Source organism: Amphibalanus amphitrite, unplaced genomic scaffold (genome assembly GCF_019059575.1).
Source record: "Amphibalanus amphitrite isolate SeventyFive unplaced genomic scaffold, NRLGWU_Aamphi_draft 001003F_arrow, whole genome shotgun sequence".
NCBI classification, from domain to species: Eukaryota; Metazoa; Arthropoda; class Thecostraca; order Balanomorpha; family Balanidae; genus Amphibalanus; species Amphibalanus amphitrite.
The window spans coordinates 9,100-81,188 of NW_024882497.1; the positions used below are offsets into that span (position 1 = coordinate 9,100).

The window sequence follows — 72,089 nt, forward strand, 5'->3', positions numbered from 1 at the left end:
TACCTGAGGGCCTATGTAGGTCCCTGAATTCCCAAGCCCATGCCAGTCACTGAGAGCCCACTGCGTTCTCTGATGGCCAATACCGCCTTTGGAGCGCGCAACACTGGCCTCCATTCCTCAAGAACGTCGATTTGAGAGGCCGCAATGAATGTCGGTGTCAATAGGGTTCTGCTCCTCGGTTTTCGGTTCCTTATGCAATCTAACCCTTGGTCTTGCAGGTCAAAGCAAGCTTCTTCCAATAAAATTGTTAAGTTTCTTTGTACTCTAGAAAAACGGCAATTTTTCATCGATTTCGGGCGCTGCGGTGGGGGGGCGGAATCCCCTTGAATGCCACCCTGGATCCGCCAGTGAGGTTTTGTGTTTTGGGTCGGACCCCCCCAATCCCAAAACCGTGGCGGAGCCCCTGTTGACATATGATATCTGATGCACGTAATGAATACCAAAATGCAGTCATCAATCTTGAAAGTTCAGATGCTAATTCAAAACCCAAATTACCACATCTCTCACAAGGGACGTATTTGCTTTGCTCATGTAACCGCGGATCGGATCGCCGATTCGTACTAGCAGGTGGCTACATGAGTCGGTAACGCGTTCCTATTCGCATTGGCGGCTAAATACGTATTTTACCACATGCCGAGATATCCCTTTAACATTAGCACGTGCATTTGGGAAATGGCTTCGGCCCGCCTCGGCTAATGTTGAAGGTATTTGGGAAACGATTCGGCCCTAGGGCTTTTTGATTTTCCCAGACAAAGTTTTACTGAATATTCTGAGCGGAAGAACCAAATCCAAAGAAGATATTTTCGGATTGTGTGTTCACTAACAGCAACAGCAGAAGTGAGCAAAATTAAGTGACGGCGTTTTCACTTACTTTTGCTGTCAACGTAATTCAACTAAACAAGGGTAGGTATCGTTCCAATGCCAATGTATTTATTGCTGCAGAACAAGGTCAGAGTACCTACTCATTATTACAACATAATGCACGCAAAAAACGAACACTTTAAATGCGCGAAGCATCTTAACGAGCCACAATGAAACATTTGGATATTGTTCCAGCTGGGATCTAAGACGCGTTTGATTCAGCGTTTCACCCAATTTTCAGTTTTCCTCACGCCTCACGGTTTCCTCACTCCTGCTGGACTCCATATCTTTATAGTTTATTCTAACTTCTGGCGCTTCACCATCTTCATCCTCAGCTTTTTCAATCCCTAAATAAGGGAAAAGTAAGGAATTTCATCTTTCATACTCAACGGCCAGCGCCGCCCAATAATGAAAAACACCAAAAATAATCGCGGTGACTATAAATATGAACATAGTATTAATAGAATATTAACACCATATTAAGAATATAATATATAATACCAAATGAATATGATATTAACTGTTGCGCCGGTACGGCATGTGGTAAATCTCTTCCCAACCTTGGGCTGTGAAAATGCAGTTTTATTCACCTCGGTTTTTGGCTACGGACCTCGTGCCTACCGGCACTCGGTCCTCCGCACAAAAACCTCGGTGAATAAAACGCATTTTCCCAGCCCCGGTCGGGAATATATATTACCACATGCCGAGATATCCCTTTAACATTAGCACGTGCATTTGGGAAATGGCTTCGGCCCGCCTCGGCTAATGTTGAAGGTATTTGGGAAACGATTCGGCCCTAGGGCTTTTTGATTTTCCCAGACAAAGTTTTACTGAATATTCTGAGCGGAAGAACCAATTCCAAAGAAGATATTTACGGATTGTGTGTTCACTAACAGCAGCAGCAAAAGTAAGTGACTGCGTGTTTACTTACTTTTGCTGTCAACGATACTTCAACTATAAACAAGGTTATCGTTCCAATTGCCAATTTATTTATTGCTGCAGAACATGGTCAGGATAGTCATTATCGCTACATAACGCACGCAAAAAACGAACAATTCAAATGCGAGAGGCATCTTAACGTGCCACAATGAAACATTTGATATTGTTCCAGCTGGGATCCAAGACGCGTTTGATTCAGCGTTTCACCCAATATTCAGTTTTCCTCACGGTTTCCTCACTCCTGCACTGGACTCCATATACTTCTTTGTTCTAACTTATTGATCCAGCTAGCATTCAAGACGCGTTTGATTCAGCGTTTCACTCAATTTTCAGTTTTCCTCACGGTTTCCTCACTCCTGCTGGACTTCACATACTTCTTTGTTCTAACTTCTGGCACTTCGCCATCTTCATCCTCAGCTTTTTCAAACCCAAAATAAGGGAAAAGTATAGAATATCATTTTTCATTCTTAACGCAGCCCCACAATAAAAAAATACAAATATAATAAAAACTGTTACGCCGGTACGGCATGTGGTAAATCTCTTCCCAACCTTGGGCTGTGAAAATGCAGTTTTATTCACCTCGGTTTTTGGCTACGGACCCCGTGCCTACCGGCACTCGGTCCTCCGCACAAAAACCTCGGTGAATAAAACGCATTTTCCCAGCCCCGGTCGGGAATATATATATACTGTGCTCATGTAACCCCGGTAAATGTCTCCCCCTATATCCTATCATCCTCCTGGCTCTGAAATGGTCCCAATGGACCGAAAGGGCCTAACCCAACAAAACAAAAAAGCCTCTATCCACCGTTCACCACGCGCTGGATTCATTCATGCCTCTGTGTTTCAGCATCCTACTCGTCGGGTGGCACCACTGTAGTCATAGGCGACTGTAGGGAAGCCGCGGTCAGAACGCCCCAAACGGCGAATTTTGAGGTTTTCTTTTAATTTCTCCGAAATTAGCCGGCATACGATCAAACCTTTTTCCATGCTCATGAAAGGAAGTTATACGAATAAATCGGTCACATCTTCAAGGCTACAAAGCTGAAGACGAAAAAGATATAGCCGGAAAGGCAAAACCTACGCTTAAAACCCTCGATACCTGTACAGTAGGTCTATTAAAAAAGTCCCCAGCACCAGTGGGCGCTGCCTTCGCTGAGCCGAACCCCCGTATGCCTGTCCCGTATCGCGCCGGTATCAGGTCAGTTAGGGTCAGCGGGACCGCTCGGTCCGGCCCGCGGGCGGCGGACGGGCGGCCGGTAACGCTTTCCGCCAGCCAGCTGTAGAATCCAACAAACGAGACGGCCACCGCTCAGCGCAGCGAAACCGGTGTTAAAGAATGGCAGTAGATGTTCATTGTTCATGGCCACAATGATTATGAGATAGTCATTGTTAGCCCGTGCCCTACAGGAATGCCTAGACTCTCACGCCCTGTTGGAGGGGAAATGGGGATTGAGCATCATTCTTACAACTCAGCTTTGGGCATTTAAGTGGTATTCGAAGTAGCGTCGAAAGTAGCAAAAAGAAGAAAAATACTTCAGCCAATTTTAGATCGGTTCAGAGCAAAAGGTCATGTCACCAGAGATCATCGATGGTAAAATTTTGCTTGGACAGGATGCGTTGTGCGCGCCGGTGCATTGGGTTTCCTATTTCCATTGAAACATCAACAGACTCGGAAGCTCGTAACGCTTGCGTGGAGCCGAATTCATATCAACCGCCGCTACAATGCATGGCAGCGCAGCGCAGCGTGCTGCAGCGCGGGGCCGTGAAACACCGCCCAGGGCTATCCATGTATCAGGGCAATCCAACCCACGTGATGGGCTCGGCCCCAGCGGAGCATGAGGCTCAGGACTCCCGCCCAGGCCCCCTGTCTCCCCCTAATTCCTGTCATCCTTCCCACTCTGAAATCGACCGAAAGAGCCTAACCTAACACAACAAGCAGCCCGGTTACCGCTATGTCTGAATAATATTGTCAGATTTAATTAAGGTCAACGGCTTAGCACGTAAATAACAGCAACTGCCACCATCGGTATTATGAGAAAACCAATTGCTTTTCCACAAACACTAAAAGTTTTAAGCTAAACCTGCATGAAATTAATTTTACCAGCCTCGTGTTCCTCCTATCAAAACGCTTCGAATGAATCAAAAGTTGATCTTAAAGCCTCACCGGCACAGGCCATTTTGCATCCTTCGACGGCACAAGGGGGGGGGGGGGTGGCACGACCCCCCCCCCCTCGCGCTTGGCCCCTGATTGAGCTAGAGCTTCACGGAAAAAACGAGCGTGCTGCCCGTCACGAGAGGAAGCCGATGATACCCAATTTTAAGGTCCTAGGTCATCGGGTGACCTTTCAGGTCAGGTCAATGACCCGAAAATCGGGAAAATGGGGACCTGTTAGAAAGTCGTAAAGTGTGGCTGCTATGCGGTTTTCCGGGGTGCTGATCACGAATATCGTGCTAGTTTTGATCAGAGATGATGTCTTAAAGCATTTAGACCAGGTCGGGTCAGGTCAGGTCAGGTCAACCGGTAGGGGTCACGACGGGCATTCGTAATACCTGTCATCCGCCTCTGACAGCTTCGTAACATGTTACGAAGTTACCAAAACTAACTTCGTAAATGTTCAAATGGTTGCTAAATTCGAATTCAGCTCCAAAAACTGGCATAGAAACATGTAAAACTCGAAAAAGTGAACCGAGGTCACCAAAGGTCAATGACCTGACCTGACCTTCAGGTGATCTTGACACCCACCCTAATGCATCGGAGCAACATCAAATCTGAACGCTTGAAACCACGAAAGCTTGCAAACGCGCGGCTAATGCGAGCCGACATACGCCGAATCGCGATTCCGGCCAAACATGGTCTCGGAAAAGAGGTCACAGCCCACAGGTCAAAGGTCATTTGGGTCAGGGTCATGAAATTTTCAGGGTAGGTGTAAGATTGATCAATGCGAGGGTACTGAAAGTTTCGTCGCGATCGGCCGCTTTTTACGCGAGTTATTCGCGAAAAACCTTGGAGGGGGGTTGCATCAACCCTCCCTCCCTCCCTGTGCCGGCGAGGGAGGTCATTTGAAGAATTTGGCCTATGTTCAAAGACATGCCTATGTTAAAAGACATGACCTGACCAGAAATGGTCATGATGGATAGCAGGATATTAGATCCGTATCGTGAAACTTTACTAACACTTTAGATGATTTCATAACTTAAGCATGTCTATCAAAAATATTTATTACATGGCTCATGTGTAAGCTGGGTGTGTGATCATGCTTACGAGTACCTATGTTGAACGCAACTGATAATGATCTGTTGGCCACAATTTCTATATTTAATTTATCCTCCCGGATTTCATATTTTTATTAATGGCACCTTGACGATGTCGAGAAAAAAACGCTTAGAAGATTTAAAAGCCTGAGATACATTCAGTATAAGGAAGGGTCAAGTGTGCTAGATTCCTTCCGTCCTCGCTATCCTCAGGAAAAACCAATCCGCATCGCCCCTAGTCTTCATGCTTCCCTCTCTGGACAGTGGAGGTCACCCCACCAGCCAACCTGTAGTTGATGTCGGTTCCATTCCAAGACACATAACCCTCTTCGGGTGACCGTTGGGGAGACGGCTGCACCGCCCGACAGGGCAATCGTCCCACGGGAACAGTCACGCTTCCGGAGTCCGCAGATCACTGTCGCTGGCTCGCACAACCAAATTACTACACCAGAGCATAGTTATGTCATAGCTCTGCAAGGACCTTCTCAGGCCGAAAAAGATGGCTCCCAACAAAACAAACAATTTTCTCATTCAGAATTGTATCTCATCAGGCACCACATGTTTTCAGAGTGTTTATTATGCGTTCCGTCCAAAAAAAGCGCAGTTCAACTTTCTCCCATTGACTTTAACGATCTCAAAATTGACCCGACCTTTCTGTCAGCAATGTCAAACTTGCAAAGTAAACGTTTCAAATACATATACTGTTGCCCATTGAAATCACTGAAGGTTCTAAAGCGATCGGTTAGTCGATGTATTTAGATATGATGAGCACAGGAACTTTCCTTGAGGTAAGGTCACTTGACGTGACCTGGTGTTATGACCTTGAATTGAAAGACTTGGGCGGGAAAAATGGATCATTTGAAATCTTAAAATATTAGATTTTAACAATAATTGCGAACACTATCCCGGCCAAATAGTGAGTGAGAAGGGAGCGATTCCCCATCCCCATGTTTAGCTCCTATAATTGAGCTAATTGCTAGAGCCTCGCGGAAAAAAACGAGCGCTTGCGTCGTTACGTGACGCAGCGACTGTCACCCCATTTTAAAATATCAGTGACCTCTTAGGGCAAGTCAAGGGCCCCAAGGCATTGGATCGGTTTTTGGTGAATAACTTAGCAAAAAAAGGTCGCATTATCGTCATTTCGACACAATCGTGTTTTCTGTTCAGTGTTCTCAGACGCGTCGATTTATATGCTTTTTTGCTTAGGTGAAGCAATTTAGGATGTTTAGGTCAATGTCATGTTAGGGCAACACAGGTCACGAAGCTGTTGAAAGGAGGACATGCTGCGTAACATTTGATTCGGTAAGTCTTGCAGAGTCCATTGATGGCTGTCCCGACTGGCTAGCTCATTTTGATCGGGAGTTATTGACGAAGCACTCCTATTGACGAGCACTCCGATACGCAAGGTGAACAATGCAAAAGTGAAGCATTAAACCTTGCCAAGAATGTATGAAGTCACGATTTCATGTGCATGAGGTATAGTTTTAGCTCATTTCCGACGCCAAATTAACAGTTTCCATACTTTCCCATTATGCTTATATCATGACACTAAGTGCATTATGGATTTGCATCATTTTATAACCGACAACCGTGCAGTTTACAGAGGTTAGACGTCATAGTTAAGTGACCTGACATGAAAACGTGGTTAAATGATCCGGCTTGAATCAAATGTAAGGCATATGAAATGTCAGCCTTCTATCATCAGTGTGCTTTGAGCTACCGCAAAAAAATGCATGGTGGCGGCATCCACCCCTTCTTCTCGGCTGGCGAGGGTTAAACCTCGCTTCGAATTATTGCAGATAATGATGCGACCGAAAACAAAGCATTTGTCCGTGTCTAGAACGGCCGCTGACTTGTTGGACAAGATCCCCAATCTTAATTTGCTAGATGGAAATAAAATACTCGGCATATGATACATATATACCCCTCGATTTGCCCTCGCGCAAAGTCAATTCTAATCATCACTGTCGCTTTTTTATCTGAGATGATGTCGCCACTAAACGGGTTGTTTTGTTTGCTTGCTTGCGTTGAATGGTCATTACGGATTATTGAAGGATTACGATATAATAGGAATGGGGCAAGGGAGGATATGCACTGCAGTGCAGGTGTTTAATTTAGATCACAAAGGCATCGTTTCCGGCATCGTTTCCGGCATCGTGCTGAGTCACTATCTTCCCCTCCTCTGCACTGCGGCATCTCTGCGCCCCACACACGGCGTCCTCACTCCACGGCCGGCCGCCGCCAACTGACCCACTCGCCGGGCGCCGCGACCTGACCCGTGTCACTGCCGCGGCCTGCGCAATAGAGTCGGGGCTGGAATCCGGGGGTTCGGCCGGCCGGCCGCCTCTGGAGCCGGGGACTTTTTTAGTAGACCTACTGTACCTACATAGCTCAGGAGTCACGCACCCCACCGCTGTTACCAAATCATTGCTTGATGCGTGCTATTTTTCATACACCATAGCTCAGCAGAGCGCAACATAAAGGTGAAAATTGATATGTGAGTTCTGCTGTACAATCAGTTCAATAACCCTTCCGCGAAACTTTCAATGCGATTAACCCGCGCCCCAGTGGCGGTCTCCGCCAACTTCGCCCTAGTGAGGGGGGGCATATGTTACCACCCACCTCTAACTCAAAAACTAAGAGGGCTAGAAAGACGCGGTGAAAAGCAGTCGATAGCTCTTGATGCGTACGTTTGAAAGTATTTCGGTCATTTTTCATCTTAGAGCAATATTGGGGTAACCAGAGGTCATCAAAGGTCAAAATTTGCCAATTGTCATTATATTTTTCAGAAAACATGCCATTATCTCAGGAACTATGATAGCTAGAAAAACGCTGGGAAAAGTAATCGATAGCTTTTAAACGCTTCTTTTGATAAGGTCATTATCAAAAATGACCTCAGGTCAACGGTTTAGCCTCCAGAGGGCAAAAACTCCAAAAATAGCTGTTTTTAAGAAAAGTGTTTTTCGACAATAACTTTTGACTAAAAAAAGCTAGGTCATTTCTAATGCCAGAATCGTGTTCCTCTCGCCGAGACGCGTCGAATGAACTATACGTTGACCTTGAAAGGTCAACTTCAAAATTTGACCTCAGGTCAAGGTCATGACCTGACCGAAAGAGGTCATGTTGCATATCAGTCGATGCGTCTCGGCAAGACAAACACAATGAGGCCAACCCCAGCGTTCTATCTCTTTCCAATCGAGAGTTATTGGCAAAAAACTGTTTGTAGCCTCAAATGACCTCGGATGACCTTTCAAGAGGCTATCAGCAAAAAAGACACCTTGGTCGTCACGGATGGTCCAAATCATTGTTATCCTGAAATATTTGGACTGTTCCTATGCGTACACGCGGATCTAGAGGCATTTTCGTTTTTCTCCATTGACTTATAATGGAAAGGTCACGCCACTGACCTGACCTTAGGTCACGCATATAAAAAATCCGAGATATACAAATTGTAGGCACCCATAACATCATGTAATCCACCAAGTTTGAAACCTCTCTGACAAACACTGCAGGCTGGATATGATTGCAAACTTTTTTTAGGCTTGGTCAGTTAACTTGACCTTGTGACCTGACCTGACATGACCTGGGGTCAAAAATTTCACACATTGTCCAAAATTGATGTACCAAAAGCTACCCCAAGCGGCGCGGCGCTACGCGCCGCGGCTTTTTATTTATACGAAAAAAACGCGACAGGGTGGTAACATATGCCCCCCCCCCCACTGGGGCGAAGGTTAAGATCACAGAATTCGACGAGTTCAGCAACAAGAGCCGCCAGCTGCTGGCTCAATCTATCGTTACGTCACACTCACCGACCGTCGACAATCGTCACCGAGACAGACTCAGCTGTTTGTCACCGAGACAGACTCAGCTGTTTGTCGCCGGGACAGACTCAGACGTGCTCTTGTAAACAGTAAATGTCTCAGATGTCCACAGCTGTCCCATTATTTTTCAGTCAAAAAGTCAAAACAATGATTGCTTTATTACTCAATTGCAGCCGAAATTAAATATAGGTAATTCTTTCATATCAAACGTGCACTCAGGCGAACAGGGGCCAAATAAAGTTACATGAATAGAATCTGGCAAGAGCTAATGCTCAACGAAAAAGAAAAGAAAAGAAAAAGAGTAGGTAAACAGTGCCAGTGTCATAGACATTTCAGACAAGGACACACAATGGCAAAAGGTTGCCAAAAAAACTAACATTGCTGATATTCAAATATCGCAATAAAAGGCACGTTCAGTCCAAACCTGAAACCACTATCACCAACTTGTTTCGGTCCATTCCATGTTGTTCATGATAATTGATAATCCTTACCTTTACTTCATGCTGCGTGGTGATTAGTGTACCTAATAGCCAAAACCTTGAATAAATGAGCAAGTAAATGCATAATCACGAGCTGATTTTCTTATTCGCTCAGCATCATAATCCGTTTGTAATAAGCATTTCCTCTGCTCACATACTCCTGGTCAGTGGTGACAGCAGGATGGCCGCCATCCTGCTGTGGCCTACGAAACGATGGTGGCCGGGCAGCAGGATGCCCGCCATCTTGCTGTGACCTACAAAACGGTGGTGGCCAATGGCCATAGATATAAAAGACTGGTGGTGGCCGGCCCGGTGACCGGGCAGCAGGACGGCCGCCATCTTGGAGTGACCTAGGACACGGTGGTGGTGGTAACCGGACCGGTGACCGGGCAGCAGGACGGCCGCCATCTTGGAGTGACCTAGGACACTGTGGTGGTGGTAGCCGGACCGGTGACCGGGCAGCAGCGCAGCTCCCACTGCTTGCTCTCGGCGTTCACCGTGACGTCACTAAGCCGGAGACCGGTCACCACGAACGGTCCGCTATCTTGCACGCAGGCGTTCCTGAGAAAACGCGGTATCCAGTTTCAGAATACATATAGGCTGACTTAAAGGTGCACTTACATTTTTGAGTTAGTTATACCTGTTCTATCATTACGACGCAAGAAATATGTGACAAACTCACCATTATTGCACTTCTATATCTTCGTAACTGATAAAGCTCAGTAGCTTTTCATTACCTACCTACATACATGCCACAGGGATTTAGTGCAAGCATACCACCTCCAAGCTAACTCTCACAAAAACATCACTACAATTTGCAGCTGTCGATAGTCGCGTTCGGGACTTGTTCACTTCTGTTCACCAGTAGGTGACAGCATCTGGCAGTTCTAGTTTCGCCGCTCACCAGTAGGTGTCAGCAGCTGGCAGTTCTAGTTTCGCCACTCACCAGTAAGTGGCAGCAGCTGGCAGTTCTAGTTCCGCCACTCCCCAGTAGGTGGCAGCAGCTGGCAGTTCTAGTTCCGCCACTCACCAGTAGATGGCCACGCTGGATCCTGCGTGTCTGCCGGTCATCACGCAGGCCGGGTCGTCTACGTTGACCGTGCCGGAGACCAGCCGGGAGCACTTGGCCTTCTCCGGTGACAGGAAGTGTTTGTCCAGAGACCAGACGCCCGTAACGACGTGGTTAGCCGGGCACCGGTACTCGCCCTGCCGGCAGGGCAGGGGAGGGGTCAGTCGCCCTGCGGTGGTGGAGTTCAGTCAGGGGGTCAGTCGCCCTGCGGTGGGGGAGTTCAGTCAGGCGGTCAGTCGCCCTGCGGTGGTGGAGTTCAGTCAGGGGATCAGTCGCCCTGCGGTGGTGGAGTTCAGTCAGGGGGTCAGTCGCCCTGCGGTGGTGGAGTTCAGTCAGGGGATCAGTCGCCCTGCGGTGGTGGAGTTCAGTCAGGGGGTCAGTCGCCCTGCGGTGGTGGAGTTCAGTCAGGGGGTCAGTCGCCCTGCGGTGGTGGAGTTCAGTCAGGGGATCAGTCACCCTGCGGTGGTGGAGTTCAGTCAGGGGATCAGTCGCCCTGCGGTGGTGGAGTTCAGTCAGGGGATCAGTCGCCCTGCGGTGGTGGAGTTCAGTCAGGGGGTCAGTCGCCCTGCGGTGGTGGAGTTCAGTCAGGGGATCAGTCACCCTGCGGTGGGGGAGTTCAGTCAGAGGGTCAGTCGCCCTGCGGGGGGCGGGAGTTCAGTCAGGGGGTCAGTCGCCCTGCGGTGGGGGAGTTCAGTCAGGGGGTCAGTCGCCCTGCGCTGGGGGAGTTCAGTCAGGGGGTCAGTCGCCCTGCCGGCAGGGCAGGGGAGGGGTCAGTCGCCCTGCCGGCAGGGCAGCGGAGGGGTCAGTCGCCCTGCGGTGGGGGAGTTCAGTCAGGGGGTCAGTCGCCCTGCGGTGGGGAAGTTCAATCAGGAGGTCAGCGGTAGTCGCCCTCGCACTGGCGGCGATGCACAGGCCGGTGACCCACCCTATGCCCTGCCCCAGCGGTGTGGCCCTTATGCAAGATGGCGCCGATGTCCATCCCTGTCCCAGAGCGGCTCTTACGTTGGCGGCAATATCCAGGGCCGTGCCCCATCCACCCGTCCCCCAGCAGCGGCGCAGTTCTCACATTGACGGCGATGTCCAGGACGGCACCGACCGCCGGGTCCACCTGCAGGTAGATGTCCAAAAACCTTGTGCACTGGATCAGGTCCATGTCGCGGGGTATGTTGTTGTCGTATTTGTCCTCTCGGGCCACACCCAGTATACCTGCCAGCGAGAAGTGACGTCAGAGAGACACCCTCACCAAGAGCGCTTGTGGGGGTGGGGAAGACACCACCATGGTCAGGGAGATTGGGAAAAATAAGACGACAGCGATATCTTCAGGTCTGAAGACCGGAGTAGCCGCACACAAAATGATTGGAATTGACACAAGGATTGTGTGCGTGGTTACATTTATAAATGTCCAGCATCAATTAAACCAGCGTATTTCACCGTTCTGCCCCACGGTACCTCCCCGTTCTCCCCTCTGTACCTCCCCTTCTCAGTGGGAACGTCTCTGTAGCCCCGTTCTCATCCTTTATATCTCAACGTTCTCATCCCCTATATCTCCAATTCCATATCCCGCTCTCCCCTTTACATCTCCCCGCTCTCCCCTTTACATCTCCCCGCTCTTCTCCGCCCACATCTAACCTGTGAGCACGGTCGACCCTCACCTGTGAGCACGGTCGACCCTCACCTGTGAGCACGGTCGAGGTGCCGTCGTAGGTGGAGCAGTCGTATCTCCATCGGTCTCCGGTAGTCGCGGGGCCGGCGTCGTACGCGTCGGTGATCTCCGGCGGCGGCGAGAGAAAGTCCGGCGAGCTGAAGAAGAAGTGGCCGGCGCTGCGCCACCCCTCGATACGTCGGGGACCTGACCGCCGGGAAGGGGAGGGGTTTATCACAGGAGGTCAGACAAACAGGGGTTATCGAGAGGTAGGGCAGGAAACCTACCCCTCGATACGGCGGGGACCTGAGCGCGGGGAGAGAGACTGTCAGTGTCTCTCACTATTCCAGCCGTGGGTTCGGCTTCGCCCGGCTCGTACCACACGCCGTTCCAAACGCCTCGGACGCGGCTATCCAACTGTATTCCGGCGCGCGCCGGACGGCGGCGACCGGCCGACCGGCCAGTCAGACACGCAGAGGCGCGCCCAGCACCACAGAAGGGCAGAGGCGCACCCAGCGCCACACAACGGGGGGGACACAACACTGAGCAGGAATAGCCATTCCTGACAGAGACATCACAGGGGGCAGACACATAGAGAGGAACTAGGAAACCCCAGCCCATCGATACGGCGGGGACCCGACCGCGGAGAGGGAGACATCACAGGGGGCAGACACATAGAGAGGAACTAGGAAACCCCAGCCATCGATACGGCGGGGACCTGACCGCGGAGAGGGAGACATCACAGGGGGCAGACACATAGAGAGGAACTAGGAAACCCCAGCCATCGATACGGCGGGGACCTGACCGCGGGGAGGGGTGCATCACTACAGCGGGGCCAGACACGAAGAGCCAGCCCTCCATACGGGAAACCCCTGACCGCTGGAGGGGGACCTCAGACACACAGAGAAAGGACAAGAAGCATCCGCAGCCGTACAGGACGCGCCACGAGCCAACTGCACTAGCGGGGAGTGAAGGGAGCAGTGATGTCATACCCTCGGGAGCCAGTGACGCCTAGTACCGCAGCGTGTAATGTCAGTCAGGTGACTCACATACACACACCGACAGCTGGGGTCCTGCGCCCATAATAAAGAACTCTCACCTAAGACGAGACTGGCTACCTCCCGTTGTGCTCATTCATACGTTCACATCCTGACAATGTGTTCTAAAATGCCCACATCTCGAGTCCCGCGTCCGTACTTTAGACCTCTCGACTAGGGCGCTCCCGCGTCAGACGTCTCGAGTCGGGCGCTCTGACGACTGGCGACTCCGGGGCTCCCGACTCCGGGGCTCGCGACTCCGGGTCTCGCGACTCCGGGTCTCCCGACTCCGGGTCTCGATCTATGACCGTGGGTCTCGCGAGTCCGCGACTCACCCACGTCCGATGAGTCTGAGGAGAGGACGGTGGGGAACTTGCAGCGTCCCCGGGCCAGGTCGCACGAGCCGGCCAGCGTGTTCCTCCACATCTCCGGGGCAGTGTCGGGCACCGCAAACTGCGCCATGAAGCTGCACGCCTCGACATCGACGTCGGTGTTGGCGGCGTCGCAGGGCCACTCGGCCTGCCGGACACAGACAGAGACTGAGGTTAGCAGGGTATCCGATAGACGGCAGTGTTGGCGGTGTCACAGGGCCACTCGGCCTGCCGGACACATACAGAGATTGAGGTTAGCAGGGTACCCGATAGATGGCAGTGATGGCGGCGTCACAGGGCTACTCGGCCTGCCGGACACAGACAGAGACTGAGGTTAGCAGGGTACCCGATAGATGGCAGTGATGGCGTGGCGTCACAGGGCCACTCGGCCTGCCGCACACAGACAGAGATTGAGGTTAGTAGGGTATCCGATAGATGGCAGTGATGGCGGCATCACAGGGCCACTCAGCCTGCCGCACACAGATTGAGGTTAGCAGGGTACCCGATAGATGGCAGTGATGGTGGCGTCACAGGGCCACTCTGCCCTGTGATAGATGGCAGTCACACGGTCACTCCGCCTGCCGAACACAGACAGAGACTGTGGTAATCAAGGTACCCGATAGATGGCCGTGTTGGCGGTGTCGCAGGCCTGCCGGACACAGACAGGGACTGTTGATAGCAGAGCAGGATACCTGATAGATGGCGGCGTCGCACGGACACGGTCTGTCGGATAGAAACTGTGGTTAGCAGGGGACCCAATAGATGGCAGTGATCGCTGTCGGAGGAGAGCACAGAGGACTGAAGAGAGGACGGAGAGGATCGCTGTTGAAGGAGAGGACGGTATACATCGTGTACCACCGGATTCTGGAGCTGGAACTAATGATCTAAGCGGCACGCCTCTCTATCTTCTTCTCCCAAAGTCTCCCAAAAAGACCTGTGGAACTTTATCAACTTTTTCGAGAAGAATAAGTGACATTTATGAACCAGGAAGCTACGAAGGGGTCACACCGGCTCGGTTACGTGTGAAGATCATGGAATTGATCGTTTAAGACCAGCTAACATCACCCCCCCCCCCAGTAAACATGCCGACGTCGGCCCGAAGTCGGTTCAACCTCGGCCCGACATCGGCTGGACGTCGGGTACGCCCGCATGTACCGACGTCCAGCCGAAGTCCAGCCGACGTCGAGCCGACGTCGGGCCGAGGTCGTCTGCCGAGGTTGACGAGATCGTTTGTCGTTGGACCGACGGGACCGACGTCGGCATGTTTACTGGGACAACGCGCCAAAAGCATCAGCCGGCGATGGGATTCGAACCCCGAGTCATTTGAACGCACGGTTTGTGCGCTTAACCACTACACCACGCAGCCAGATAACGAATTTAGTTTGTTTTGTTGGTTTATGCCCTTTCGGTCTGACAAGACCATTTCAGAGCCGGAAGGATGATAGGATGGAGGCATTGGTCTTCTTGGCGAGCACCCTGGGTCCAGTTCATATAGAGTCCCATTGCTGTTACGTGACACTTATTGGAAAGGGCGACCCCACAAATGGATTCATATAACCACCCTTAACACACCTACACCAACGTTTCCCAAAGTGTCCCTTTGATAAGTAGCACTTTGGCAAAGTGACACTTGCCGACTGGCCTTTCTATATGAACTGGGCCCGGCCCTGGTGAGTTGCCGGGGCTGAGCCTGACCAAAGGATAGGCCAAGCAGCCCCCAAGCACTCACCGTACCCGGCTACGGGCGAGCTCGGCTTACGGACAATCCCAAATGGGATAAAGTTTCCCGTCCAGTCCGGATCAGGGGGTTGCGGCGTGGGGGAAGATTTGAGTTTCCTGAGGATATTTTGAATACAGAAGCTCTTTATGAAACATGAAACATGCTTTTTATATTATTTTAACGGTCAAAACAGCGGCCGATGTCGGTCCGACGTCGCCCCGACGTCGGCCCGACGTCGGCTGCACCTCAGCAATTGATCTCGGTCCGACGTCGGCTGGACCTCGGCTGGACGTCGGTACATGCGGGCATACCCGACATCCAGTCGATGTCGTGCCGAGGTTGGACCGAAGTCGGGCCGACATCATGCCAATGCCGAGATGCCGACGTCACCCCGACGTCGGCCGACGTCGGGCCGACGTCGGCATGTTTACTGGGCCTGAAGGAGGGAAACTGGATTTACGACACACCAGGTGAATTTCTGACAGATTTCATCCCCAGTCAGCAATTTTCTCTTATCTCAAGCGGGATATTCAATTTTGTCCCAGGTGGCTGCGCAAGAAAACTCAGTACTTCGATAGGCGTTATCACAAGTGTATTTGCGGCCATTGAGGCGACGTAAGAAAAGAAGAAAACATCTGGCCCCAAGAACTTTGAATTATCAGTTAGTGTGCAAATTTTCCTTGATGTGTAGAGATTGTACGAATAATTATTAGAGAAAATTGCATTTAAAATTTTCATATTATGTTTTTTCCATCGTTTGAGCAATATATTCTTTTACTAAGCTAGAAACACTTATTATAAATAGTTCCAGCATCATCGTCAAGAACAATAAGGAAGGCTTGAAGTGAATACAATAATCTAAACGGTTTTGTTAGATGTGAAGATCACTTCTAAAATTGCCTGTAGAAATATTGAAGGCAAAAGTTCACCTTTTTCACAAGACGGATGTCTATAAACCTATTCAACGTTTGACAACTCAGCCGGTATTTCGTCGCCTACAGCCCAGCTTTCCCTAGTGACCGCTAGAGGCGCTGCTATCGATGTCCACCCGCACCGCCTAACGTTGTTTGGGCATTGAGTCTCGAGATTCATCATGCTTAGAAACTCCCGATCGTTTATAGATATCCTATCGAACGGCACGGACATTCCGCGAGATCCCTAAGCCTGTTAGTTGCCACCGCAGCACCATGAAAACACGAGCCCTGACAGAATATTTCCGAGCGGTCGTTACTGCTATATCCCTCGCCCGCACATGGGGGGGGGGGGGGGGGTTGCCACCCCCAGGTAGTCTTTCTGCTCTGCACTCAACATTTTTTTAGAGCTATAGGGCTGATTTTTCGTATAGCTGCTCCTCTATCCTTTCTTGATGTCCACTGAAAATTTGAAGTTTCTGTGATTTTTGGTTTCGGAGATATGACCTTGTTTTTCAGGTCATGTCATGACCCAAATGGCCAATTCTCAACATCTTGCGTTTGCCATGGGCCTTGTGAGCTTTTGACACCCTGATTTCGGCATTTTTTGCCAGTCTTACCTCCCACCTATCATGGAGCATGTTGTTCGACGATGTACAGGGGTCAAGGTCAGGGTCAAGGTCAACCTAGGTCATCTAAGATAATTGCGTTTTAGGCAAGCTGAATTTACTTTTTGTGAAGTTTTTGACTGCATTTTTGGTAAAAGCTTCTCAGATCATGATTTCATGTAATATGGACCCAAAAACAATCGGTGCACACATCAGTATACACACAGACACACACAGACATACAAACACATATAATTGACCTTGACCTAACTTGACCTGAAATGACCTCAGCAGCAAAATTCTGGTCGGGTAGTGTGACAAAGAGGTTCTAGCTGGCTTGGCACTAGAAAACAGCATCGTCATCGGTATTGATAAGCAGCGCACTTGATATCCAACGGTGACCCAAAACAGCAACATTTTTTAGTTTGACCTGACCTGGAAGGTCAATGACTGACCTGAGAAGGTAAAACTGGGTATCATTGGATTCGTTTCTTCCCAAAGAATCTTTTTGGTCTTTACCGCTAAGCTCTATCTCCAACAGGAAAGAAATGGCGCGGGGGGTGGCAACCCCCCCCCCCATGTGCGTTCTAGGATGGGAAAATGGCATGTGCGGGCGAGGGAGGAACATCCCGTGCCGTCCCGGGCCCCAAATGACGTCATAGCGCAGTGAAAGGCAGCACCCAACAAACAGGGAAAGCTCCGAAATCCCGAATGTTTCCCTAGTAAATAAAGATAGGGAAGTCTGGGAAAAGCCAGCGTATCATCAGCCTCCATTGAAACCAATGGGAAGCTATTTAGGGAGCATCGGGAAGCTGTTAAGGGAAGTTATCCCTCGCCGGACCTATTGGTTTTCTACATACGCGCCGGCCGAGGGGCGTCGCCGTTTCGCCCCTGGTGGAGCTAGCGCGTCGCAGAAAAAACGAGCGTGTGTGCCGTTACGAGACGCAGAGATTGGTACCCGATTTTTAGGTCCTAGGTCAACCGGTGACCTCTGAGGTCAGGTCAAGTGCCCCAGGGTACGGTTCAGTTTTTGGTGAATAACTTCGCAAAAAACGGCCGCAGAGCCGCGATTTTGGCAGCATCATGTTTGCCTCGCTCAGGCGCGTCGAATGGTATACTTTTTGTTCGGGTCAGGTCAACTTGGGGTGTTGACCTCAGGTCAAGGTCAGGTCAGCACCCCCGGCCCCAGGTCACGAAGTTAGTTGAAAGATGTCATGTCGCATATCATTCGATTCGGCAGGTCTTCCTGAGTCCATTGGTGGCTTTCCCGACTCGCTAGCTCAATTTGATCAAGAGTTTTTGACGAAAAAATAATATGACCTTGATGACGTCATAAATGACGTCACGCAAGGTCAACATTGCAAAAGTGACGCATCTAACTTTGCAAGGAGTGCATCAAATCACGATTCTGTGTGCTTGAGATAGTTGGAGATCGTTCCCGGCGCCAGAATAACAGTTTTCATTTTTCCCAATTGACTTATAATGGTGAGGTCACGAAAATGACCTGACCTCATATGACCTTTAGGAAAAATCCGAGATAAACAAGTTGTGAGACTCACAATGGATACTAGATCCTGCAAGTTTCATTCCCCTGTGACATCTCCTCTGGCAGTGAGGGCGTTGCGAAGTTGCGACATCTGAAGACCGTGCAGTGGTTTTCTTATGACGTCATAGGTCAGTGACCTGACCTAAAAATGCGGTTGGTGTCAAAAGATGCGGTTGGTGTCGGCTTGAATCAAAGGTCAGGTATGCCAAGTTTTAGCTTTCTATCGCCAGCTTGTTCGGAGCTATCGCGAAAAAAAAAACCAATGGGGGGGGGGAGGCACCCGGCCCCCCCTCGGCCGGCGAGGGCTAAGGTCTTCCCAATGTTTCCAACCATGTACCTACGGGACGTGCTGAAAAATCTAAATAGTTCCCCAATGTCCCCGATCCATCTCCAACCGAAATGATGGATAGTGATGTGATGTGACAAACCTAGTGATGTTATTAACAGAAAATCTGAATACCGATACCAAACCAAAAAACAGCATAAACCGTAAGGAAATGCCGATACCGAACCAACTTCATAACATGAGGGAAATGCCGACTTTTAACCCGCGCCCCGTAGGGCTACCGGCGGACCCTACCACCCGTAGGGGGGGGGCCGTTTCGGCCCCCCCCCCTAAGATCTCGGAAAGTTACCGGCCGATTTTCAAAATTCAAACGGCGTTCGATAGCCCCACCCGGGAACTACCTTGTGACAAAATTTCATTGACCTAGGTCAAACCGATGACGTCACAGGTCAGGTCAAAGGTCAGATTTTCACCGTTCACAGGCAATTCAAGAAATGTGCTGTGAAAGCGAGTAAATTGGTAATTTATTGAAAACCATCGATGGTACATTGTTCGCCAAACACATACCTTGCTATCTGAGGTCACTGATACCAGGTCAGGTCACAGCGAGGTCAGGTCACCGGGGGTCACAATATGAATGTGTCGTGTGATACATGTTTATGGTCCATTTTACATGACAAATGCGATTATGTGGGTTAGGCAGCCTTTGGGGCCAGCCTAGGTCACGTTTTTGTGAAGATCAGGTCAAGGTCAGGTCAAATTAGGTCAAATTTCAAAGTTGATATTTTTGCATAAAATGGGTATCGATCCGATGCAGCTCGTCACGGGGAGTCTAATGGTGGTCTTCGTTTTGCTCTACGAATTCTAGAATTGCCAAAAATTGAGTTTGAAAATTTGACGTCATCATTTTTGAACAGTTTTTTTTTTCGCTATAACTTGGCCAAAAAACGAGGTATCGATCTGAAATTTGGTATGTAGATAGAAGACGGTAGGCACTATCACAAATATTCCGTTTTTTTTTCGAAATTCAAAAAACTTTTTGGATTTTTTGGCGAATATATAAAAAAATGCTTTTTTGATTTTTGGGGGTCAAAACTCATAAATTTCAAAAATTTGAGATAACAGTTTTGTAGCCCTGTCAATTTTACACCTTTTATTTCTTGATCATTTTTCTGTATCTTCAAAGCTGTAGTCCTGACAGGTCTTCTCGCGAAGGTCTTTTTTCGGTCGAAAATGACAGAACATGACGTCACTCTGACGTCATTTGTGGCCAACCTATCACAGCCTCTGGAAAAAAAATTTTTGGTCACAATGTGTAAAATTGATGCCCGGAGAAGTCCTGAAAGTTTGGTGGCGATATCTCCAGCCTTTTAGGAGATATCGACCGAAAAGGACAGGGGGGGCCGTTTCGGCCCCCCCCCTACGGGGCGCGGGTTAACCAATTTCTCAGCCTCTTATACATAAGTGAGGGTTCATAATACCAACAAAATACCAAGTACATACATTAGGATTAACCCGGCAGGCGGTGGGCCTACCAGCCACCTTCCGCGCGGTGGCACAGTGATGCAAATGGGGTTCACGAGTGGCCATAAATACCCAAAAGTCAAGTTTACCAAATCGAGTTAATTGCGATATGGCCGAGTAGACAAATGTTTGGGGCATCTGAAATCACATGGTTTTCATGTTTTTGTCAAAACCGGCCTCGTGTATCATCGTCAGAAGTCGTGACATTTTCTTGGTCGTAAAATGACGGTCAGACACTCGCAAGTTCAAACGCCGCTGGTTTGCGTTCATTTCGTACAAATTGAAAAAAATATGCATGAGAATGATCCCCAAAGCCTTCTGCTTCTAATGCCGGGTCACAAAAAGCCGTATCTCATTCGCTTTGGCGGTAATCTGACTATTTATCATCGTGAGCAATCGCAGTTTTTTACTAAGAAAAAAATGCTTTCGTTTCACCTACAGCACTTAACACAGTGCGTGCCCGTTAGTCCTCCATACCATAGCCTTCCCTAATCATTTCTGAGTCGCATCGTGAAAGAATTAAGGCGCTATCACAGGGCTGACCGGCGCTACAGAGGTTTTTGTCCGGGCGGTCGGGTGCCGCAGTGGGCGCGCAGTGGGCGGGTGAGTGCCGCCGCGCGGCGTCCGGGCGGCGCGGCGGCGCGGCCGCCCGGGCCGCCCGCTGCGCCGCGGCACCCGACCGTGCCGGACGAAACTTCTGTAGCGCCGGTCAGCCCTGGCTAGCGCCTTAATTCTTTCACGATGCGACTCAAAAATGATTAGGGAATGCTATGATATGGTGCACTAACGGGCACACACTGTGTTAAGTGCTGTAGGTGAATTGAAAGCAATTATTTTTGGTAAAAAACTGCGGTTGCAACATGATAACAAATAGTTAGCTCACCGCCAAACCAAAATAGATACGGCTTTTCATGACGTGGCATTAGAAGCAGCAGGTTTCGGGGATCATTTTCATGTATAATTTTTGCAGCTTGTATGACATGAACGCACGCTAGCGGCGTTTGAAGTTGCGAGTATCTGACAGTCATTTTACGACATCGAAAATGTCTCGACTTCTGACAATCCTACACGAGGCCGGTTTTGACAAAAACATTAAAATCATACTTTTTCAGACACTCCAAACATTTGCCTGACTGACCATATTACGATTTATTCGATTAAGTAAACTTGAATTTTGGGCCTTTTTCGTATTTATGGCCACTCGTGAAACCCATTTGCATCACTGTGGGTGGGGGGGGGGGCACTTTTTTGCCCCCCCCCCGTATCTCCGAAACTACTGGGCGGATCCGGAAAATTCAAACGGCGTTCGATAGCCCTGTCAAATTTGTCGAGGGAAACCAAATATCATTGAACTCGGGTCACCGATGACGTCACAGGTCAGGTCAAAGATAAAATGTTTCACCGTTCACGGGGCTACTAGGGAAAGCGCTATAACACCGAGTAAAACGCATTTTGTCGAAAATCAGCGATAAGGCGTCAGCTGTCTAGTACATATGTTGCTATTAGAGGTCACTGGTCATACCAGGTCAGGTCACAGGTCAGGTCACCAAAGGTCACCAAGGGTCAACACATGAGCCCAACTTTACTAAGGTTATGCGATGCATGTTTTATGGCCAGTTTTTCATTTCCAACTAAATGGTGTTGGTTATAAGACCATCAGGTACGGTTTAGGTCACTTTCTGGTGGAGGTCAGGTCAAGGTCAGGTCAAAAGAGGTCAAATTTCAAAGTTGATATTTTTGCATAAAATGGGTATTGATTCGATGCAGCTCGTCACGGGGAGTCTAATGGTGGTCTTTGTTTTGCGCTACGAGGTCTAGAATTGCTAAAAATTGAGTTTGAAAATTTGACGTCATCAATTTTGAACAGTTTTTTCGCTATAACTTGGCCAAAAAAGAGGTATCGATCTCAAATTTGGTATGAGATAGAAGGCGGTAGGGGCTATCACATACAGTCGTCCTCAAAATTATTCATACCCTTGTTAATTTACGACATATTTTGCTTTTTTGATGAAAAGAAAACATTTTGTCGAGCTTATTTATGATTTATATATGACCAACAGGGGAATGAATAACAGCAACATACAACTGATAAAATATTCAGTTTCAGGTCTGTTTTATTCATGAATCTTTGAAAACACTCATGTTCAAAAATATTCATACCCTTGGTTTTCAGAGTTCAGTGTCTTTCTTCAGTAGTCGATAGCATATCCTTTGTTCCTTATTACTGCTTCTAGTCGGTTCCTGTAGGTGCTCACAAGCTTGCCACACGTTTCCTGTGGGATTTTGGCCCATTCTTCCCTGGCGAAAGCCTCCAGCTGGGTCAGGCTAGTCGGTTTCCTGGCCGTCACTCGGGTCTTCAAGTCCCGCCATAGATTCTCTATGGGATTCAGATCAGGACTCTGACTAGACCACTCGAGGACGCTGATATCATTGTCCTCGAACCATTCCTTGACTACTTTAGCCGTGTGTTTGGGATCATTGTCTTGCTGGAACTTCCAGTTGTTGCCAAGTTCCAGCTTCTCTGCAGATTCCTTCAGGTTTTCGTCCAGAATTTGGATATAGTCCTCCTTTCTCATGGTGCCCTGGATCCTGACGAGGTTTCCTGTGCCGCGGGAAGAGAAGCATCCCCACAACATGATGTTTCTGCCACCGTGCTTGACGGTTGGCACCGTGTTCTTGGGATTGTAGGCCTCTCCTTTACTCCTCCAAACATATGCAGCATCCATGTGTCCAAACAACTCCAACTTCGTCTCATCAGACCACAGGATGTTTGCCCAGAAGTTGGAATCTTGCTGCATATTGCCTCTAGCAAAGGCCAGGTGAGCCTTGCTAGAGGCAATATGCAGCAAGATTCCAACTTTTGGGCAAACATCCTGTGGTCTGATGAGACGAAGTTGGAGTTGTTTGGACACATGGATGCTGCATATGTTTGGAGGAGTAAAGGAGAGGCCTACAATCCCAAGAACACGGTGCCAACCGTCAAGCACGGTGGCAGAAACATCATGTTGTGGGGATGCTTCTCTTCCCGCGGCACAGGAAACCTCGTCAGGATCCAGGGCACCATGAGAAAGGAGGACTATATCCAAATTCTGGACGAAAACCTGAAGGAATCTGCAGAGAAGCTGGAACTTGGCAACAACTGGAAGTTCCAGCAAGACAATGATCCCAAACACACGGCTAAAGTAGTCAAGGAATGGTTCGAGGACAATGACATCAGCGTCCTCGAGTGGCCTAGTCAGAGTCCTGATCTGAATCCCATAGAGAATCTATGGCAGGACTTGAAGACCCGAGTGACGGCCAGGAAACCGACTAGCCTGACCCAGCTGGAGGCTTTCGCCAGGGAAGAATGGGCCAAAATCCCACAGGAAACGTGTGGCAAGCTTGTGAGCACCTACAGGAACCGACTAGAAGCAGTAATAAGGAACAAAGGATATGCTATCGACTACTGAAGAAAGACACTGAACTCTGAAAACCAAGGGTATGAATATTTTTGAACATGAGTGTTTTCAAAGATTCATGAATAAAACAGACCTGAAACTGAATATTTTGTCAGTTGTATGTTGCTGTTATTCATTCCCCTGTTGGTCATATATAAATCATAAATAAGCTCGACAAAATGTTTTCTTTTCATCAAAAAAGCAAAATATGTCGTAAATTAACAAGGGTATGAATAATTTTGAGGACGACTGTATGTAGACGAGGATGAGTAGCAGGCATAGCGCGAGGCGCATATCTTGCGCAGTGAAAATACGAGAAGAGAAATAAAAGTTGTTGGAACCGAGCAACCGTGGTGTTTTGAAGTAGCATTAAGAATTAAGTAAAGTATCACTTTTTGAGAAATATCGTTAAGATGTTAAGATAATACACAACGCGAGGTTATATACAGATTCATTTAGAACATCCTGGTGCATGTGACCCAGACATGAGAAAGCCGCGCAGAATGGCTAATCCATCGAATGAAGAAGCTATGGACAGACAGAAGCCAGAGAGCAAAATGAGAACAAAACAACGGATTCTGAAGGAAATTCGTATGAGTGAGAGCAAGTTAAATGATCTAATTGGAAGCCAAAGCCCATCAGTAGCAGAGCTGCAAGCGATTACTAGCCAACTCGGAGAACAGGCCGGTGAACTACTGGATGTGGTGGAAGCGATCTGGGAGGAAACAAACGGTGGTGAAGTGCAATCGGGCCCCTTGTGGGAGATGTATCACAGCGTGGAAGCTAGCGTTCAAGAGTCGGTGAATGTCACAAGCAGATACATTAGAAGAGCATTGACAGAAAACATCGATTGTGAAAAGAACAGTTCCGCTGCAGAAACCAGTGTAGAGGCAGAACAAGAAAAAAGTGACGGAAGGAAAGAACGAGAAAAAAAGTCAGAATCGTCATGGAACAAATGAAACAGCCATAAAAGGAATCAAGCCACCCGAACTGCCCAACTTTGATGGACACAAAGGGTACAGTGATTGGTGTGCGATTTTCGACGCGTTTGTGGGCAACGCTAACGTTTCAGCGGAACTTAAGATGGTGTATCTGAAAAATAGTTTGAGTGGCGACCCTCTTCGGATAGTAGAACGCTACCGGTTGACTGAATCAGGATACACAAAGGCAAGAGAAGAGTTGGAGAAAAAATACGGTGGATGGGAAAGGCGAGTAAGGAGCGAGATGAACGAAATTCGAAGCTATCCGAAGATAGACGAAAACGACACCAAAAGACTGGAAGAATACTCTGACAAAATACTGAGTCTCGTCACCTGTCTCAAAGAAAGTGGCTCGGAGGGTGACCTGTCAGAAGTGTCAGCTTTCTACATGCTGGTATCGGAAAAGTTACACCACTCCTACATTAAAAACTACCACAGATGGCTCAGTACTGTGGGCCGGCAAGACAGTTTTGAAGTATTTGCCAATTGGTTGGCTGAAGAGGCAATGTGGGAGAAAAAGGCAAAGGAAACCACTACTTCAAGCAAGGAGAGAAATGTGCCGACGTTCAAAACGATTCGTGGACAGAAAAAGACATTTTCTTCCCGGAAACAGCCGAGTCGTCCAACCAGCAGACCGAGCTGCTGGGTGTGTCAGGCGGAACACCCCACTGAAAGCTGCGCTGAACTGCAAAGCTGGGATGTGGCCAGACGATACGGCTTCTGCAAAAGTGAAGGAATATGCTTCAGATGCCTAGCTGGAAAACACCGAGGGATGAACTGCCGGAAGTTTCCTGGGTGCAGTATAGAAGGATGCGGAGGAACCCACCACAGCCTCTTGCATGCCAATGGGAGTGAAAAGCCACGTCATGCCAAATCAGAAACAGGGAAGTGGGTGCAAGGGAGTCGCCAGCAGATGAATCATCAGGCACGAGAATTCATACCACGGACGGCTCAAGAGCACATCAGCGTGGAAACTCCAGGGAACTCGGAAGGAAGTGGAGTCACCCCTGGTACAAGTTTCAACGTCGCATCCTTGGATCCTGAGAAGAAAAACGGCAAGATCGCGTTCCAAACGGCTCCAGTAGTCGTACGGTGCCAAAATCGTTCCCTAAAGCTGAATGCACTACTGGATCCATGTTCGGACGCCAGCTTTCTCAGCCAGGCTGCTGCTGATGAACTGGGCCTGAAAGGCGAAGAAGTACACTTTGAGCTTGGCACTGTTAGCGGAAGAAACGACGTCAGCATGATGTCAGGCTCTGTCGAGATATCATCACTGCATAGCAGTTTTCAGGCGTCGCTGGACGTAAACGTAATTCCCAGCCTGGAAGGTGCCTCCGTTTGTTCGAAATGGGAGGACATCAAGCAGCACTGGCCTCACATGACAAACGTTCCATTCCCCAAGATGGCAGGTGATGGCGTAGATTTGCTGATTGGTCTCAGTGCTGAAACCATGCCGATCTTCGTGCCTATCAAGACGATTTCTGGAGACAAAACAAGCCCGGTCGCCGTGTTGACGCCACTGGGATGGACAGCCTTTGGCTGCATCGGTGAAGCGGAGCTGAGTGGTGAGTCGTATGAGCTGGAAAAGTTGAAGAGCATGACGAACACTGCACGTACGCTGCGGACTCACCTGGTGGATAAGCGACTTTCTGAGGAACTCCAAGCGATGAAGGCAATGACGGACATAGAACTCCTTGAAGTGAAGACATCTGAAGCCAACCTGCTATCATGTGAAGAGAGGCTGGCAGTCAAGAAAGCTGAAGAATCTTTGAAGAAAACAGGAACTCGCTATCAAGTGGCGGTCCCATGGCGCGAGAAGGAACCAGAGCTGAGCAGCAACTACGAAGCTGTGCTACACCGACTCGTACGGCTGGAAAACTCTCTCCGTCGTCAAGGAGTTGATCTAGCATCAAAGTATCACGAGATTTTGGAGGACTACGTTCGGAAAGGATACATGACTAAAGTTCCTGCCAAGCAAAGATCGGACAGTGGGAAAAAGGAATGGTTTCTTCCTCACTTCCCAGTCATACGTGAAGACAAGGCATCAACCAAGATTCGCATTGTGTACGACGCGGCAGCCCAGTTCCGAGGAAGGAGTCTGAACTCACAGCTCCTGCCAGGACCATCACTGTACAGTGACCTCATCGAAACTCTCGTCGGATTTCGCCAGCACCCAGTCGCGCTTGTTGGGGATGTCCGTGAGATGTTCCTCCAAGTCGAACTGGCGGCTGAAGACCAGAAGTTTCATCGCGTATTGTGGCGAAACATGAAGACAGATGAGGAACCTACCGTCTATGAAGCCAAACGCTGGATCTTCGGCAATGCTGCAGCGCCTTTTGTGGCACAGTTCGTCTTGAAAGAACATGCACGGAGGAATGCTGATGAATTTCCTTTAGCTGCAGAAGTCGTCAGCAAACATGTCTACATGGATGATGCGATCGCGTCCTTCAAGGATGCAGAGTCTGCCATTGAAGCTAGAGCTCAGCTTCGTGAAATGCTAGAAAAGGCTGGGATGGAGATGAAGAAATGGAAGTCAAGTAGCCAGGAAGTTATGGAAACGATACCGGCGCAGGACAGAGCTCCAACCTCTCATCACCGGATCGAAGACAGAGGAGCAAACCCAACGAAGACACTAGGTGTAGTGTGGTCAGCAGGAGATGAGTCTCTCACTGGATGCCACAAAACGCAGTTCAAAGTCTGGAAGTTGGACGAAGAGAGATGTTCTGAGAGAGATGTCGACGGTGTTTGACCCCTTGTGTTTATTTGCACCGTTCACGCTACGAGCGAAGATGCTGTTCCAGCTGACTTGGAGTGATGGTGCTGGCTGGGACGACGTCCTACCCGAAGACCAGCAAAAGAAGTGGTCAGAGTGGTTTTACGAGCTGGGCGAACTCGGCACCATATCTGTGCCTCGATGCATCCACCCATTTCAAGGACAGCCTGGACAACAAGTACACGTATTCAGCGACGCTTCGGAGCAAGCATACGCCGCAGCGGTGTATGTGGTGTCAGAAGACGATGGCGTTCGAGTCTCGAATCTCGTTCTAGCACGCGCTAGAGTAGCTCCAAAAGCAAAGAAGCAAACCATTCCGAGACTGGAACTCATGGGAGCGTTGCTCGGCATGCGCCTGGTCAAAAAAGTATGCCAGGCACTTGGAAAGGACTTGAAGGAAGTATACTTCTGGTCGGATTCCATGGATATCTTATGCTGGATCAGGAACGAAGTGGCTCACTTTCAGCCATTTGTAGCGCACCGTGTTGCTGAAATCCGAGAGTTCACCGCACCGGAACAGTGGCAACACGTTCCAGGATCAAGCAACCCTGCGGATGCGCCGACAAGAGGTCTGGGTCTGGAAGAACTAAGGAACCACAGCTTGTGGTGGCATGGACCGGCATATCTGTTAGATGGCGAACAGTGCTGGCCAAAAAGAAAGGAATTCAGCGAGGAAGAGTTCGACAAGAGTGAATTTCGCAAGCTGGAACAGAGGAAAACATTTGCTGTGACAACACCGGTTGCATCAGGATTCCGGCTCCAGCCAGAGAACTACTCTAGCTGGACGAGATTTCTCCGAGTGTCTGCCTGGGTATGGCGGTTCATACACGCACTCAAGTCTAGAGAAAGCAGCAAGGGAAGCGATTTTGAGAGAGCTAAGTCGAATGAACTGACTCCAGATGAAGTAGAAGAAGCTGAAAGATTCTGGGTCAAACAAGTTCAGGAAGAGTCCTTCCCCATAGAAGTGAAGCAGCTGACGAAGGTGCAGACGGGTCACTTCGTCTCCAAAAAAGCATGTCGTGAGAGCCAAGTCAGGCAGCTGAGTCCATTCATGGACGAATTCGGCGTGATCCGTGTCGGAGGTAGATTGCAAAGATCGGACCTCAGCTACAATGCAAAACACCCGATTCTTCTCCCGAAGAAACACCCAGTCAGTAGGCTGATCATCCGACAAATCCATGAAGATGCAGGACACGGAGTAGGAGTAGAGCACACCTTGGCTGAACTGAGAACACGATATTGGATTCCTGCGGCAAGGGAAATGATCAAAGCCTGCATTCGTCAGTGCGTGACATGTCAGAAACTCCGCCAGAAAACAGAGACGCAAGTGATGGCACCCAAACTGAGCTCTCAAGTCTGCCCATCTTACCGTGCGTTTGACAAGTGCTCAGTGGACTTTGCGGGTCCATTCATTACGAAGCAGGGTCGAGGAAAAGCTCGTCAGAAGAGATACTTATGCGTCTTCACATGCCTTCAAGTACGAGCCGTTCACCTAGAAATGACGTATGGAATGGACACTGCCAGTTTCGTCAGGGCTCTGATGCGATTTATAGCCAGACGAGGTCGACCCACGGAGATAACATCAGACAACGGAAGAAGTTTCGTTCGAGCTTCCAAAGAGCTGAGGCAGGCTGTGGAACGTCTAGACAACAACAAAATACAGCGGGAGCTCCTGAAGTCGCACACAAAATGGACATTCACACCGCCCGGTGCTCCGCATTTCAATGGACCCTGCGAAGCCATGGTTAAGATGGCGAAAAGAGCGCTGGTGAAAACCCTGGAACATGCCGATCTGTCGGATGAAGAGCTCCAGACAGCCTTTTGCAAGGCAGAAGCGCTCATGAACACCAGACCGCTGACGGTGCTGTCTGCTGACCCTGATGACGAGCCTCCACTGACGCCTGCCAACTTTATCACAGGACCATCAGACATCGAGATGGTGCCACCTGGCGGCTGTGAGGATGTCTCTCTTAGACAGCGCTGGAAGCGAATCCAGCAGCTGTCGACGGAGTTTTGGAGACGATGGCTGCGAGAGTACCTGCCGTCCCTGCAGCAGAAGCAGAAGTGGCTTCAGCCTCAGATCGACATCGCCTCTGGTGACGTTGTGCTGGTGACCGATCTAACCGCACCACGGGGGAAGTGGCCAATGGGTCGTGTGGAGGAGGTGATGCCAGGTGCTGACGGTCATGTCAGAGTGGTCTCAGTCAAGCTGAAGGGCAAAACAGTCACGAGACCAGTAGTCAAACTGGTCAAACTCAGTGTCGATGAACCACTACCATAGGAGGTGGTCTCTGAGTTAGTTATGTGTTGGATTGACAGGTCAGTCCAAAGAGGGGGGGGGGGAGATGTAGACGAGGATGAGTAGCAGGCATAGCGCGAGGCGCATATCTTGCGCAGTGAAAATACGAGAAGAGAAATAAAAGTTGTTGGAACCGAGCAACCGTGGTGTTTTGAAGTAGCATTAAGAATTAAGTAAAGTATCACTTTTTGAGAAATATCGTTAAGATGTTAAGATAATACACAACGCGAGGTTATATACAGATTCATTTAGAACAACATATATTCCGGTTTTTCGAAATTCAAAAAACTTTTTGGATTTTTTGGCTATTATATTCAAAAAATCTATTTTTTTATTTTTGGGGGTCAAAATAAAAAAAATCGAAAAACCGAAAACGCAGTTTTGTAGCCCTTTTAACCTTCGCCCCAGTGGGGGGGGGGGGCATATGTTACCACCCTGTCGCGTTTTTCGCGTGTGAATAAAAAACCGCGGCGCGTAGCGCCGCGCCGCTTGGGGTAGCTTTTGGTACATCAATTTTGGACAATGTGTGAAATTTTTGACCCCAGGTCATGTCAGGTCAGGTCACCAGGTCAAGTTAACTGACCAAGCCTTAAAAAAGTTTGCAATCATGTCCAGCCTGCAGTGTTTGTCAGAAAGGTTTTGAACTTGGTGGATTGCATGCTGTTATGGGAGCCTACAATTTGTATATCTCGGATTTTTTATATCCGCGACCTAAGGTCAGGTCAGTGGCATGACCTTTCCATTACAAGTCAATGGAGAAAAATGAGAATGACTCTAGATCCGTGTGTACGCATAGGAACAGTCCAACTATTTCAGAATCACAATGATTTAGTCCACTCGTGATGACCAAGGTGTCATTTTTGCTGATAGCCTCTAGAAAGGTCATCCGAGGTCATTTGAGGCTACAAACAGTTTTTTGCCAATAACTCGCGATTGGAAAGAGATAGAACGCTGGGGATGGTCTCATTGTGTTTGTCTTGTTGAGACGCATCGACTGATATGCAACATGACCTTTTCCGGTCAGGTCATGACCTTGACCTGAGGTCAAATTTTTATGTTGACCTTTTAAGGTCAAATTATACTTCATTCAACGCGTCTCGGTGAGGGGAACACGATTCTGGCAATAGAAATGTCGTGGCTTTTTGTAGTCGAAAGTTATTGTCGAAAAACACTTTTCGTAAAAACAGCTATGTTTGGAGTTTTTGCCCTCTGGAGGCTAAACCGTTGACCTGAGGACAATATTGATATAATCTTTTCAAAAGAAGAGTTCAAAAGCTATCGATTGCCTCTCCATGCGTTTTTCTAGCTACCATAGTTCCTGAGATAGCGGCATGTTTTCTGAAAAATAAAATGACAATTGGCAAATTTTGACCTTTGATGACCTCTGGTGACGCCAATATTGCTCTAAGGTGAAAAACGACCGAAATACTTTCAAACGTACGTATTGAGAGCTATCGACTGCTTTTTACCGCGTCTTTCTAGCCCTCTTAGTTTTTGAGTTAGAGGTGGGTGGTAACATATGCCCCCCCTCACTAGGGCGAAGTTGGCCGAGACCGCCACTGGGGCGCGGGTTAATTCCACACCTTTTATGTCGAAACATTTTTCTGTATACCTAAAGCTGTAGGCCTGACAGCTCTTCCCGCGAAACCTTTTTTTGGGTCGAAAATGGCAAAAATGACATCACTCTGACGTGATTAGCGGCCAACCTATCATAGCCTTTGGAAAAATTTTTGGTCACCATGTGCGCTAGCTGCTCCCGGGAGGGTACTGAAAGTTTGGTGACGATCGGCGCAGCGGTTCTCGAGATATATCGAGAAAAAAAAACTAAAGGGGGGGCAAAAAATGCCCCCCCCCCCCCACCGCCTGGAAGGTTAAAATACCAAATACCAAGTTGGTATCGGTTTGGTATCGGTATACCAAAAAGTTGGTATCCGATTGACATCTCTAGTCAAAGCAGATCCTGCATAACACAGCTGATGCTAGCAATCGACGAATAAAGAGTTGCACGATCATAGACGTCACGATTGAGAACATCTGGGCATATGAAGTCATCTAGCCAAACCCTGCATTGGCCCCGAACATACCGACATTTTTCCAAAATGTGAGACTCCAAATGACCGGTGGGACACATCTCTAGCGAGTACCCGCCTCTAATGAATACCAACCTTTAACGAGTACATACCCACCTCTAACAAATATCCACCTGTATCGCGTACTGACCTGTAGCGAGTAGTTAGTACCCACCTCAGTTGATTACCCGCGTCTAGCGAGTAGTGATTACCCACCTGTACCGAATACCCGCCTGTAACAAGTAGTGAATGCCCCGTAACGAGTACCCACCTCTAGCAAGTAGTGAGTACCCACACCTAACGATTACCCACCTCTAGCAGGCTTTGAATACCACGTAACGAGTACCTACCTCTATCGGGTAGTGAATACCCACCTCTAGCGAGTAGTGAGTGCCTACCTCAGTTGAGTACCCGCCTCTAGCGAGTATCCGCGTCTAGCGAGTAATGAGTACCTACCCAACTGTACCGAGTATCCGCCTGAAGCGAGTACCGAGTACCCACCGGTACCGAGTACCCACCTCGACACTCATGTCGGCCAGGGTGACGGCGCCATCAGTGACGGGTACTGGCGGAGCGGTGGTGGTGGCGGCGGCGGCGGCAGCGGCGGCGGCGGCGGCGTCCGTGGTGGTCTCGGCCGGCGCGGTGGTCGTCGTGGTGACGGTGGTGGTGGTGACCGTGGTCGTGGTCGTGGTCGCCACCGTGGTCGTCAGTGACATAGGATCTGACGTCACCGGGAACGGCCCGGTGTCAGGTGGGCAACATTTCTCAAGTGATGTCATACATCATGTCAGGTGTATTTTCAACATGGGCGCAAGCTTACGAAAGATCTACTCGAGCCATATCATTCACGCTTAGTGAATCGTAAGCAATATTGCCCCATGTGCGAGCTCATGAAATAACCCTACACTGATATTTTCAACTGGCTGTGAGCAATTATCACCCACAAAATCAAGAACTACCGAATGTTACCAACACTTCCCTAAAACGTCATATTTGCCAGTTTAGTTCCGTTGCGATGTCATTTATGACTTTGGGAGCGTCATTGTATCTTTTCACGCTCCGTGTGACGTCGTTTGTCCCTCTCACGCCTCCCAGTGACGTCATTTGTCCCTCTCAGGCCGCCCAGTGACGTCATTTGTCCCTCTCAGGCCTCCCAGTGACGTCATATGTCGACTGACCGACGCAGGCTCCGTGGTGCGGTACGTGGTCGCCGGGGCACTGGCAGGTGGCGCCACCAGTGGCGGCGTCCGGCACACAGGTGGCGTTCAGGGTCTGCCGGGAGCACTCCAGGTCGATCTGACACGCGTCACCTACACCGGCTGTGTGAGAGGGAGGGAGTACCAGGCGTCACCGATACCGGCTGTGTGAGAGGGAGGGAGTACCAGGCGTCACCGATACCGGCTGTGTGAGAGGGAGGGAGTACTAGCCGTCACCGATACCGGCTGTGTGAGAGGGAGGGAGTACCAGGCGTCAGGGGGGCACAGCTACGGTGCACGTCCTCCACACCAGCTGTGTGAGAGGGAGGGAGTACCAGGCGTCAACGATACCGGCTGTGTGAGAGGGAGGGAGTACCAGCCGTCACCGATACCGGCTGTGTGAGAGGGAGGGAGTACCAGCCGTCACCTATACCGGCTGTGTGAGAGGGAGGGAGTACCAGCCGTCACCCGGCTGTGTGAGAGGGAGGGAGTACCAGGCGTCCCCGATACCGGCTGTGTGAGAGGGAGGGAGTACCGGGCGTCACCGATACCGGCTGTGTGAGAGGGAGGGAGTACCAGGCGTCACCGATACCGGCTGTGTGAGAGGGAGGGAGTACCAGGCGTCACCCGGCTGTGTGAGAGGGAGGGAGTACCAGGCGTCCCCGATACCGGCTGTGTGAGAGGGAGGGAGTACCGGGCGTCACTGATACCGGCTGTGTGAGAGGGATGGAGTACCAGGCGTCACCTACACCGGCTGTGTGAGAGGGATGGAGTACCAGGCGTCACCTACACCGGCTGTGTGAGAGGGATGGAGTACCGGGCGTCACCGACACCTCAGGGAGGGAGGACCAGGCGTCACCGATACCGGCTGTGAGTGACGGAAGATCGGGTTGTCAGGGGGGCACAGATATGGTGCACGTCCCCCACACTCCTGTGTGGAACGGGAACGGGTACCGGGGGGTCAGGGGCACAGATATGGCACACGCCCCCTCCCCCCGTATCGACTGTATGGAACCACAGCGGTGACCGGGAGGGGGTATCGGGCGTCAGAGATATACCTATGACACATGTCCCCCGACATGGGGCACAGATGTGACACTAAGACGCTGGTTTTAGGAAACACACCTGGCGCGAAGTACCGGACATCAGAGGGGGGCACAATGGGATGTGCCCCCCTGATGTCACTTGCGCATATCGCATTACACCGCATATCCCGCGTACCTACCTATCACACTGACCCGGTGAACCGTGAGGTGCCCGACCTCCACACCAGCTGTGTGAAACTACACCAGTAGATGGAATATGACATCAGTCGGGCCGCAATCAAGGTCGCCTCAATAAAACGCGTCAAAGGAGGGACATACAAGTACCGGGAGAGCGTAAGACTCGTCTGAAAGGAGGACACAGCAACCGCTCTATGGACGTGAATGACACCGAGGAGGGCCCCCTGACACCGAGGAGGACCCTCTGCTGACACCGAGGAGGGCCCCCTGACACCGAGAGGACCCTCTGCTGACACCGAGGACGGCCCTTGACACCGAGGAGGGCCCCCTGACACCGAGGAGCCCCCCCCCCCATCCCCACCCCTGACACGGAAGAGGACGGTCTGGTCCCCGGCGGTTGTCGGTGGTACCCGCGGCGCGCCGTCTCACCGTTCAGCATCTTGAACTGCATGGTGGTGGTGGTCGAGGCACCGGCCTCGAGGCCCCCGCCGCGGTTAGAGTAGTGCTGACACCAGCCGTTGCTCGAGTCAAACTCGAATGCCACGCACCACCGGGAGGCGAGGCAGCCGACGCGGCACTTACCTGGGGGGGGGAGGCAGCGTGAGGTCATAGAGGTCATATGGGGTCAGCTAACACAGGGAAAGGCGAGGCAGCCGACAGGACACTTACGTGGGGGGAGAGGTCAGCGTGAGGTCACATCAGAGACCTAAGGTAAGATCAGCCAACTCGGAATAACCCACATTATATTAGCGTATTTTGTACACGCTAGATTTTTGTTTAAAACCTTCCAGGTGGTGGGGGGCATTTTTTGCCCCCTTTAGTTTTTTTTTCGATATATCTCCAGAACCGCTGCGCCGATCGTCACCTAACTTTCAGTACCCTCCCGTGAATAGCTGTTGCACATTGTCACAAAAAATACAAAGGCTATGAAATGTTGGCCGCAAATGACTCAGAGTGACGTCATTTCTGCCATTTTCGACCCCAAAAAAGGTTTCCGGGAAGAGGTGCCAGGCCTACAGCTTTAGATATAGGTACAGAAAAATGTTTCAACATAAAAGGTGTAGAATCAAGAGGGCTACAAAACTGCTATCTCGGATTTTTGATTTTTTTGGATTTTGAACCCAAAAATAAAAAATACATGTCTTGAGTATAATAGCCGAAAAATCCAAAAAGGTTTTTTGAATTTCGAAAACGGAATATATGTGATAGTCCCTACCACCTTCTATCTACATACCAAATTTGAGATCGATGCCTCTTTTTTTGGCCAAGTTATAGCGAAAAAAAAAAAACTGTTCAAAATTGATGACGTCAAATTTTCAAACTCAATTCATTTAGCAATTCTAGACCTCGTAGCGCAAAACAAAGACCACTATAAGACTCCTCGTGGCGAGCTGCATCGAATCAATACCCATTCTATGCACAACTAACAACTTTGAAATTTGACCTTTTTTGACCTGACCTTGACCTGACCTTGACATGAACTCCACCAGAAAGTGACCTAAACCGTACCTACCTGATGGTCTTATAACCAACACCATTGAGTTGGAAATGCAAAATTGGCCATAAAACATGCATCGCACAACCTTAGTAAAGTTGGGTTCATGTGGTGACCCTTGGTGACCTGACATGTGACTTGACCTGGTATGACCACTGACCTCTAATAGCAACATATGTACTAGACAACTGACGCCCTATCGCTGATTTTCGACAAAGTGGGTTTTACTCGGTGTTATAGCGCTTTCCCTAGAAGACCCGTGAACGGTGAAACATTTTATCTTTGACCTGACCTGTGACGTCATCGGTTACCCCGAGGTCAACGAAATTTGGTTTCTTTCAACAAATTTGATAGGGCTATCGAACGCCGTTTTAACCTTCGCCCCAGTGGGGGGGGGCATATGTTACCACCCTGTCGCGTTTTTTGCGTGTGAATAAAAAACCGCGGCGCGTAGCGCCGCGCCGCTTGGGGTAGCTTTTGGTACATCAATTTTGGACAATGTGTGAAATTTTTGACCCCAGGTCATGTCAGGTCAGGTCACCAGGTCAAGTTAATTGACAAAGCCTAAAAAAAAGTTTGCAATCATGTCCAGCCTGCAGTGTTTGTCAGAAAGGTTTCAAACTTGGTGGATTGCATGCTGTTATGGGCGCCTACAATTTGTATATCTCGGATTTTTTATATCCGTGACCTAAGGTCAGGTCAGTGGCGAAACCTTTCCATTACAAGTCAATTGAGAAAAATGAAAATGCCTCTAGATCCGTGTGTACGCATCGGAACAGTCCAAATATTTCAGAATCACAATGATTTAGTCCACTCGTGATGACCAAGGTGTCATTTTTGCTGATAGCCTCTAGACAGGTCATACGAGGTCACTTGAGGCTATAAACAGTTTTTTGCCAATAACTCGCGATTGGAAAGAGATAGAACGCTGGGGATGGTCTCATTGTGTTTGCCTTGTTGAGACGCATCGACTGATATGCAACATGACCTTTTCCGGTAAGGTCATGACCTTGACCTGAGGTCAAATTTTCAACTTGACCTTTCAAGGTCAAATTATAGTTCATTCGACGCGTCTCGGCGAGAGGAACACGATTCTGGCAATAGAAATGTCGTGACTTTTTGTAGTCGAAAGTGATTGTCGAAAAACACTTTTCGTAAAAACAGCTATTTTTGGACTTTTTGCCCTCTGGAGGCCAAACCGTTGACCTGAGGTCAACATTGATAATAATCTTTTCAAAAGAAGAGTTCAAAAGCTATCGATTGCTCTTCCCTGCGTTATTCTAGCTACCATAGTTCCTGAGATAGCGGCATGTTTTCTGAAAAATATAATGACAATTGGCAAATTTTGACCTTTGATGACCTCTGGTGACCCCAATATTGCTCTAAGGTGAAAAATGACTGAAATACTTTCAAACGTACGCATTGAGAGCTATCGACTGCTTTTTACCGCGTCTTTCTATCCCTCTTAGTTTTTAGTTAGAGGTGGGTGGTAACATATGCCCCCCCTCACTAGGGCGAAGTTGGCTGAGACCGCCACTGGGGCGCGGGTTAATTTTCCGGATCCGTCCGCAGTAGTTTCGGAGATACGGGGGAAATGCCCCCCCCCCACCGCGCGGAAGGTGGCCGGGAGGCCCACCGCCTGCCGGGTTCCAAATTTCTGCGTGAAATTTGACCAAATAAAACATTAAAATCCCAATTCTCTACCGGCTTATACATATGACTTTGTTCAGGCAGCGCAAGACCTCCAGCGTAAGCGTGCGACAACAGTTGCAGGCTGTGGAGTGCTGCTGAGTGCTGACGGTGGCAATCCGTAACGCCAACTGTCAGCAAGTCGCTACCTACTCTCAGCGAGTTAAAAACCGACTGAACAAAGCTCCAAACGTTGTTCACCACGAAACAAAGCCATCCGTTGGCCGGGACGTGCTGGATGGTTATACTCCCAGTTGGCCTACAAACTACAGAGACTTAGACGCCTGATACTCTCGGTTGGCCTACAGAAACGCCGCTTTTCGTTCGTCTTTTTACCATCACTGCCTGCTCTTAGTATGTGAGTGTCTGTGCCAAATTGGCTCCACTTACGCTCAATATTGGTGACAGTGATAAGTGTAGTCGGCAAACCATAACCCTCCTTACACTGAGTGTATCCGTGGAGCTGCCAGTAGACAGTCTGGACTGGCCGCTGTGTGAACCCTCCTTACACTGAGTGTATCCGTTGCGTTGCCAGTAGACAGTCTGGACTGGCCGCTGTGTGAAGTGTGAACCCTCCTTACACTGTGTGTATCCGTTGCGCTGCCCGGAGACAGTCTGGACTGGCCGTTGTGTGAACCCTCCTTACACTGTGTGTATCCGTGGAGCTGCCAGGAGACAGTCTGGACTGGCCGCTGTGTGAACCCTCCTTACACTGTGTGTATCCGTGGCGCTGCCCGGAGACAGTCTGGACTGGCCGCTGTGTGAACCCTCCTTACACTGTGTGTATCTGTGGAGCTGCCCGGAGACAGTCTGGACTGGCCGCTGTGTGAACCCTCCTTACACTGTGTGTATCTGTGGAGCTGCCCGGAGACAGTCTGGACTGGCCGCTGTGTGAACCCTCCTTACACTGTGTGTATCCGTGGAGCTGCCAGTAGACAGTCTGGACTGGCCGCTGTGTGAACCCTCCTCACACTGTGTGTATCCGTGGAGCTGCCAGTAGACAGTCTGGACTGGCCACTGTGTGAACCCTCCTTACACTGTGTGTATCCGTGGAGCTGCCAGGAGACAGTCTGGACTGGCCGCTGTGTGAACCCTCCTTACACTGAGTGTATCCGTGGAGCTGCCAGTAGACAGTCTGGACTGGCCGCTGTGTGAACCCTCCTTACACTGAGTGTATCCGTGGCGCTGCCAGTAGACAGTCTGGACTGGCCGCTGTGTGAACCCTCCTTACACTGAGTGTGTCCGTGGCGCTGCCAGGAGACAGTCTGGACTGGCCGCTGTGTGAACCCTCCTTACACTGTGTGTATCCGTGGAGCTGCCAGGAGACAGTCTGGACTGGCCGCTGTGTGAACCCTCCTTACACTGTGTGTATCCGTGGCGCTGCCCGGAGACAGTCTGGACTGGCCGCTGTGTGAACCCTCCTTACACTGTGTGTATCTGTGGAGCTGCCCGGAGACAGTCTGGACTGGCCGCTGTGTGAACCCTCCTTACACTGTGTGTATCTGTGGAGCTGCCCGGAGACAGTCTGGACTGGCCGCTGTGTGAACCCTCCTTACACTGTGTGTATCCGTGGAGCTGCCAGTAGACAGTCTGGACTGGCCGCTGTGTGAACCCTCCTCACACTGTGTGTATCCGTGGAGCTGCCAGTAGACAGTCTGGACTGGCCGCTGTGTGAACCCTCCTTACACTGTGTGTATCTGTGGAGCTGCCAGTAGACAGTCTGGACTGGCCGCTGTGTGAACCCTCCTTACACTGTGTGTATCCGTGGAGCTGCCAGGAGACAGTCTGGACTGGCCGCTGTGTGAACCCTCCTTACACTGAGTGTATCCGTGGAGCTGCCAGTAGACAGTCTGGACTGGCCGCTGTGTGAACCCTCCTTACACTGTGTGTATCCGTGGAGCTGCCAGTAGACAGTCTGGACTGGCCGCTGTGTGAACCCTCCTCACACTGTGTGTATCCGTGGAGCTGCCAGTAGACAGTCTGGACTGGCCGCTGTGTGAACCCTCCTTACACTGTGTGTATCTGTGGAGCTGCCAGTAGACAGTCTGGACTGGCCGCTGTGTGAACCCTCCTTACACTGTGTGTATCCGTGGAGCTGCCAGTAGACAGTCTGGACTGGCCGCTGTGTGAACCCTCCTTACACTGAGTGTATCCGTGGCGCTGCCAGTAGACAGTCTGGACTGGCCGCTGTGTGAACCCTCCTTACACTGAGTGTATCCGTGGCGCTGCCAGTAAACAGTCTGGACTGGCCGCTGTGTGAACCCTCCTTACACTGAGTGTGTCCGTGGCGTTGCCAGGAGACAGTCTGGACTGGCCGCTGTGTGAACCCTCCTTACACTGTGTGTATCCGTGGCGTTGCCAGTAGACGCTCTGGTTGCCGCCGAACCGTTGACCCTCCATATCCACCATCCGGATCGCCAGGTCGGCGATCCGGATCGGGTGTCCGCTGATGGCCGGCTCCAGGTCATCCAGGACGTCCCACAGCTGCAGGTCGGTGACCCCAGACGGCCAGGTGACGTCACACACAGTCAGCTGAACGAGCGCCGCCAGCCAGCTGACTGCCGCCAGACGCCCGCACGCCGGCGCCATCTTGGATTCTAAAAAGCGGGGAGAGTGTTGTTCACGACTTTTTTGTAGCAGAAAAACATCCATCAGTAGAAACTAGAAACTGCAGAAACACAAAGACCACCATGAGAGCATTCTTTATCTGTCTAAAACCAGTAAAACGCCTTTTGGGCGAAGAACGAGCGAGCGAGATAGTGAGCCCTGCACGTGCGGAAGGGCGAGAGGGTGCTTCCAACGGGCTTGTGCAAAGCACCCTTCTAACCGGTCGCTAGCGGTGTGCCAAATTTGAACTCAATCGGCCCAGCCGTTCCTAAGATCTGGAAGCGGCATTCTGCACGTGCGCACGTGCAAACGGGGTCCAAAATGACTTTTGCACGGCACCCTACCAACTGGTCCCCAACCGTGTACCAAATTTGAGCGCAATCGGCCCAGCCGTTCTCGAGATCTGGAAACGCCCCCTGCACGTGCGCACGTGCAGTAGCACCCTAACCGCAACACATGGGAATGCATTGCCTGGTGGGTGCTTACCTGTATGCCAAGTTTCAGCAAAATCGCCCCAGTAATTACCGAGTTACTGAAATGGGAACAAATTTGGCACCTCTTATTGTTGTATTTTGCACGTGCACTGGGGGTGACCCACATACATCGAGAGTATCCTATTTTGGGTAGAAGGGATGCTGCTACCCTACAAAAAATTATCGCAAGTCAATCGCCCAAGCGGCTGCTGAGATATGAGCCTCTCAAAATCACTACTTTTGCGAAACAGCTTGAACACCCTTGACTTTTAACGTGGCACGTGCCACGACGGTCGCTGAGATGTATCAAAAGTAGTCAATTACGGGGTAGAAGTAATGGGGCTACCCAAAAAAAAAGACCGCAGTCCAATCGGTTCAGCGGTTGCTGAGATATAAGCCTCTCAAAAGCGTTACAGGCCGGGCCGGGCCGGGCCGGGCCGCTCATACTGAGATTTTTCCGTTATATTGAAAAGACTCACTTCGCTCGCTGCGCTCGCTCGCTCGTAACTAGGTCTTTTGGCTTTTCAGGTTTGAGGTGCCTAGGATTGTATGAGCACACAATGAAGTTCGTTGTTGATCATTTTCGTATGATAATGTTTTGAATGCAATGTGTTGGAAAGCTTCGACTGAAGCTGAGGATGCGAGTGCGGGAGCCACACATCAAACACTCTACCTTTCTTGAGATGTCCCCCACTTATCTCGACTCGTCGTTTGTAGCTAAGTTACGTGATGCATATTTACTAATTGCATCACGACTCTTATGGACATGATCTGGAGTTTGTCAATGCAATAAGTAAATGAGGACTTTACTCCACAAGAAATCGCTCGGGTCGGAGCTTTCGAATTGTAACGAATCCTTGAGTTATTATCGTCACTTTCGAATTGTATTCACAAACCTTCGTCAGCGAGTCGTAATCGGAGTTCGGGAGCATTGGTTGGAAAATTCGCCCCCCGAACCCGGATTACAATACGCTAACGAAGTTTCCAAATGCAGCTCGAAAGCTCCGACAAAAACGACTTCACGACAATCACGACTTCCACTCTTCCTCTGTCACCTATGTTCGTGAGGAATAAACTATATTCCGCGGGAATCTGGCCTCATGGGATTCTCGGATTCTCGGGTGTTCCTTCAATTGTTTTACCGATCGTTAGAGGGAGAGAGAGAGAGACAGAGAAAGAGAGAGAGAGAGAGAGAGAGAGAGAGAGAGAGAGAGAGAGAGAGAGAGAGAGAGAGAGAGAGAGAGAGAGAGAGAGAGAGAGAGAGAGAGAGAGAGAGAGAGACGTATTTACGGACTCAAGGTCCAGTTGTAAATGAGACAGGACCACTTAACAATGCCAACAGTGCCCGATTCCACACAGCCCTATATCTAGAGCTTATGCTCACATCACTGTTCACAAGATCGCTCAAAACAGGGCTTTTGGTCAAACCGAGCCTTTGGAGAAATACCCATGATGACTTTCTGAACATCAAAGCTATCAATGCCTTCGCGAACATGCATGGCAAAAACACTTCAGGATCTCTCGTACCCCCTCCCCACAAAAGAACATTCGAGCAGCATTACTCAGGCAAACCTTAACTAGTTCAACTTGTTGATAACTGGCACATTGAACACATGCCAAAGGTGAAGGCAATATATGTACAGAGGCACGATAGGACATATACAGAAACTTCTTTACCTGATGTGAGCACATCGATAATTTCCGAATCAGCGAGTTCGTTCAACAGCACAATAAGCGATAATCGATATTGCTGCTGGACTTCCAAATTACCATATAGGTATGGTTTCAGAAATATTAAATCCCTAAGTATTTGTAGCCATTTCCCCTTTTACACAAATATCCCGTTTCAGCTACATTTATTTTCACCCCGTTTTAGCTAAATATACAATTTTTATATAAAAGAGATAGAATATGTTTGGTAATAGGTACTAAGCACGGACAAATCTTCTGTTTGCCAATGAGCAATATTTAGTTTGACAAATGTTCCGTCCTTACGTGCGCATAAAAAACAATGTGGTGTTTCGATGCAGAAAGTCAAATGCGCCTTTTCACAGAACTTCTTTGACAAATTTTTCCTCAAAATTCCAAAAAAGGTCGTTTCATGTGTATCGTGGCGGTAACGTTGAATACAATTTAACCCTCGCTCGTATAGGAGGGGGGGGTTCGAACGGACCCCCTCGGTTTTTCGCGAATAACTCGCGTAAAATGCGGCGGGTCGCGACAAAACTTTCATTATCCTCGAGTTACTCAATTGTACAACTACCCTAAGAATTTCATGACTCTGACCTAAATGACCTTTGGCCTGTGACCTACTTTTTGAGACCATGTTTGGCCGGAATCGCGATTCAGCGTATGTGGGCTCGCATTAGCCGCGCTTTTGCAGTCTTTCCGTGGTTTCAAGCGTTCAAACATGTGACATGATGTTGCCTCCATGCATAAGGATGTGTGTCAAGGTCACCTGAGGGTCAGGTCAGGTCATTGACCTTTGATGACCTCGGTTCACTTTTTCGAGTTTTACATGTTTCTAGGCTAGTTTTTGGAGCTGCATTCGAATTTAGCAACCATATAAACATTTACGAAGTAGTTTTTGTGCCTTCGTACGTAACATGTTATGAAAGAGGCGGCTGACACCTACTACGAATGCTCGGCAGGACCCCATACTGGTTGACCTAACCTGACCTGACCCGACCTGGCCTAAATGCATGAAGACATCATCTGTGATCAAAACTAACATGATATTGGTGATCAGCACCTCGAACCAATAGCAGCCACACTTTATGACGTTCTAACAGGTCTCGATTTTCTCGATTTTTTGGTTATTGACCTGACCTGGAAGGTCAACCGATGACCTAGGACCTTAAAATTGGGCATCAACGGCTTTTTCTCGTCACGGGCAACACGTTCATTTTTTTCCACGAAGCTCTAGCTCGATCAGGGACGAAACGACAAGAGGTGTTCAACAGACCCCTCCCCCTTATACGTTCGCGGCTGGAAAAAACACCGATACGGGCGAGGGCTAATGCAGTCCATGTTTATCATTTAATTTACGGCCTGCGCTTTATGATAAATGCCCGATTGTAATCGCTTGTAATTGTAGAACTGCACACTGGCCTGAGGCACGAACGACAACGGTTTAATGGGGCGTAACACGTCAACATAGTAACAATTAATAACAGCCGCCGCCTTCCATACACGCAGCCTATCGCCATAGCAGTGAAACACGTATGCTTGTCGTCGTTCTGAATTTAACCCTCGCCAGGCAAGGGCCTTTTCTATAACACGGACAGCGAGGGGGGGGGCTGGTACGACCCCCTGGGGATTGGCTCATATGACACCTAGAAACGCCAAATCCACGGGATACGTGGGTACATAGGAGATCTCGCCTCCGTGAAAATTTGGTGACTCTAAGTCAATATTTAGGGGGGTTTTGTGGTACGAGCAAAAATTTCGCAAAAACATTTCACAGTTTTTGCTTATGCTTTTGACGTAGTAAAGATAGATTAAAAATAAGAGCACCGTTGAAGTCAGGACGTCCGTGCACATCGAATGATATACCTTGATACTAATTTAAATGAATTATTTTTCTTGAAAACCCGCGCGGGGCTAGGGGGGGGTAAATTTTACCCCCCCTCGTGAATTTTTGCGATATCTCAAAAACGGCGGCGCGCAGCGCCGCCAAACTTTCAGTACCTTTTCTTACATCAATTTGACACCTTCCCTGAAAATTTGAGCGAAATCCGTCGGAAAATTTTTGAGAAATTGACGTTTTAGTGACGTCATGTTCGCCATTTTCGCCTCAAAAACGGCAAAAGTTCAAACGCCGCTAACATCTTCATTTTTAAAGGAATCAAGACGTAACAAAAAAGGTTATACGTAATTTTACTTTGTCTATCAAATGGCTATCTCGGTTTTTTGAAAATTTTGGATTTTGGCCTAATTTTTTTCAAAAAACTAATTTTTTTGGGAAAATCATTATAAAATCCAAAATTTTGAGTCTATCGAAAAAACCGGAATATATGTCAGAGAAGTGGTCTATGTGCACCTACATACCAAATTTTAGAAGAATCGGTTCAAAAATGTGAGAGTTATTCAAAATTTTATGACGTCACGACACACAAAATTTTTGAAAAATGACTTTTTTGGAAGTTCTAGACCTCGTACGGAAACAAAAATAGCACCATTCGATTCGCCGTGAAAAACTGCATCAGATAGACACCTTTTTAGGCCTTAACAACCAACTTCAAAATTTGACCTCACTTGACCTGACCTTGACCTGACCTCGACCTGAAATTCATCCAGAGGTGGTCCATATCACTTATTGAGTGTGCCTATTGAATTCTATGAGTAAAATGACCCATAAAACATGTGTCGCACATGCCCTTTTCTATATTTTGTTTTTTGGTGACCTGACCTGACCTGACCTGACCTTGACCTTGACCTCTGAATGATATTGTATGCAACTAATATTGTCTTGGTAGCCTAAGAACACGTTTTGGGCGATCAGTCTCAGTCCATGACTCCATTCTTCGGCAACTACGGTGCAAGGCCGATACTGTAGAAACTTGCAATTTGTACCCTTGACCTGACCTTGACCTTGACCTCAAACTTTAAATTAAGTACATGTTTTTAGTAGTTCGTGATAAGAGCTTTCGATTGGCGTTTGAATTTTCCAAATCGGACCATTAGTTCGGGAGATAACAGGGGGGGTAAAATTTACCCCCCCCCCAGCCCCGCGCGTTCGGCTGGAGACCCCAGCCCCGCGCGGGTTAAGTGAACATAAAGTAAGTAACTAAGTTTAACTTATTCAAAATGCATCATATCGTATATCATTCGAATCGCCTGATCTCAAGGAACACAACGACACCATCTTTGAACCTCTAGCCTCATTTTGTGCCATATTATTAGCAAAAACGTAGTTTGACATAAGTAGACCTCAATTGACCCGACCCAAGGGTTCTTGTAGCTTGCAAACACCAAGTACCTAGATGTAACTCATGGTAGTACAACACAAAAACGTTAAAATAAAGCACAAATCTCTTATCTTTACACATTCGCGCATATTTCCCTAAAATATTGTCATGACCTCTAAATGGTACCTTAAGTCAACAGAGTTTGAAAAATTGGGCTGCATATGCTGGCACTCGGTAACCTAGGCATATCTTGCAAGTCTTCATCAAATGGATGAAGAAATCTAGCTTCCATGAAAAAATAGCGCATTTCTGGTGCCATTTTGACAATGTACCGGTTTCAGTGACCTTGTGACCTGACCTCAATTCACTGGAACCTAAAACGCCAAGGTCATATGTCAAATAGATGCCCCAAGTTGTGTCTGAAATTTGGTAGCGCTACGTGCTCTAGCACCCACGCTATCAACGAATAACTCTCCCGCATTCAGTGGCCGCTAAACTAGTCCAACTTTCCCCTGACTTTGTACCATTTTTGTGAACCTGCCGCTCTGAGCTCCCCTAGAGCCTGACCACAGTACCTGCACGGGACACCTGCCGCTCTGAGCTCCCGGAGAGCCTGACCACAGTACCTGCACGGGACACCTGCCGCTCTGAGCTCCCCTAGAGCCTGACCACAGTACCTGCACGGGACACCTGCCGCTCTGAGCTCCCGGAGAGCCTGACCACAGTACATGCACGGGACACCTGCCGCTCTGAGCTCCCCTAGAGCCTGACCACAGTACCTGCACGGGACACCTGCCGCTCTGAGCTCCCGGAGAGCCTGACCACAGTACCTGCACGGGACACCTGCCGCTCTGAGCTTCCGAAGAGCCTGACCACAGTACCTGTACGGGACACCTGCCGCTCTGGGCTACCGAAGAGCCTGGCCGCAGTACCTGCACGGGACACCTGCCGCTCTGAGCTCCCCTAGAGCCTGACCACAGTACCTGCACGGGACACCTGCCGCTCTGAGCTCCCCTAGAGCCTGACCACAGTACCTGCACGGGACACCTACCGCTCTGAGCTCCCCTAGAGCCTGACCACAGTACCTGCACGGGACACCTGCCGCTCTTAGCTCCCGAAGAGCCTGACCACAGTACCTGCACGGGACACCTGCCGCTCTGAGCTCCCGAAGAGCCTGACCACAGTACCTGCACGGGACACCTGCCGCTCTGAGCTCCCGAAGAGCCTGGCCACAGTACCTGCACGGGACACCTGCCGCTCTGGGCTCCCCTAGAGCCTGACCACAGTACCTGCACGGGACACCTGCCGCTCTGAGCTCCCGAAGAGCCTGACCACAGTACCTGCACGGGACACCTGCCGCTCTGAGCTCCCGAAGAGCCTGGCCACAGTACCTACCTGCGCAGACACCTGTCGAAGGTCTCGGAGACCCTGACTCTGACCTGTGACGGTACCTGCGCAGACACCTGCTGAAGGTCTCGGAGACCCTGACTCTGACCTGTGACGGTACCTGCACGGGCTCCTGCCGAAGGTCTCGGAGACCCTGACTCTGACCTGTGACGTTACCTGCACGGGACACCTGCCGAATGTCTCGGAGACCGTGACTCTGACCTGTGACGGTACCTGCACGGGTTCCCGCCGAAGGTCTCGGAGACCCTGGCTCAGACCTGTGACGGTACCTGCACGGGACACCTGCCGAATGTCTCGGAGACCCTGACTCTGACCTGTGACGGTACCTGTGCAGACACCTGCTGAAGGTCTCGGAGACCCTGACTCTGACCTGTGACGGTACCTGCACGGGCTCCTGCCGAAGGTCTCGGAGACCCTGACCTCTGACCTGTGACGGTACCTGCACGGGCTCCTGCCGAATGTCTCGGAGACCCTGACTCTGACCTGTGACGGTACCTGCACGGGCTCCTGCCGAAGGTCTCGGAGACGCTGGCTCTGACCTGTGACGGTACCTGCACGGGCTCCTGCCGAATGTCTCGGAGACCCTGACTCTGACCTGTTACGGTACGTGCACGGGCTCCTGCCGAAGGTCTCGGAGACCCTGACTCTGACCTGTTACGGTACGTGCACGGGTTCGTGCCGCGCCGGCCTCTGAACCCGAGTGGCCCTGCCCCGGGGCCAGGACCGGTCCCCGATGGCCCACTATTACTTCCGCGCGCTGTTTGCTGGTTGCCATGGCGACCGGTGGCCGAACCGCTGCACCTCCGTGGTCATAAGCACGCAACGTGGGCAGTCACGGAAGGCCCACGTTATTGAAACTTATGAAAAACCAGTACACTCGCAGCCAAACTGGTGAAAAAATCGGTCTTCAATAAAAGCGACTGAACACTGGCCCTGCTCAAACATCACTGTCTACGGAGCAAACGTTTATTGAGTTGTAGTCTAGTTATCTCTTCGCTTTATGCTTAGACAATTCTTTCGTTGGTTGGTCGCTAAATCTGGTTCTGCGATGTGAAGATCTGCAGGTCACCAAATGTAAAAACACTATTCAAAATTTTTCATTACTTTGATAGTTTTCTTTCATAAGTCGGAGCATAACTCGTGAACCAAAAAATGCTAGAGTTCCGGAATACGCATTCGATAGCTCTCGTTAAGCTTTTTTACTATGATGCCCTTAGACTTGACCTCAGTTCAACGGTTGGGCCCAGAGAGGGCAAAAATTATTTAAACAGGCGGAACTTTCCGGAACACTTTTCGCACCATTTTTGTGCAGTAACTCTGGAGTCAATAATTTTGGTGACATTTGTTTTGCCCGCATCGTGTTTCTTTCGTCCAGATGCATCGAATGAACTATAAGTTCACGTTTTAAGGTTCAACTTGATGCTTTGACTTCAGGTCAAGGTCATGGTCTGACTGGATGATGTCATGATTCACGTGAACCGATCTGTATTGATGACCTGAACACATTTCAGGTGTTTTATTGCTACATCATGCCTCCATCAAAAGATATTGTAGAAAAAAAGTGCTGCTAGTGACCTTTTATGATCAAACATGAAAATTTACGTGACCGCTGGCAAGGACCTGCACCATATACAGTGGACGATGGACATACATATGAATGAGTAGAATCGTCATGTTTCTGATACATATTCTTTGGTTTTGACATGTTTGTTCAAAGCAGGAGGTATTTGTTATTTTCATTCAATGGCTTTACTCGTATGATCGTGAGATCAGGCCGGCCAGGGCCCGATTTCACCAAGTGAATATATTCCATTACGGCGGCGTACATATTCACTTTTGGCACATTATGACATATTCAGTTTCACCAAACTCCGTACAGGGATACTCGAGGGCAGCGCTTTTCGAGGAGCGCTGTGGCCCGAAGGTTTGGACTTTGAATTGTGAAAAACGCCCGCCCGCCGCAAAACGCAAACACCACAAAACGCGCAAAACGCACGCCCGAAACGCCAACGCAAAACGTCGCAAAAAATAAACAAACGCCCGCCCGCCGCAAACCGCAAAAAACGCAAAAACGCCGCAAAACAATAAAACCGCCCGCATCGCACGCCCGCTAAACGCCAACCGAAAACACCTAAAAATCGCCCGCCCGCCGCCAAAAGCAAACACCGCAAAAAAAAAAACGAAAAAGCGGCCGCCAACCGCAAACAAATTTAACACCGCAAACGACGCAAAAAAAACCACCCGCATCGCCCGCCCGCCGCCAAAGATAAACACCGCAAAAAAACGCCCGCCCGCCGCAAACGTTTGAGGTTTGAGGTACTTCTGGTACGCCGATCTGCTTTTTCAACAGCTGTTTGCCGAGTTTGCTGGCATTGAAAGTATGCTACTTTTTGTGGCATACTTTGAGAAACAGCTTGGCATACATCAATTTTTTGTATGATAATGTTACAAATTTAATGACTTCATCGATGCAACGTATGATAAAAACATGCCACTGGCTACGCAAAAAGTTTTAGAGGTCATAATGGTTATTTCTTGCTGGATATATAGGGTATCGTGTGTCTGGGCTTATTACGGAGCGAGCGAAGCGAGCGGAGTCTCATACTGAATTAAGGGAAAATCCTGAGTATGAGCGGCCGGCCGGCCGTGGGGACGCTCTTCAAAAGCTAATATCTTAGGAACGGGACATCCGATTGACAAGCGGTCTTCTTTACTGAATGTCACTTGGACGTAAAAGTTCTGTGGTGTGATGGCCACCATGCGTTCTTGCCAACCACCGCACGTGGCGCGTGGTAAAGTTGGACATTTTTTAAGAACCCCCAAAATTGCAACCTCAATAACGGCACAACGGTTGGGCCGATTGAATTGAAACTCGGTACACAGTTAGGTCTCCATCAGATAATTCATCTGCATGTGTTCAGGTTGGGGTGCTACAGCACGTGCGCACGTGCAGGGGGCGCTCCCAGATCTCGAGAACGGCTGGGCCGATTGCGCTCAAATTTGGTACACGGTTGGGGATCAGTTAGTAGGGTGCCGTGCAAAAGTCAGTTTGGACCCCGCTTGCACGTGCGCACGTGCAGTGTGCCGCTTCCAGATCTCGAGAACGGCTAGGCCGATTGCGCTGAAATTTGGCACATCGCTAAAGACCGGTTAGTAGGGTGCAGTGCACAAGTTAGTTGGAGGTACCCCCTCGCAATTTCGCACGTGCAAGGCCCATCCTCTCGCTCGCTCCGTTGGTCGCCCAAAAGGCGTTTTACTGGTATTGAAATTAAACCCCAGAACAGCTATTTTTATAAGGCTTATCTCATCGTGGCATCACTGCGATTAAAATCACCCCATCATGCAGAAACACAACAGGGAATTCCCTTTTTCATTCGCATTCCCGATTACATTATTGAGTTTTCCACTTCAAAAAAACGACAGTTCACATTGTATTTTGATAACACAAAAGGCCAAAAGCATTTCAAATCTTTCTCACCGTGATTATTACACCGTGCTCTTTACACAGCGTTTTACCGAAGAGAAAGTAAATAGCTGGCGAGGGCGAGAGGAAGAACTGAAGTCCAGTCTAGCAACGCCTTGATTGACATGCCCAGCATGTTGCATCACAAGTCACAACGCTTCATTACATTCGTTTTCATCGCCCACTTTTACTATTTCTTTGCAGTATCCATATGCTGTCCAATGTCCATATTTCTCTTGTGTTGTGGCCAAATGATTCAATTTATCACCGGCCTCCCGCTTCCGTTTAGGTTTAGAGAATGATTCCGAAATATTCTCCATATTTGAAGTCGTCGGTAGACCCTTCGATTATTTAAAAACTTGATTCAGGTAATATTTCAGATAACTTGTCGGCTAGTCGGCCGTGCTCCTTGCTACCATCAGTGATCGGTAGTTAGATAGGTGCCTCAAGTAAATGCCATTTCTTGTTCTGCTTTATTTACATTTGCTCTAAACCACTCCAGCATTGCGTAGAAGATGTGAACAAATATTAAAGCAATATTTAATGAGAAGTAACTTGGAAGAAAAATTAATATTAATTCAAAATCCAATAAAACCCACACCTTGACCCACACACGCCAGTAACTTCAACTGTGCTGCGCGGCTTGCTGCCGATCGTTTACATTTTGGCTTTGGAATGTCATGCTCCGAGCAAAAATCAAGAGCATTATTAGCAATATTTCCTTAGGCACTTCCTCTTGTATGATCAGCAAATTTAATTCTTATTAGAGTAGCCAGAATTTTTTCATAATATTGTATATCTGAGCATTTAAGCTCGTCGACTTTAAATACGGAAAAATATACATAGTGAATGCATGTCGCCGACAAGATGTATGCATGCGCGCCGGTGGCTCTCAAACTACGTAAAGCGGGCGTAGTGAATATATTCCTGTGGTGAAACAGAATAGTATTGTCGTCGTACTTTGTCGGTGTACTTTTCCAAAGTACACCAAGAATATATTCACTTGGTGAAATCGGGCCCAGGGCTGAGGTTAAATTTTTATGTGGTTCGATAGAAAATTTTAAGCAAACAACGGTGCCTAACTTGTACTTCGATGTGGATGTACTTCCGTTACACCATATCGGTACTGTTTCAAAATGGTGGCATGAGTTTAAGCACCTCGGCGACAAAGGCCATTTGGCCTCTAAAAACGAGCGGGAGTATCTAGCAATCATCAATTTAGCTGATAAAACGGTCGATATCAACACTATCAAACTGATGGGCATCGTATCAATGTGCACTGCTCCTTTGCAGCTGCCCAGTGTCTTTGTATCAGTGTATTCTGACCGTCTCCTGCGGTCCAACGTCTTTTGTCATTGCGCTGTCACGTAATGGCATGTCTTTGTAGTGACTGACGTCCATTCATGACTAAATAATGAAAACATGGCTTTCAACGGCCGCTGTTCGGCTTTCATAGCCGCTGTACGGCGAGGATATCTGCAAAAGGTATGCATACCTGCATACCTGCATACCTGCATACCTGCAACGACAGAAATACCTATATCGTGCTGGCGCAGGCCTACTGAGTGCCACTCTATGTTCCGTCGGGTGTTTTTAACCCTCGCCCGCACATGCCATTTTCCCATCCTAGAGCGTACATGGGGGGGGGGGGGGTGCCACCTACCGCGCCTTTTCGTTCCTGCTGGAGATAGAGCTTCGCAGCAAGGACCAACAGATTTTTGGAGAAGAGAAAAATCCAATGGTGCCCAATTTTACCTCATTAGGTCAATCATTGACCTTCCAGGTCAAATCAAACTAAAAAATGCTGCTGTTTGGGGCCACCGTTGGAATATCACGTGCGGTGCCCATCATATACCGATGGCGCTGCCCTTTGTGGTGCCAGGCCAGCTAGAACAGCTCTTTGTCACACTATCCTAGGTTTTACCGGCTTTGGTCATTTCAAGTCAAGTTAGGTCAAGGGCAATAATATGTGTTTGTATGTCTGTGTGTGTCTGTGTGTACACTGATGTGTGCACCGATTGGTTTGTGTGTCCCTATTACATGAGAGCATGATCCATAAATGAAGTTTTCAAGCTTTTACCATAAATGCAGTCAAAAAGCTTCACGAAAATAAATTCAGCAAGCCTAAAATGCAATGTTTTTAGGTGACCTATGTTGAACTTGACCCTAACCCTGACATCCGCACATCGTCGAACAACATGTTTCATGATGGGTGGGAGGTAAAAATAGCAAAAACGTACCGACATCAAGGTGTCCAAAGCTCACAAGACCCATAGCTAACGCAATATATTGAATTTTGGTCATTTGAGTCATGACATGACCTGAAAAACCAGGTCATATCTCCGAAACCAAAAACCACAGAAACTTGACGTTTTCATTGGACGCTGAGAATGGATAGAAGAGCAGCTATACGAAAAATCAGGCTTCTAGCTTTAATAATGTTTAATGCAGAACAAAAAAACTACCTGGGAGGGGAGGGGGTAACCCCCCATGTGCGGGCGAGGGTTAACCCTCGCCCGCACATGCCATTTTCCCATCCTAGAACGCACATGGGGGGGGGGTGGTTGCCACCCCCCCCCCCCCGCGCCATTTCGTTCCTGTTGGAGATAGAGCTTAGCAGTAAAGACCAAAAAGATTCTTTGGGAAGAGACGAATCCAATGATACCCAGTTTTACCTTCTCAGGTCAGTCATTGACCTTGCAGGTCAGGTCAAACTAAAAAATATTGCTGTTTTGGGTCACCGTTGGATATCAAGTGCGCTGCTTATCAAATACCGATGACGATGCTGTTTTCTGGTGCCAAGCCAGCTAGAACCTCTTTGTCACACTATCCGACCAGAATTTTGCTGCTGAGGTCATTTCAGGTCAAGTTAGGTCAAGGTCAATTATATGTGTTTGTATGTCTGTGTGTGTCTGTGTGTATACTGATGTGTGCACCGATTGTTTTTGGGTCCATATCACATGAAATCATGATCTGAGAAGCTTTTACCAAAAATGCAGTCAAAAAACTTCACAAAAAGTAAATTCAGCTTGCCTAAAACGCAATTATATTAGATGACCTAGGTTGACCTTGACCCTGACCTTGACCCCTATACATCGTCGAACAACATGTTCCATGATAGGTGGGAGGTAAGACTGGCAAAAAAGGCCGAAATCAGGGTGTCAAAAGCTCACAAGGCCCATGGCAAACGCAAGATGTTGAGAATTGGCCATTTGGGTCATGACATGACCTGAAAAACAAGGTCATATCTCCGAAACCAAAAATCACAGAAACTTGAAATTTTCAGTGGACATCAAGGAAGGATAGACGAGCAGCTATACGAAAAATCAGCCTTCTAGCTTTAAAAATGTGGAGTGCAGAGCAGAAAGACTGCCTGGGGGGGTGGCAACCACCCCCCCCATGTGCGGGCGAGGGTTAACTCTCGCTCCACTGCACAGTGGGGATTTTTCCGATCTAGCGCCTATTAATTCAAAAAATATTTTTTGGATTTTTGTTTATTTTTTGTGTCAGTAGGGCTAAGAAATGTCTGAATTTTTCATATATGGCATTGTTTTATCTGTATGTCCACAGCAAAACTAGGAAAAATGCGCCCAAAGTTCACACTCATGCGTGATTACTCAATGGGCTCAGCAAGGCCCGAAAGTATAGCTCAATTTCATTGTCCTGTCCTGTTGGTTTTAATCTTGCGAGGTCTTAAAGTTGCATATCGTCTGAAAGGCACCTTTATTAGGAATGGAATGGCAAACAGAAAGTATGCCACAACCTTACTAAGGTCACAAAAATGCCCTTTACAAAAAAACCCTTACAGACACCATATTGAAGGAATGGTATTCTAAATAAATGTAGGAAATCAACAATGTTCTCCACACTTTTCCACTCCGAAATATATCCTATCGAATTCGCCACTTTCTTCTGCACAAGGCAACGCCTAGTTTGGCTGCCGAAACTTGCCTGAACACGGAATATTCACATTAGAGTATCTTAACACCCCACTCGAGGAGCGCTAGGGCAAACAGCACGATATAGGTATGTTCCGGACATAGGCGAATAATTTTACTTCGTGATTTATATGATGCATATTTTCTGAGACACATTCATTAGGAATAGGATGACAAGCGTAAATTATACATACCGTAACCTTATTAACCATCGCACTTGTGGGGAGGGGGAGGGGGAAGGGGTCGGATAAAACCCCATGGTTTTCCGCAAATTACTCGCGCAAAAAGCGGCCGATCGCGCCGAAACTTTCGGTACCCTCGAGATCATCAATTTTACATCTAACCTAAAAATTTCATGACTCTGACCCAACTGACCTTTGACCTGTGGCATATTTCTCGAGACCATGTTTGGCCGGAATCGCGATTCGGCGTATGCCAGCTCACATTATCCGCGGTTTCCAGTCTTTTTGTGGTTTTAAACGTTCAAATATGTGAAATGATGTTGGTGCCATGCATAATGGTGGGTGTCAAGGTCACGTTAAGGTCAAGTCAAGGTCATTGACCTTTTGATGACCTTGGTTCACTTTTTCGAGTTTTACTTGTTTCTAGGGTAGTTTTTGGTGCTGATTTCGATTTTAGCAGCCATTTGAATATTTACGAAGTAGTTCTAGTGCCTTCGTTCCATGTTACGAAGCTATCAGTAGTAGGTGACACTTCTATGGATGGCCGGCAGGACGCCTACTAATTGATCTAACCTGACCTGACCCGACCTGGCCTAAATGCATAAAGACATCGTCTGTGATAAAAACTAACATGAAATTCGTGATCAGCACCCCAAAATACCCCATAACACCCTAACTTTGCGAAGTTTCAAGAGGTCTCGATTTCCCAACTTTAGTTGGGTCATTAAACTGACTTGGAAAGTCAGCTTATGACCTTGGACTTTGAAATTGGATATATTCGGCCTAATTTCGTCATAGGCAGCACGCTTGACTTTTCCGCGAAGCTCTAGCTTGATCAGGGGCCAACCGGCTGAGCGGGGGGTCCAATTGAACCCCCTATACTATGTTGATTATGCACATTTACAGGTACAATTCTCACCAGGACACACCAGCCAACATCTGTGCACAATCTGGCTACAATTCTACCTATGGTTTGCCCTCTACGAATAAATACGTGCTAGATCGGAAAAATCCCCACTGTGCACTGAAGGGGGGGGGGGTATTCATAGCCCCCTCTCGTTTTTCTGCAATAACTTCTAAACCACTTGACGCATCGACGCTAAGCTTTTATTACGTTCGGCTGCATCAATTTGACACCTTGTGCCAAAATTAAAACTTCGTAGCTACCATAGGTCAGCCGGAAATGACGTCAGAGTCACGTCATGTTTGACCGATTTCGTGTTCTTATCATGTGTTTATATCATGTTCGACCGAGAGCTCAGTTTTTAGGCTAGATCCAATGTCTTTGCATGAGAGGACTTCGAATACACTCTGCTATCAAACTTCTGTCTCGAGTTTTTAAAACATTGGAAATTTTGAAAAGTATAGGTATATTACGGAAATCGTGATGCTGATCAGATGCTGATACCAAACCAAACACCAACAATAACCATGAGAAAATACCTAAAACCGAATCGACCTTGGAAAATGAGAATAATTTAACTTTTACCAAACATTCAGTCTCTTTTACATTAGGCCGGCTGCATAATACCCACAAGACACCAAATGTTTTAGCCTTGAAATACCAAATAACAAGTTCATATCGGTTTGGTATCGGCATACCAAAAAGTTGGTATCCTATTGACATCTCTAGTACGTATTTTAGCAAGATTTTTGCTGGATATCTTCAAAAATAGCCAAGTTATAAGCATTATAGTAAAATTTATTTATTACAACTTTTAAAAATCAATTTCACTGCGTATTTGACATCGTACACCAATATTAATAGCACCATCGTGTTCCTTAGCTCAAACTAACTGCATCCAAGTTCCAATATACACATTTTTTGCTTTCAACTTAAAAACGACATCGAATTCGAAATATCTGGCCAAAACGAATCATAAAACATGTGTCACGTTACCGATGCATGATATAAGATTTTCGTGACCTTTGATGGCCTGGTCCTGACCTGAAAATCAAAGTACAAGCTCGGCGACCTCAGGGTATCTAACCCTCGCCGGCCGATGGGGGGGGCGGGTGCCGCCCCCCCCCCCATAGGGTTTTTCGCGATAGCTCCGAACACGCTGGCGATAGAGAGCTGAAACTTGGCATACCTGACCTTTGATCCAAGCCGCATCTTTTGACACCAACCGCATTTTTAGGTCAGGTCAGGTCACTGACCTATGACGTCATAAGTGAACCTCTGCACGGTCTTCAGATGTCGCAATTTCGCAACGCTCTCACTGCCAGAGGAGATGTCACAGGGAAATGAAACTTGCAGGATCTAGTATCCATTATGAGTCCCACAACTTGTATATCTCGGATTTTTCCTAAAGGTCATATGAGGTCAGGTCATTTTCGTGACCTCACCATTATAAGTCAATGGGGAAAAATGAAAACTGCTATTCTGGCGCCGGGAACGATCTCCAACTATCTCAAGCACACAGAATCGTGATTTTATGCACTCCTTGCAAGGTTAGATGCGTCACTTTTGCAATGTCGACCTTGCGTGACGTCATTTATGACGTCATCAAGGTCATATTAGTTTTTCGTCAATAACTCTTGATCAAATTGAGCTAGCGAGTCGGGAAAGCCACCAATGGACTCAGGAAGACCTGCTGAATCGAATGATATGCGACATGACCTCTTTCGACCAACTTCGTGACCTGGGGGTGCTGACCTGACCTTGACCTGAGGTCAACACCCCAAGCTGACCTGACCCGGACAACAAGTATATCATTCGACGCGCCTGAGCGAGACAAACACGATGCTGCCAAAATCGGCGCTCTGCGGCCGTTTTTTGCGAAGTTATTCACCAAAAACTGAACCGTACCTTGGGGCACTTGACCTGACCTCAGAGGTCACCGGTTGACCTAGGACCTTAAAATCGGGTACCAATCTCTGCGTCTCGTAACGGCGCACACGCTCGTTTTTTCCGCGACGCGCTAGCTCCACCAGGGGCGAAACGGCGAGGGGGGTCGTACCCGCCCCCCCCTCGGCCGGCGCGTATGTAGAAAACCAATAGGTCCGGCGAGGGTTAAAGTACCTATTCACGGCGTGTAAACCAACAATGAGCCTGATCTGACTTGTAAGCCGGCGACCTGTGACGTCATCGGTGACCTCGAGGTCAATGAAATAAGATTTTGTTCGACAGTTTTTTTCCAGGCTATCAGACGCCGTTTGAATTTTGACATTCGGCTCAGTAGTTTTGGAATACCCCTCCCCCAGTACGGCGTGTTACACGCAGATCCCAGTGGGGCGCGGGTTAGCAATCGTGCGCATCGAACCAATGAATTACTTTCATTTAAAACAATAAAAAATAATTTGTTCAATGAAAAAGCATAGGAACATGAATCACATATATTTTCGGTTACGAACACATTATCAACTCATCCTAAAAAAAAAAAAACACGCCACTGGGTAAAGTTAGATCCTGTAGCTGACCGACGTGCAATGTAAATCAGCTGATCCACTGTACAATTTGGCAGACCCGAGGGAGCAGAGGGATCACCGGGAGCGGCCGCACTCGGGGAGACTTACTGCCCCTCCCTAAGTGCACCTCGTGTCCAAGAACACCAAACTTGGCCGGGTCCAAGATTCTTACAGATAAGGTTGGGACGCTAGTCACGTGATCCTTTTTCTGCTTTTCCCATCCCTACTCACGATTTTCATAAGCCTTGATTTACTCCTTGCACAGAGGCGTTTGTAGTTATTTTATTTACAAAAACTAATTCAAAGATATTTGAAATTAAGAAACACATTTTTACTCGCCATCTCAAACAAAAGTGAAGTTATTCTCGTTTCATTAATTTAAAGGGACCCTCCCACCTTCAAAAAAGTTAATGAATTGGCATGAAAGTGATGTCCCTTGGTTCAGAAAGAGCGAAAACGAATATCTACCAAATTTCACCGAAAAATATTCACTGGTTTTCAAGATATTAGGCTTTTACTTTTGTTTACTTTTTGGGATCTCCCCTGTTACTAGCGACTTTATTTGGAAGCAATAATTTGGCAGCCTTAAAGTGCGGCAGACGTTGCGCGCAAAGCAGCGTATACCACCACGTGTTAACGATGGTTTTAGTCTAAGATTTAAAAATCGTTAGATCTCCGCTGACATCACAAATTCTAAGGGGGCATTCCAATGCATTAGCCCCTTAGAATCCGAAAACTGCAAGTTTGAAATTCCATATCTTCGAATTAAAGCATTTTTCGATGTTGTGAGTGCCCAAACCGGTATTTGCAGGCCATGGCCACCAATCTGGCTATCTCAACTCAAAACTAATGTTAAGGTGGGAGTGTCCCTTTAATCAGCTGGCAACCATCACCCATCGTCCTCGATGTAGTCGAACCTGGCGCACTCAGATTGTGTTCGAAATTTGTGACGCTTACTTGTTGCTATGGCGACCGAGCAGTAATTACGATTTTCATTTGTCAACAAGTGCTTGCGGAGCTGCCGCTCACACTTTTGAACGCAGTCTTTATGCGTCAGTTTGTTTTACGCGTCATATCTGAAACATGTTTCGTGAGGCTCCAAAACCATTCAATTCATCTCCTTCAAAAGAAGTGTTTTGTAACATTTTCGATATGTTTTTGGGCTTAACCCGCGCGGAGCTGGGGGGGGGGGGGAAATTTTACCCCCCTCGCGAATTTTTGCGATATCTCAAAAACGGCGGCGCGCAGCGCCGCCAAACTTTCAGTACCTTTTCTTACATCAATTTGACACGTTCCCTGAAAATTTGAGCGAAATCCGTCGGAAAATTTTTGAGAAATTGACGTTTTAGTGACGTCATGTTCGTCATTTTCGCCTCAAAAACGGCAAAAGTTCAAACGCCGCTAACATCTTCATTTTTAAAGGAATCAAGACGTAACAAAAAGGTTATACGTAATTTTACTTTGTCTATCAAATGGCTATCTCGGTTTTTTGAAAATTTTGGATTTTGGCCTAATTTTTTTCAAAAAACTGACTTTTTTGGGAAAATCAATATAAAATCCAAAATTTTAAGTCTATCGAAAAACCGGAATATATGTCAAAGAAGTGGTCTATGTGCACCTACATACCAAATTTTAGAAGAATCGGTTCAAAAATGTGGGAGTTATTCAAAATTTTATGACGTCACGACACACAAAATTTTTGAAAAATGACTTTTTTGGAAGTTCTAGACCTCGTACGGAAATAAAAATAGCACCATTCGATTCGCCGTGAAAAACTGCATCATATAGACACCTTTTTAGGCCTTAACCCTATTCCTGGCGGGGGGGCCTCAGGAGCCCCCCCCTGAGGTTTTTTGGTTATTTCTCCCAAACGCGTTGAGCTAGGAAGCACAAATTTTCTGACTTTTCCTATAAGGCTTCTACGCAACATGTCTGAAAATTTTGAGTTGATCTGACCTCAGGTCAGGTCACCAGAGGCGGTTTGGTGACCCTACCTCAGAAAAGTTTGCAATCACGCCAGAGCTAGAGTTTTTGACCGATCAATTTCTTCTCTTCAGGCTTTAGTTAGGGTACCAGTATGTGCAATTTGTATATCTCGGAATTTTGATATCGGTGACCAGGTCAGGTCAGGTCAATTTCGCGACCTCCCCATTATAAGTCAATGGGGGAAAAATCAACTCCCTGTTTTTACCACTAAAACGGGTCGGAATGGCCCCATATACCACACATGACTTCATATACGATCAACCTTCACTACCTTGAGGTCTGTTTTGCTGTTGGGCAGCTGTGAGGTCATGTGACGTCATCAAAGGTCACCAAAGGTTTTTGGCCAATAACTCCGTACAGGAACAAGATACAGACGCGTGGATGGTCTCATTGTGTTCAGCTCGTCAAGACGCATCGAATGATATACATGATGACCTCGAGGTCACGTGACCTGAGGTCAACCTTTGACCTTGACCTTTCGAGGTCAACATATATATCATTCGATGCGGATTGACGAGAGGATCACGATGATGCCCTTAGTTTGTTCCTATCTTGACTAATTCGAAAGTTATTCGAGAAAAACTCTCTCCATATCTAGCGCCGCCATTTTGACTTTTTCGACCCCTGTGACGTCATCTTTGACCTGACCTGAAAATGACTTTAGTAAAAATTGTAGACCTTGTCCATGCGTATCCGATGCCGTTTACCGCTTGTCGCTATCTTGCTTCGTTCTCGAGATCTCAGGGGGGGGCCGAATCGGCCCCCCCCCCGCCAGTTTCTTGTCCCGGCGGAGCCCGCCAGGAATAGGGTTAACAACCAACTTCAAAATTTGACCTCACTTGACCTGACCTTGACCTGACCTCGACCTGAAATTCATCCAGAGGTGGTCCATATCACTTATTGAGTGTGCCTATTGAATTCTATGTGTAAAATGACCCATAAAACATGTGTCGCACATGCCCTTTTCTATATTTTGTTTTTTGGTGACCTGACCTGACCTGACCTGACCTTGACCTTGACCTCTGAATGATATTGTATGCAACGAATATTGTCTTGGTAGCCTAAGAACACGTTTTGGGCGATCAGTCTCAGTCCATGACTCCATTCTTCGGCAACTACGGTGCAAGGCCGATACTGTAGAAACTTGCAATTTGTACCCTTGACCTGACCTTGACCTTGACCTCAAACTTTAAATTAAGTACATGTTTGTAGTAGTTCGTGATGAGAGCTTTCGATTGGCGTTTGAATTTTCCAAATCGGACCGTTAGTTCGGGAGATAACAGGGGGGGTAAAATTTACCCCCCCCCCAGCCCCGCGCGTTCGGCTGGAGACCCCAGCCCCGCGCGGGTTAATTGCTAGCTCCATTCATCCTATCTTGCGTGAGGATAGTCATCACTCGGGGACCAGTCGTTGACAGCAAGGAACAACGACGAGGAGAAGGTCTTGTAAAAAGTCGCAGCGATTGCATTGAGCATTAAATTACAAAAATATTTTTACCCCCACCGTCTCAGGCGATCACGTGCCGTCACCTACCTGGCCGGGTCAGCCAAGTCCTCCCCTTGCCCTTTGCTCTGATTGTAGGCGAGACCGGAAACCAATCGTGCCACTGGAACCTGAATATTGAATAAAACAGATCATCCCCTATGCTCCTGGTGTGAGCGGTGGGGTGGAGTGAACAGGGCCGCGTGTAACTAATAACTGCATATATTCGGCAGTCAGTGCGGCCGACGGGCCCGCAAGTCGCTTGCGACAGCAGGGCTGCGCCGTCCTCAATGCACGGCCCTGTGTGCATAAAACAAACGGTGAGCTAGATAATTTATGAACTGCAATCGGACACTTTTTGGGATTAAATGCCAAAAGCACGCCGGAGACACTTAATTGGACATGACACAGCTCTTAGCAAAATTACAGTTTATTTTCAGTAGGAAGCAATCTAAAGGGACGTTACTTTGGGTGGTTTTAACGAGTCTTTGAATGTCAGTGTCAGTGAGGCCATAACGGCTGCACCGTGCCGTGCGTACTACACCAAAAGGTGGTAAGGGCCGTGGTACTGTCCCGTTCGCGCTGCTAAATCGGTAGACAATGAACAGTGAACACTGAACAGTAAACAGTGAACAGTGAGGGCGGCCACAATGCCGGGCACGTCCGTCGGAAGGCCAGCCCGGACGGAGCAGGAATTCCTCCACCGTGCCGTGTACCGGCGCGCATGACCGGGAGCACATTTATCCAAAGGAAATACCGCCGTATGACCACAGCTCAAGGAGCACAGTCAGTGGAGCACGGAACACACCGAAAAAGGCCAGCCCGTTTTCCACGCGACCATGCTCGCACGTGACTCATTGACGGGTGTCCCACACAGCTCAGGAATTACTGGGTCCTTCCACCGCTAACAATGGTTGGTGGCTGCTACTGGGCCGACCCCACACTGGGGGCCGCGTCCAAAAGGCCGGCTGACCTCACCGGTCGGCTGCGGACCCGCACTGTCCTCCGACCCGGGCCGACCCGGGCAGAGCGGGGAGCCGCGGGGAGAGCGGTGGGAGTCGGCGGGGAGAGCCCGTGCAGTGGCCCACCGATGGCAACACGGATATACTACCGGGGGGTATGGATATACAAAGGCTGGGGCGGGGGCTGGATCCTTGTCAAATTGGCAAATGACCGGGCGAACAAGACAGTGATGGCTGCAGCTGGGCTAGTAGGTCAGCTGGACGTAGTTATGTACCGTATGATGATATGTGGTCAGCTGTCCATCAACTGTCAACCGGTAAAGGTGTATTTGACTGACCACAGTACACGTCCACTGGGCGGACATGCTGAGTAAACATGTGTGCCGATTTACTGCCTCGTCATGCAAAGTGCAGCCCTACCAGGTGCCATGGCGTGAATCACTGACCGCTGACAGTGGTGTGACCTCCCGTGACCGGTGACCCCGCGCCCTGTCACTGACCCGTGACCGCTGACCGACCGGTCTGACCGATCGATCAGCGCGGACCGTCCAGAGCGCGTGCAGGGAGCGTGCAGGGAGCGCGCACACGCCGCCTTATCGCCGCTTAGGACGGGCGAGCGGGTAAGGTGTGAAATATTCATTGTGCAATGGGTGATGGGCATACCAGTGGTGTTTAAATACATTGCTTGTGAGTCATTTTATGAACGTCGTACTTTATGAATGAACGCAGATCTCCGAGAAGTGAGCGCCCTCAGCATGATCACCTCAGACAGATCGCCGCAGAGAGTTCACCGCAGAGAACACACGTCACGAGATTCCCTCATAGGGTCTGTTCCAGTCGCACTTCCTAACACCCCTAAACTCCTCCAAGATTGCTTTCCTGTTCCAGTGGCAGCTCTAGCCCCTACAAAGCCAAGGAGGGCCCTGCTCCAACCTCCTCTATCTTGCTCTTGGAGAAGTTTAGAGGTGTTAGGAAGTGCGACTGGAACAGACCCATAGAGATCGCCTCAGATAGATCACCTCTGAGTTCACCTCAGAGAGTTTACCTCACAAGTCACAGAGATCATCTTGACTCCCTGAACCCTGACACCCTGAACCAGCGGAGATTAGGTACTGAAAGTCTAAATCTTTACGGGCACTTATAAAATTTACTGAACATGGCTGGAACTGGGAGACAAAGGATCACGCGCACGGCTGTTCTACCACTTGATTCCATACTGCATATAAGTAATGTTTCGGTTATTAACCCACGAGCCGCTGGGGGGGGGGGGGCATAAAGTTGCCCCCCCTTTACGTTTTGTGAAATATCTCCGAAACCTGATGAGCTACGAACGCGAAACTTGGCATAGCTTCAAATGAATACCTAGGCAATGTTTGAGGAAAGTTTGGTGGTTGTAGCACCTAAGATGACGTCACAGTGACGTCATGAAGTTTTGTCGTTTTCCGACATGGACCGTTTCTGATGACGCTGAGCATGAAACTCGACTGTAAATGAACTGGACAGCACCTGCTGTCATCCTAAAACATCTTACTACACTTCCATCTAGTTTCTGACCAATAATCGGCCCTTTATATTCGGTCCCATATATGTGATGTATCGTGAGGAATATGAGAGTCGCAAATCTATAATTTCACTTATGACGTCACTGTGACGTCATTTCAAATGGGATCGACACCAAATTTGGACACAACCTCGGCTAGGTATTCAGAAAGATGTGTGCAAAGTTTCGCTTCTCTATCTCTTCGCGTTGCGACGATATCGTCGCAGAAGTAAAGGGGGGCAACCCTATGCCCCCCCCCCCAGCGGCCGGCGGGTGGCGCGGAGGCCCAGCGGCCGCCGGGTTAATATCTAATATATGTTGACAGAGAAGTCATGTGCCCAAGTTAAATATTTTGAAGCAATCAAATGTCTGGCGATAAGTACCATGTTAAACTTCGTCAGTTTCAGTTAACGCCACCGAGAGCGACATGTGTCTCAGTCCTGGGTCCCCTCCCCGGTGTGTGTCCCGTCTCCGGAGCGGTCCCCCGGTCCCCTCAGCCTCAATCCTGGGTCCCCGGTGTGTGTCCCGTCTCCGGAGCGGCCCCCGGTCCCCTCAGCCTCAGTCCTGGGTCCCCGGTGTGTGTCCCGTCTCCGGAGCGGTCCTCGGTCCCCTCAGCGTCTGCCCTGGCTCCCCGGTCTCCTCAGCCTCTGTCCTGGGTCCCCGGTGTGTGTCCCGTCTCCGGAGCGGCCCCCGGTCCCCTCTGTCCTGGGTCCCGGTCCCCTCAGCCTCAGTCCTGGGTCCCGGTGTGTGTCCCGTCTCCGGAGCGGTCCTCGGTCCCCTCAGCGTCTGCCCTGGGTCCTGGTCCCCTCAGCCCTGGGTCCCGGTGTGTGTCCCGTCTCCGGAGCGGTCCCCGGTCCCCTCAGCCTCTGTCCTGGGTCCCCGGTGTGTGTCCCGTCTCCGGAGCGGTCCCCTCAGCCTCAGTCCTGGGTCCCCGGTGTGTGTCCCGTCTCCGGAGCGGCCCCCCGGTCCCCTCAGCCTCTGTCCTGGGTCCCCGGTGTGTGTCCCGTCTCCGGAGCGGTCCCCGGTCCCCTCAGCCTCTGCCCTGGGTCCTGGTCCCCTCAGCCCTGGGTCCTGGTCCCCTCAGCCTGGGTCCCCGGTCCCCTCAGTCCTGGGTCCCCGGTCCCCTCGGCCTCTGTCCTGAGGCCCCGGTCCCCTCGGCCTCAGTTCTGGGTCCCGGTCCCCTCTGCCTCAGTCCTGGGTCCCGGTCCCCTCAGCCTCTGTTCTGGGTCCCCTCCCCGGTGTGTGTCCCGTCTCCGGAGCGGTCCTCGGTCCCCTCGGCCTCTGCCCTAGACCCTGGTCCCCTCAGCAGCCAGCCTCTGTCCTGAGGCCCCGGTCCCCTCGGCCTCAGTTCTGGGTCCCGGTCCCCTCTGCCTCAGTCCTGGGTCCCGGTCCCCTCAGCCTCTGTTCTGGGTCCCCTCCCCGGTGTGTGTCCCGTCTCCGGAGCGGTCCTCGGTCCCCTCGGCCTCTGCCCTAGACCCTGGTCCCCTCAGCAGCCAGCCTCTGTCCTGAGGCCCCGGTCCCCTCGGCCTCAGTTCTGGGTCCCGGTCCCCTCTGCCTCAGTCCTGGGTCCCGGTGTATGTCCGGTCTCCGGTGTGGTCCCCCGCCACAGTGACCCGCCCCGACCCTTCCTCGTTGCGTGCGGTTCATTCCGTGATTAGCCGGCGCTCCGACCAAGTAATCCGACAAAACTGAGTGGCAGGGTGTGTTCACATGGAAACCGCACAACACCGCCAGGGCCGCAGGAGTCGGTACGAGCCGGCGCCGCACAACACCGCCAGGGCTGCATCAGGAGTCCGTACTTCACATGGAAACCGCACAACACCGCCGGGGCTGCAGGAGTCTGTACGAACCGGCGCCGCCGGAGGCCGGCGGTGATTAACCCTCGCCCATGTAGGGGGGGGTTGGTGCAACCCCCCCCTGAGGTTTTTCGGAAATAGTGCAAAAACGGCGGAGCGCAGCGCCGCCAAATTTTGGGTACCTTATGGGGCAAACCTTGCGCATCTTTTGATAAAAAAAGAATTTGACCGGGTCATGTCAGGTCACGGAGTTATGACGTCACAAAGGGAACAGCCTCCGGCCGGATTTTCACAAACTGAGTGCCAACGCCCGAGGTTTTCTGCCGGTGGTACGGACATCGGTTGATGGATCGTGATGAAACTTCCCATGCATGTTGGGGCAAGTATTGGCTATCATATGGTATAAATAACTTGACCGGGTCAGGTCAGGTCACGGAGCTATGACGTCACAAGAGGATCAGCGTCCGGTACTATTTTTGAAAAGCGCCCGAACCACTATTTTGCTAATTCTTGTCACCTCGATGGGAATATGCAGCAATATTAGCTTCTATAGGGAGCAAATGGACCTCCCAAATCCAAAAATACAATCAGATTTCAAAAATTTAAATTTCGATTTTTCGAATTTCTGCCGCCGACTGTGACCTTGCCGACTTCCGGCGCTCCCAACGCGCCGTTTTAGAGCTAGGGAAACGAAATACATACCAAACGATGGAAAATTGATCAAGGAACACGATAGTGAAGGTTTCAAGTCGATATCTTCCACCGTTTTGCCGCAATCGCCGCGGAAAGTTGCAAAAGTCTATTTTTCCGAAAAATTTGACCTTTGACCGGTCAAAAGTAGGTCAAATATTGACCTAGGACCAAAAAATATACCACCAATCGCGAGATCTCGGCGAGAGCAATCCCTTGGTCTTTTCCGCTAAGCTCTACGACGCTCCGTTTTCAAACGCCAAGGGGGGGTCGCACCAACCCCCCCCCCCCCCTGCATGGGCGAAGGTGGCAGATCGCCGTTTACGGGCGAGGGTTAAAACACTGCGTGCCAGACGGCTGTTTGACCGACACCACCGCCGGCACAGAGACGGGCTGTGATTGGTAAGGGGGCATAGAGACGGGCTGTGATTGGTCGGCGGCTGATGTGTCAAGGACGGTGATTGGCCAGAAGTGGCGTCAGGCGGTGACTTTGGCGTAGGCACAGCAAACAAATTGGTGTATTTATACGGTGCAACACATGATTATTGATTCAAGAACAACGAACATTGCGAAGTGTAACCACTGCTATAAGCCGGGATACATATCGTTAACAAAAACATCACCGTTCCCGATTGATGTGATGTTTGCTCGATTTTGCGATCGGTGATCGGTGGCGGAATACCCCAGCAACTGCCGGGTTAGCCCGGCAGTTGCTGGGGTATTTCCCCACCTCTCGTTTGTGGAGGGAGGGGGTGGGGCGTTAAACGCCCCCAGCCGATAAAAAAGGCGCAGCGAAACGCTCTAGGCGGCAACCGAAAGAACGCGACGAGACGCTTCAGGTGAGCATTTAAAGGTTGAATTTTAAGGTCACAGCTCGGGTTAACGTCAGGTCAAACACCTGAGGTAGGTGTTCTTCTAGCATTCTTATTTTTTTCTGAGGTGAGGTCACTTGGCGTGACCTGGTGACCTGACCTAAGGCGACCTGGGTCTGAAAGTTTCACATGTGCGGAAGAGAAGCACGAACAGGTGTGCCAAAAACAGCGCTACCGTGTCAAGGAAAAACATAGTAAGCGCCAATGTAAACAAAAATGAGTTAGATATGCTAAGGGGGGTTTGCGGGAGCGACGGACTCATTTCTGCAATTGTTTTTTTTTTCATAACTGTCCCCATAACTGAGATATTAATCAGGTAGAATATAGCAAGTCCAGTGACAACTTCCCTTTGACAAAGAAAAACATAGTATGTGGGGAACTGCTGCTTGCTAGGTTTTACCCTGCCCACCAAGGCTTCAACATCCCATCTTGCATTAATTTAGTACGTGACATGTGTTTCATGCTAGGTTTTTCCTTTTCTACGGGCATTATACTGCGCGCCAATTATAGGGGGCCCTGTTAAAGTGAGACATACTATGTTTTACCTCACAAGTAAATAAGCACGCAGTTTTTAGCTATTTAACCCGCGCCCTGCTGGGGGGGGGGTGTTTGAACACCCCCCCCCCCTGTGGTTTTTCGCGAATATCTCAAAAACGGCGGCGCGGAGCGCCGCCGTTTTTGGTACACCTTATCATACATCAATTCTACACATGTTGTGAAAATTTCAGACCAAGGTCATTCAAGGTCAGGTCACCAGGTCACTCGAAGTGACCTCACCTCATAAAAAGTTTCAATGTCTGTCATAGCTACACCGAGTGACCGATCGCTTTGAAACTTTCAGCGATTGCTAAGAGCATTAGCATGTACAAAATGTATATCTCAGAATTTTGATATCGATGACCTAAGGTCAGGTCAATTTTGCGACCTCACCATTATAAGTCGATGGGAGAAAATTGAAATGCGCCTGTTTTGGACGAAAGACATTATAAACACTCCCAAACACTGAATTACAAGTGGTTTAGACACACTGAACATGAAAATGGTGTCTGTGACCCCTGTTTATGCCCTGAGGTCATCTTAGGTCACGAATGGTATCTAACAGTTTTTCGCAAATAACTTTTGATAGAGGCATGCTAGAGCGATGAAAACGCCTTAGATGTGTTCAGCTCGACGATACGGATCGACTGATATGCAACATGACCCTTTCCGGTCAGGTCATGACCTTGACCTGAGGTCAAATTTTCAAGTTGACCTTTCAAGGTCAAATTATAGTTCGTTCGATGCGTCTTGACGAGAGGAACACGATGCCGGTAAAAGTAAGCTCGTACAATGCTTGGGTCAAAAGTTATTGCGGAAAAACTGTTTCCGAAAAAATCGGCTATTTTTGCAGTTTTTGCCCCCTGCAGGCAAAACCGTTGACGTTAGGTCAAATCTGAGAAAATTACTCAGAAAGGGCGTTAATAGGGCTATCGAATGCGCTTTTCCGCGGCGCTGTAGCTCTATTGGTTCCCGAGTTATGCGTTGGCTTCTTGGAAATTTTCGACATTCGACCTGGAAATCGGCGAAAATTTGCCTTCAATGACCTCTGGTGACCTGACCTTTGACCTGACCAAAAAATTGACCGAAGTGATTTCCTCATTATTTTTGACGCTCTTTCGAACGCCGCCTTTCGCGTATCGCTACGTGGCCCAGGAGCCGAGTTAGAAGGGGGGGTGTTCAAACACCCCCCCCCAGCAGGGCGTGGAAATCCAGGACCCCCAGCCGGGCGCGGGTTAAAAGCGAAAACAATGCTATCTTTTTCCAGCGTTTCTGTCAGCTTATCTGTCACAGTAAGTACCTTTCGCCTATACCTCAACATTTGATTGATGGTTCCTACTAGCTTTTCGTTCTGGCAAACAACGTGCGCATCGGTAAAATAAAATCCGGCCAAATGACACAAAATATACCTGCAGGCTGCTTCCTGTTTCAGAAATCGGATTTAGATGGTGCATGTCGGACATGTTGAGACGCAGCGATATGGAGTCAGGGCATGAAAGTGTAAGTGACTGGCTTGAATCGCATCCTTCGATCCCTGACTGGGACATGCTGGACTTTATTCAAGAAGTTGAAGTGTCGAGCGAGAGGTTAGATAGTGCTGAGGACGTGTCACTTGTTGGAGATTTGCGCCCCGAACATCCCGATCCAAAGGAAAGCATCGCACATCACCGCCATCAGGATGGTGATTCAGACACAGTGTCTGATGGAGACGGCAATGACGAAGAGAGTGATGATGATGGGACTGCAGTTGGCCGACGCCGCCGACTAACGCAGCGAAGTCGAGCTCAGTATAACGTGGAGAAGTACCGGCTTCTACCTCCATGTTCTTGCAAGAAAGAATGTGGCAACAAGTTCCCCCAAGAAGAGCGGGAAAGCATCAGGAAAAGGTTTTGGGCATCGCCATTCAGCGGAAGGAGGAGCTTCTTCAATGCCCACATCGCGGTGAAGCCTGTGAAGAGACGCCGGGCTCGAAGTGAAGGTGAACATTCGTCCGAGAGAGAAGCCAAGAAATCGAGGACGATTGAATACAGCCTGCCAACAAGTGAGTTTTCAACTCATGTGTGTAAAACGATGTTCCTCCATACTCTGGGACTGAAGACAGTTGTTCTTCCAACCTTGAACAACTCATAAATGAACCCACTCGGTACATGGAAACAAGCAAAATTGCAAATTTGAGGGATCTTATAGTAATATCTAACGAACTGATGGTTGAAGATTCTGGACTTCTTTCTCCCTTCTCCAATATCGATCACATACCTGTATATGTTTCAATAAAAATAGAACGTCCTCCAAATATCAGCAAAACAATACAATTCTGGGACTACAGACAAACTGACACTGACAAGCTCACTAGACTCTTGATGGACACTGATTGGGACAGACTTCTTGACTGTGACATAGACACTGCAACTGAAAACGTAACTGAAGCCCTTCTAACTGCAGCCAAAGCCTCAATCCCAGTCAAGACATTTACTACCAAATTCAACAACAAGCCATGGTTTAACATTGAGCTCAAACGCCAAATCAGAAAACGTGACAGATTGTTCAAAATTGCAAAAAGACATGACACTCCTGAGGACTGGCAAAGGTGGAGGACTCAACGAAACCTAACAACAGAGACAAATCAACGACTAAAAGACATGCACATCCAATCAGAGGTTACTAAGCTATTTGACCAGAAACAAAATCCACGCACGTACCATAGGATTTTAACCGCAGGTTGTTTGAAAAGACAAACACTATTCGTTAGAATTGTGTTTTTCTATTGAAAAACAACCGGAGCGGTCCTTCTCCGGGCTATGTTTTACAAGTCTGGCAGCGAATCGAGACATCTTGACGGGGGCCTAGACGAATCGCTCAATTTCCGTAAAAAGTTCAGGGTATGGGCTCCCGGGGGCGATCTACCTGATGGCTCCGGTCGCTACTCGCTTAAAACCTCGTGGCACGTGGCACGTGCGATTCCATTTTCCCCATGTTAAGTCAACGGGGTTTTGGACACTTTTTGCGCGATCGCCAATAGCGGAAAAACGAGCCAAGAAGGAGGTGGTTTTCTTCCCAGCATTTTATGGCAAACACGTTGGGGTACACGCTAGTGTGCGCCGTATACCCCTCAGAATTTCGTAACGTGCCTTTGCACGTGGTCAAAGTTGAACTTTTTTCGCTCCCCATGTTAAGTCAATGGGCGTTTTTGCAGAGACATTTTCATACGTTCATTGTACAAAATTATATGATACGATTTTGTCCAAACTTTCAACACTTCTTCAGAATAGGCCTTAGTCCATGCCGTTATGCTTCGTTAAGCTGTCAGAATTCGTTTGTTCTTTTAAAGCTCGTTTAAAAATGAAAAATTTTAACATGGAAAGCCAATGGGAGCGTCTTTGTCGCTTAATAATTTTTTACGTTAAAGATATGTTTAAGTGAAAAGTTGATAGGTTATACAACTTTTGATGCTCTTTCCAATGATGTATAGAACGTTATTGCACGTTGTGCCGTTTTTGAGAAATTTAGTAAAAAAGCACGACATTACCGAGATTTGAGCTCAGACCTATGGCCTTTGCTCAGACAGTATACGAACAGGTGACGGGGATACCTCCCATAGAAGGATGCGACATGAATTTACTGCTAAATAGCGGCCGGCCGCCGTGGAGACGTTTTTGTACGACTTATATCTCCGCAACCACTGGGCCGATACACTTGCGGTTTTTTGTGTGGGGTTGCTCATACCCTTCTTACAAGTATTTTACTATGCTCGATGCATGCGGGTGACCCCTACTGCACGTGACACGTGTAAAACGGAGAGGTGTCACTTTTGTTGTAATGACAATGTCACGGTAAGTGCTGGGCTGATGGCGCTGAAACTTGACAAGGATATAGGCACACACCGGGCCATGCGTTTCCATGTGCTACGGTTGGGGTGCAACTGCACGTGCGCACGTGCAGGGTGACGCTTCCAGATCTCGAAAACGGCCGGGCCGATTGTGCTCAGATTTGGCACACCGCTAGAGACCGCGTAGTAGGGTGCCTTGCACTGGTCAGCTGGGCCCCAAGTTGCACGTGCGCACGTGCAGGGTGACGCTTCCAGATCTCAGTAACGGCTGGGCCGATTGCATTCATATTCGGCACACCTTTAGAGACTTGTTAGTAGGGTGCTGTGCACAAGTCGGTTAGTATGTATATTCATGTGTCACGGTTGGGGTGCAACTGCACGTGCGTACGTGTAGGGTTCGCTTCCAGATCTTGAAAACGGCTGGGCCGATTGAGCTTAAATTCGGTACACCGCTAGAGACCGGCAACTAGGGTGCCGTGCACAACACCATTGGGACCCAGCTTGCACGTGCGCACGTGAAGGGTGCCACTTCAAGATCTCGAAAACGATCGGGCCGATTGCACTCAAATTTTACACACCGCTAGAGTGGTTAGTAGAGTGTCCTGTTCGTCAGCTCGTAGCACACCCACTCCGGTCTGCACGGGCCAGGCTCATCCTCTCGTTTGGCGGTGTTTCTTCATTAGACAAACACTATTCGTTAACCCGCGCCCCACTGGGGGGGGGCTATTTATAGCCCCCCCTCCCGTTTTTCTGCAATAACTTCCAAACCGCTTGACGAAT

The 72,089-nt window shown here is 49.0% G+C and overlaps 1 protein-coding gene across 2 annotated transcripts; it reads right to left on the reverse strand.

The window, feature by feature from the left end:
* Positions 1-9,012: 9,012 nt before the first annotated feature.
* On the reverse strand, positions 9,013-47,295 carry LOC122369067. 2 transcript variants are annotated; one of them, XM_043343450.1, is made up of 10 exons: positions 47,276-47,295; positions 39,564-39,824; positions 34,473-34,625; positions 32,803-32,943; positions 32,143-32,345; positions 13,436-13,619; positions 12,097-12,270; positions 11,488-11,627; positions 10,383-10,558; positions 9,013-9,913 (listed from the first exon to the last, which is right to left on the reverse strand). In XM_043343450.1, exons 2-10 carry the CDS (start codon positions 39,814-39,816, stop codon positions 9,772-9,774), a joined length of 1,566 nt encoding a protein of 521 aa, XP_043199385.1. In that variant the 5' UTR covers positions 39,817-39,824; positions 47,276-47,295; the 3' UTR covers positions 9,013-9,771. The 2 variants fall into 2 exon arrangements, with proteins under 2 accessions (XP_043199385.1, XP_043199386.1); XM_043343451.1 differs by lacking the exon at positions 47,276-47,295 and adding an exon at positions 46,882-46,896.
* Positions 47,296-72,089: the final 24,794 nt, after the last annotated feature.

What these genes read in the sequence shown, in the direction of transcription:
- LOC122369067 (XM_043343450.1), bottom strand. Translation starts at nt 39,816, where the DNA reads ATGGCGCCGGCGTGCGGGCGTCTGGCGGCAGTCAGCTGGCTGGCGGCG. An exon ending in GCAGTTCAAGATGCTGAACG is followed by an intron (nt 32,944 to 34,472) that starts GTGAGACGGCGC and finishes CCTCTCACACAG; the next exon opens with CCGGTGTAGGTGACGCGTGT. An exon ending in TCCAGCGTGGCCATCTACTG is followed by an intron (nt 9,914 to 10,382) that starts GTGAGTGGCGGA and finishes GCGTTTTCTCAG; the next exon opens with GAACGCCTGCGTGCAAGATA.